The following is a 70281-nucleotide window of genomic DNA, read 5'->3' on the forward strand; positions in this document are numbered from 1 at the left end:
CTGATGCCACGACGTGGACTTTATGATTCTAGAACCAAAGTATGTCTGGTTATAATTGCTAGAATCTGGCTCCAAAGGTAATAGAATACGAGATCAGTCTTGAGTTCTCTCTAAGGGATTATACAAATATAATGTGAAGTAAAGAGAAATAGTATAAAAGAAATAAATGAAATGAAAGTGCTAACCTGGCTCCAAAGGTAATAGAATACGAGATCAGTCTTGAGTTCCCTAAGGAGCCAGTCCCTGAATGTGAACCATCTGAAAGTATATGAAAAACATCTAAGTCTAAGGTCTAAGGTCTAAGTAGTTATGGTATGTTTAGTTATGGTTGTGATGATGTGTACATCATTACACCTAAGCACCCTTGAGTCATAGGTTTTCCCTCCTCCTAAACAGTAACTGCCTTTACGTATGTAGGCCCCCACCCTACCCTGCCCTACCATACACACGTATGAAAAACCACCTTACTAACTTACCGATGCACCACAAACCCACTGAAACAAACAGTGGTTCCACTGCCAAGGTTGATTTCTGGTTGATCCACTAGAATTCCTTATTGGTGACCCAAGGTTTGAAAACTGTTGGCATCCACTTGGTTTATCTTTGAAAAGGAGCACACTGTGTGATGATGATCTGCTGTTTGTTGAGTTTGATTTTGAAAGTGATTGTTGGTCTTGAGAAAGTCCCATGGGTTTGAGCAGGTTTTATGTATTTGACAAATGACTCAATGAGAGATTGATGTTGAATTCAAAATATCAAGGCATTAAGTGATTAATTGAGTAATTGTCATCTGCTGGATTGGAAACCCAGCGGGAAATAGGTGACCACAACGGAGATGCATTCAGTGGAAAGAAATGTAATTATACAACTGCTGGTCAAATTGAAGGACCAGCAGAGTCTTTTGCACTGGTTTCTGAAGCAGGGACAAGCCACTGCCCTTCCAACTCTGAACCAAGACTCAATGGCACTACAAAAGTTTTCCATTTTTCCAAGGCAATCAAAAAAAAATAAAAATATAGGTGACAAAATTTGATTCCAGAAATCTCATTGCTCATTCTCAAAGCAAAATTATTCCCCTAGGAAAAATGGAAAATCTTTGCAGTGTGGGCTACTGATCCAACCACCTGAACACAGCTTCTTGAAAAAAAGTGACCTTGTACAGTAGATTCCATAAAGGTTGAAATCAAGAATTCTTCAAAATCAGCAGATGGCCCGTGCTCCTGGCAGTAAAGTTGTGACAGGTGTCAAACTTACCTGCCGGATTGAACAAAATACATTGTAAACATAGAGAACTTTGAAGATCCTCTCATCCTCACTGATTTGGTGGTGTAGCGGTAGAGAATTGCAACTTGCAGGTGACTCTTTGTCGGCAATTGCATGTTTGAGTCCTTGCAATCCTTTTTGTTCCACATTTTACACTTTTTTTTGGTCAAGATGGCTAACAACATCCTGAAGGCAAAAAAACAACACAAATCCAGGTGTTACTATGCTGACTGTTTTGTTTCATCACATCAGACAAACGTAAAAAAAAGCACTTCAAAAGGATGGCATACCAAAAGGCAGCCTCAAACCAAGGATATGGCAAGATGACCGCGGAGCATAATTCCACACGGCAATGTCACCAACTGTGCCATTACGGTTTTGAGGTCAGTGCTTGCTTTGTTGATTAACAATCATTGATTTCTATGTATTTTGTGCGATCTGGCAGGTAAGTTTGACACCTGTCACAACTTTACTGCCAGGCGCACGGGCCATCTGCTGATTTTGAAGAATTCTCGATTTCAACCTTTATGAAATGTACTGTACTGTATATCTTGCTCCTTATGCTTAACTTTCACCGCAAATGAATCACCATACTGCACAGCTAAAAGTACAATAGGTGGCCAGCTTTGGTCCCTCTGTAGGCTACCAATCAATATGAAAACATTCCACAAAGGTGTCCCCAACCCTTGGTAAAAACTACCATGAGACCCTGGGCCCAACCTGTTGTATTGGTCAAAACTCCCTAGTTGCCACTGAAATAAGTGTGTCCAAAAGACAGATATGTGAAACTGCAGTGGTAAACCTTTTTATTTTTTTGCAGTTGAACACAGACTGCAGTCTGGAAGTTTGCCCTTTGACTCAGGGCAATGTAATTGAGTTTACCTCATCTTAAAAACCCCTTGAACAGCATCAACAATTCACCTTCAAACATGGACCATCCATACAACTTCACTGCCAACATAGATGCCTTGGGTCAAGAAATCCAAGGCATCATTGGAGGCAAATCCTTGGACAGACCTTGTCCCAGGTTTCCATACAAGGTATTCTTTTGTGCTGAGAATTAACTCGGATCAAAACCTTGGGAAGCTTCTGTCTGAGGTTTGGCATCCGAGGATACCTCGGATTGAAAAATACAAGGTAAATATGTTGGTGGTGCTGTTGCAAGCACTGGACAAACCACAGATTGGCTGGCCCAAAAGTATTGTCACTGACAATTCAAAGGCATTACAAATGGAATGGACCATGCCCAATTGACTCCCAGCCTGGATCTCAACCAGTTTCTCAGCTACTATTACCTTGAACAAACCCTCCACAACAAGCCTCACATGCATTTGAAGCCAGGTCAGATACCCTGGTATCCTCAGCTCAGGCTGATATGCTCAAGATCAGTTTATCAAACCTCACTGTGTTGTTCATTTTTGCAAAAGCCATCTAAAATACAAAACATGTGTCCTTCAACGCTCCCGGCGCTCCGCCCGGGATAGCGGGGGCGGAGCGGTAGCACAGCGCTCGATCCGCCCGTGCTATGGGTTTGGCGCCATAGCGGGTCCTGCGCCCTGCTATAGCTATGGCCCCGCCCCTACCAACATAGCGGTTTGGTTTAGGGTTAGGTCATAGCACCTTTTCGCAGTGCTATGGGGCGCCATAGCGCCCACGAGCGCTTAGCGCCATAGCGCCTCATAGCAGCCTCTAGCGACCCATAGTGTTGCTTAGCGCTGTGTTTCGGGACTCCATCCATGGTGACTCCTTCAAACATACGAACTCAGCCAGCCCAGTCTCCTCCTCAAACATCACCACTAGCCTCTTTCGGATTCCCAACTTCACCCTACATCACCATTTTCGATTCACTCCGCAACCAAATCATTAGATTCCACACTTCCAGGATGCTATAGCAACTCCGAAATCAACAAGATTCAACAACCTTTCTCACACTCATACACCACATAGTTTCACTTTCAGTCTATCTTGATACGAATCTCGTTTTTCAAGATGATATTGTTTCATGAACAACTGGAGTTGTCAGCTCAATCTATAAAAGCCACTCAAGGTGAGTGATTTTCTATCTTTCTAATCATCATCATTTGATAAGCTATTTGGTCATTTTCTAACCCTTCCACCTACCCTTCTTCCGTTCTAAAAAGATAACTATACCCTTATTCCAATCACACTTTGTCGATTACAGTTCGATCATCATTGTCTTTCCGTATTTAATTCCAAATCAGTCATGTCTCCATCTGCTGCCGATACCAGAAGTTATACCCAAACCACCCTCCAGCTTGCGGGTTCAGAAATTCCAGTCCCAGCCTCTTCTGCTCGCTCTCTTCGTGTCCGTAGCCCAGCACGCCCGCGACCAGGTTTTGTGATGCAGTCACCCGACTCCCGACGTTTGCTTCAATTACCCAGCGAAGACGAATGGCAAGATGAGGACAACCGATCTGAAGCCTCATCAATTGCCCCACCATCTGAATCTGCCTCTATCAAGAAAAAAAAATCACCACGTCGTGTCCATGATCAGAAACGCAAAAGCTCGGCTTCCAGGAATGTTTCATACTCATCACAAACTCGAGCACCAGTCAAGAAGAAAAAGAGAAGTACTGTGATCCAGGTATGTTCATCCTTCTCTTGAGTACTTTTTTTGTTTTATCAAATCTTTTTGATCTTAATCTTCTTCGCTGTCTTAAGGACTACGATGTTCCACATGGTGTTGACATCAACCAAGATTCTGATGTCGAAGTCGTCGAATCACCAGCTGTCCGACGAGCCCATCGCGGCCGAGTATCCAAGCTTTTGGAATTCTTTGAAGCTCCAATCCACGTGAAAGGCGAGGTACGCCCTTTCTATTCCCCTTTCGATTTCTCTCCTTCCTTGATTGATAGTTTCATGATTGTTAACTGACCCTATGTATGACTTGAACACTGCTATGTTTAGACAGGAGTCGATCCTCGTCGCTTTAGGTGCCGTTATTGCCGGGAGTACTTCACTCAAGGCAAGCGAAGTCACTATAACCTTTATTCCCATCGCGATGGAGCCAAAGATCGACCAGCCTGCCCCAGAAGACACCTTGCAATTCGCGAGGGCCACGATCTCCCTCGCACTTGGAAGCAACACCAAGACAATATGGTGAAAGTTGCTAGTAGCAATCCCAAAGCAACTCTCGACTCGTTTCTCTCACAATCATCCTTTAGTGTTGAACTTCTCAACACTACACTAGTCATCTGGATTCTCCGACATGCTATACCTTTCACTCGTTTCAATGATCCTCCGCTTCGAGCTGCCTTTAAGTTGTCCAATCGGTCTGCTAATCTACGAGGAACTATGTGGGCTTCTGAGACAGCCAGCGGTATTTACTTGGAGCTTTTGAAATCGGTGATTAATATGATCAAGGTAAGTTATCTCCCTTTCTTCCAATCGTTGCATTCCCAAACTTTTGCCACACATTTGCTCGTCACTTTACTGATCTCACTTTACTGATCATCATCTTGATGTTTCAGTCGAACAAGGGCAAGTTTAGTATCCTCTACGATGTCTGGACCACCAAAGGTGGTCGCAAGGCATTCATAGGGGTCTCGGTCACATATATCGATGATGAGTGGAAGCATCAGACGCACCATCTAACCCTCAAATTGGTGGCCTGGCATCATGCAGGCCGACTACTTGCTCAGCCAGTAGGAAGATTCTTGATTATGAATGGTTTACATACAAAGATGAGTAGTTTTGATCCTTTTTCTAGTTTTGATGATTTGTCGTTTTTCTCTTTTGATGCTCTTCTCCAGTCATCTAAGCTAACATACTTGATTGTTTTACTTATTAGCTCAGACCACCGATTCTGCAAGTTCCAACAATACCATGGCCCATGAGCTTTCGGCAATGTTCAGGGATTCCAAAGAACGTGTTGATTGGGACTCGTCGGCTAATCAGGTAAAGTGTTACGCCCACAAGATTGGTCTTGTGGTAAAAGCGGGTCTCAAGTCTCTGGGCATGAAAGCTGGCCATATCAAGCCGACAACCCAGCCTGGGGTTACCTTACCCACTCCAACCATGACTTTGAATGATGGTGATGAAGATCTGAACTTCGATTCTTCAGAAGACGAGCTAGATGACCAGGATCTCATGGAGGGTAAACCACCAGGAACTATACCTGACGACAACGCTTCCGATACCGCCTTTGACAATGAGGAGGAGGAGCTTTCTAATTTGGCTCGGGCTGTTCGTAAGGTGTGTTTCTCTATTTTTTGTGTGATTTCACTTATTGGTCGTATCAAACTCCGTACTGAAGTATCATCTTTTGTATAGGCCAAACAATTCAATGGCCTATGCACACGCAGCTCAGCAAGACGCCAGGAATTCCTTGCCAAAGCCAAACAGCTCGAATATAAGGGTCGATCCCCTATCTCGGGATGGGGCGTACGTTGGAATATTGACGTGGATTACCTGAAGCGTCTAAGCGACGCACGTGATGTAAGATCATCTTCATTAATCTCCCTGGTCTCCAATTAGCTCATACTTTGTTTTGTATGTAGGTGGTTGATGCAATCCTCCTTGCTGATCGCAAGACTCGATATTATCAAGGGATACTTATCACCGCTGATGAGTGGGATTCAATCGAAAATTTGTTCAAAATACTTCAGGTATTTATGTTTCTATTTCCCGATTTAATTCCTTTTTTCTCTTTGGTTTGTCATGTTTAAACTCATCATTGTTCAAATACGTTCTGCTCCCACAGATTTTCCTCTATTCTACCAAACGATTCGAAGGCAACTCGGCTACTGGGTGTATCCTCCTTGCCGAATATTCCCGGATGGTGCAAGAACTCGATAAACTCATGGACAATTGTGAAGACTTGGAGCTTAAGTCTATGCTTGAAGTTATGCGCACTAAGCTTGAAGGGTATCAAGCCGAGGCCGCAGCTTCCGATGTCATTGTCTTATCGACCATACTCAACCCTTGGTTTCGTCTTTGCTTTTTTGACCTCAACTATCCTGACAACGCAGCACGTGCCAAAACAATCTTCAGCTACGTGTTTGAAGATGCCTTGCGTGAATGGCCCGACGATCCCATCACCTCAGGAATCAATCACATCCAACCCTCTCAAACACCAACCCCTCCTGCATCGCCACTCTGTCAAGATATATCATTTATTTCAATCACGACAAACACATACCTCACCAAAACCATACATTCACCGATACAAAACCTCAAACCTAATTACAATTTAGCTGTATCATCATTGTATCACTCAACTTAGTTCATACTGATCGCCACTTCGTGCACGCCTCTTTTTCCTCATCAGTCCACTGAGGAAAATTAGGCGTGTGAGTTCTTTTCTCTAACATTATATTCAATTCATTCATATCAACCTTATTCATCAATTGTTCTTGTTTCTGTCATCTCCTTTTGTATAGATTGAATCTTGTCCCTCTCACCTTTAATAGGTGTGTAGTATTGTTGTCCTTGGTGTTCAGAACCAGAAGGACTTAGCCCGTTTACTGGCTTTTACCAGGTCTGTTGTTTAAGTTATGATCAATGAAATCATCAGTCCACTGAGGAAAATTAGGCGTATTGAATCTTGTCCCTCTCACCTTTAATAGGTGTGTAGTATTGTTGTCCTTGGTGTTCAGAACCAGAAGGACTTAGCCCGTTTACTGGCTTTTACCAGGTGTGTAGTATTGTTGTCCTTGGTGTTCAGAACCAGAAGGACTTAGCCCGTTTACTGGCTTTTACCAGGTGTCGAGTTCCTTGGATTCTCTCACACTCCACGTCTCATCTTCCTTTGACGTCTTCACCACTCAGGTGTCATCTCAGTCAGCAGCTGATCGGCGCCAAGAGGAATATGTTGAGTATATTGATGGAGCCCACCTGATGGTTGCTGGTCAGAATGAACTCAATTGGTGGAGAGTAGGTTTTTGATTCTCATTCATCCTTCTCTAGACTTCGTAAATCTGATTCTTTTCAACTTATGGGAACATGAAAACGACTTTCCAGTCTTAGCAACTATTGCTCGCAATTATCTTGGAGTCACAGCTACCACTTGCCCATGTGAGAGGACTTTTTCCTCCGCTGCTGACATAGCTGTGCCCGGCCGCAGCTCTTTATTGGCAAGAACAATCAGTAAACTTGTTAGCATACGTGAGTGGTTGAAGTCGGGTATCTCACTTTCAGGTAAATTTGCCGAAGCTTGGGCATATGTCCAAGCTTATCAAGCTCAGCAAGCCAAGCCCCAGAAGTAGTTCTATCGAACCCGTTCCTGTGTTTCCTTTTTGATCTCTTTATATGTCTTTGATTTGGGCGCTTTTATTTTTTTATCCATCTTATAAACAAGCTAGAATGGCTCAAAAGAAACAAAAAAACTTTTTCTCTTATTTAATTTCATGTCAATATTTGGGCGCGTATATCCTTTGTTTCAGTCTATAAACAAGCTAATCATGGCCAACAAAATAAAAAAAGTTATGTTTTATTTCTTAATTTTCTTGTCTATAATTGTGTGCGGTGACTTCCTATGTTCAAATCCTCAATCCCCACTCTGCCGTACACTATCTTACATGTTAGTAATCAAAATCGGCTTAAAATTTGTATTGATACCGCGCTTTTTGGCGCTAACCATCGTGAGTTTTTGACATAGCGGTGCGGAGCGATTTTGAACGCCGCACCGCTCTGACAGTTCATAGCGCCTCCCAAAATATAGCAGTGCGATTGGCTTCTGCCTATAGCGCGAAAACGCTCCGCTCGTGATTTTTGTGAATATAGCGGAGCGCCGGGGGTGTTGTGTCCTTGTTGTGCTTTGATCAAGAAACTTCAGAGCCAAAAAAATGTATTTCCTCTGAATTGTATTCTAAAGCAAAAAAAGTATGTCCTTATTGTACTTCCATCAAAAACACTTGATGGCTAACAAATATGTATTGTCTCTGATTTATATACATGGTCTTGGTTGATCAATGTGAAAATCAATTGTTTTGGTGATTTCAGGTTTGTGCATAGTGTACTGTGATTGGAAGATTTGAAGCAAAGCTTTTCTGTCTGTTGTGTGCGGCATGATGAAATTTTATGACATTACAAAAATCAAAAAGGGCGGAAACTGCATTTTGTGTTCATGTTAAAAAAAACAAAGGTTGAAAACTGCAGTTTGATAGACCTGAGTTTTTGATCAACTGATCTCAGCAGCAACTATGAGGTTTTGAACAATCCCGTGGGTCAGGGCCAGGGTCTCATGGTAGTTTTTACCACAGGTAGGGGCACAACTTTGTGGGATATTGTTACATGTGTTGGTGGCCTACAGAGGGAACCAAGCTGACCACCCTTTTGGCCACACAGTAGGGTGATTTGATTCAAGGTAAAATCCAACGATAAGGATAAATATGTACATGTGTATGTTAGTAAGTTTTTCACATGTGTGTATGGTACAGCCTATGTAAGTCAGTTTAGTCCAAGGAGTGAAAACCCATGACTTGAGGCACTTGGTGTTGTAGAAATTACGACACAACAAGGGTGATACAGAGCTGAGAGGGGATAATTTACTACTAATATCAACTAACAGAAGATGTCTATGGACTGACCTCCTAAAACAAGTCAATCAGAAGATCTCTTTTGGGTGTAGTACTGATCAGGAACCAAAGTGATATATATGTTAATTATTTTAAAGGTCCAAAAGCAGATGTGTTAAAACAAAAAGCAACTGTTCAATTGTCTCTCAACACTTTTTAGTGCCATTCCAATCAGATAATGATGAGAAAATAGCACAATATCCTTTTGATATTATTCCCAAAAGATGTTATAAGTCACAAAGCTTCACTACTACAGTAAATTTCTCTTTGTAATTGTGATAAAGAGCAAGTACTATTAAAATAAGTTTATAATGATAAACAAAATTACAATGTTTTAAATCATGAAGAAAAAAGAGGAAAAACAACAAAAATACTCCACCTAGTAGTATATAACCTCAATTACAATTGTTGAATAATGGTTGACAGCAACGCAGCAACAGTTACTGTACTAGTACCGGTATAGTACAGTACAGTATCTGTTTTTGCCAGTACAGTACCTGGCAGTATTGTACCTAGGAGCCAGGTACTTTACTACAGGTCATGAAATTTTATTTTTTTAGTCGAGGTACTTTACCGGGTATAGTACCGTACACCAGGTACGATACCAATACTGGAATGACCGGTACCTGGAAATCAGGTACGATACCCGGTAAAGTACCGGTAAGTACCTGTATTAACCCTCTACCCTTCCCTTCCTGTCCGACTCTGAGTCTTACCCAGTACACCTTCCCTATTCAGTGAATCCCTTGCATGATCACCACCCACTACCGACGAAACCTATACATCTGATCTCTTTCGTAATCAATCTAGCCTGTTCGGTCTAATTAGCGCTTTGCTCACGCTCACCTGGCTTTCCTCGTTCGGCTTTTGCATCACTAAGCAAGCTAGGGGTGAGTCGACATGGGGCGATGGAAACATGTCGCCTGGTCAACGACATTAGGCTATCTGACCCGATCTATTGTGTTAAAACGGTAGGTCATTTCTCTCGTCTATGTACTTTGATTCATCACTTTCATTGATCAAATTATTTCTTTACCTCGCTTCCTGATTTCTTGATCTCATACATAGGTTGTGTTCTCTTACCGTAGTTTCACATCAATCCAACAAAATGTCATCTTCATCTACTCCACATTCCACTGTCCGTCGTAGTTCCCGGCCCTCACCATTAAGAAAACGATCTTACTTAGTTAATTCTCCGGCCGATTCTTGCCGTTCTGTTCGACGACACGACGACGATGACTCTGGAACTGATGGTTCGGTCTTCCAGCCAGAACCTAGCACCAAGCGCAAGCACCACGATTCTCCCACCGAAGCTACTTCCTCTGTTTCCAAGCGCAAGCGCCACAATACTACTGCGGATGATGCTTCATCTGATCAGTCCATATGTCAGCCAACGAGGCGCAAGAACCCTCCCAAGGATCGATCGAAATGTTCTAGACAGGCAGCGAAAGGAAAAGAACCTAATGTCAGTAGTGGTGTAAGCCTGCATATCAACTTGATACAAGACTCCGATGAGGAGAACAATAAGGTCGCCGACAAGCCGCCAAAGAAAGAAACTCAGTTTGATAACATCCGCAAATATTTTGATGGCATGGTCACCATCACTAATGTAAGTGTTCTTTTGTGGATTCTTTTTTTCAGTACGTTTCGACTCTTTCATAGCGTAGCTACTATTACTTACACCTTTTACGTGGTAACATTTAGGCTAAAGGTAACACGGCAACTGCTTATCCTTGCAAGTGGTGTGGTGTCAAGGTGGCGTGCTCTCCAACTTCGAGTACCAACCTCCTCGCGCATCGAGACGGTTCCAGGCAAGACGGCAAGTCCGGAAAGCCGGGTTGTCAGAAGCGATCCAAGGCAATTGAAAACGGTTGTAGACTTTCGCTCACGGTCTTTGAACAACGATCCGAAGACGACAACGCAACCGAAGGGCAAACTTCCATGCTGGCATTTGCTCAGACAGTACCCAAGTTCGAAAATCAAGTACTCAATCAGCTTCTAGGCATGTGGGTTATTAGAACAGCTCAACCATGGAGGCGCATGGAAGATCCATACCTACGGGCGGATTTTTGTTATGCCAATCCGAATGCTCACCTATTTGGAAGATCCTGGGTTTCTAAATTCGCGCATGAAGCTTATCTTGACATGCGATCTTCTGTGATTGATGAATTAAAGGTCAGCATCTTCATTTTGATTCTTCCATCGATCCTTTCATGTAATTTCCTGATATATTAACAACGCAGCAGCAGGTACTGTACCAGTACAGTATCGAAGATACTAGTACAGTACCTATTTTTAAAATACTGAAAAGGTAGGTACTCAGTACAGTACCTGCGAGAAAATACTGTACGGAGTACAGTACCTAGAAATTAGGTACTGTAAAAAACACCAGGCAGTACAGTATTTTCTGCCACACCTCGATACTGTACTGTACTGGTATCAAGGGGCGATACTGAGGTACTATACCGTATCGTACCTAGTGCAGGTACGATACTGTATCGTACAGTACCTGTGTAAGTACCTGGCACATTACAGAGAAACACATGTTTGAATTGAATAAAATAAAAAGCAAAACAAATCATATTAAAGAAACATAAAGAGTTAAGCTAAATATTGTTAAATGAAAAGCTAGATATAGAAATGAAATTGACAGAGAACAAAAGCTTATCAGAAAATGAAAACTTATGACTTTCTTGTGCGAGAAGCTGCATCATTAGCAATGCATTGATTCAAGATTTCACCCGCTTTTACAAACTTGCCCTTCATTTGAACACCCTCCACTGCCCACATACGCCCACATACAAGCCTTTCGATTGGTCGTGGCTTGAGAGAGCTCCGGTCTCGGGTGCAGATATCAGCTGCGCAAGAGAAGCCCCTCTCACACGCGCACGATGTCCCGCTGATGGCCAGGTAGTCACGAGCGAGGCAGCTCAATATTGGGTATTTCCCCTCGTTCAACTAAACAATGTTATCAACATCAGTATTATGCGTCCTGAATGTGAGATTCATTGTGACCAAAAGTGAAATCAAATTACTTTCCACCATTCCAAAGCGAGATGAGGGTTCTCACCAACCTCTGGCGAGGGATCCTCTGCCATCTCCAGGTACGATCTGAGTTCATTAGCTGTGTTGCGTTGGTTCTTTGCTTTGTGTTTGCGAAATTCTTCGTCTTCTTCAGCGGCTCCTAAGCTTTGACCATTTGTAGCACGGTTAGAGTTGGATGTTATGGGTTCATAAGGCCCATCAATTTCCATTTCGAGTTTTTTGTCAGCATAGCCTGATTCGATGAGGTCCTTAGCAAGCAGAGCTTCTGCTGAGCCTCCTCCGAAGGCGAATTCGAAATAATCAAGTCTTAAACTGGGATGTAAAATAGTCGCCATGATCAGAGCGTGCGAGTCAAGCGCCTCCTTAAGATAGGCCTTTACTCGCACAAGCATCGCATGGTACATTGGAAAGAGAGGCTCGGCGCGTGATTGAGTCGCATCGATTTTCTTTTGAAGTGTTTTCCTGAGCTTCACATATTCGCGTATCACCAATGAGCCAGTTGGACCGCTTTGCTCGAAGAACTTGGTCAAGTTCTCAAACTCCTACAAGTAGCCAGAAATGAAGGTTATCTAAAACCGTTGAGACCACCAGTGCACAAAGAAACAAAGTCAAGGCTTACCTGCAGGATCTTGATCAGCTCGCGGACCTGTCGCCATTCATCTGGTGATATCATGATCTTATTGAATATCCCTCGAGGTCGGTGGAGGTCGGGAGCCAATGGAGTTTCACCGAGTCGGCTTGGGCCAGCCCTGCGTGGTAACTCCATTTGATCTTCCTTCAAGATTTGATCGATCACCTGTATTTACAAAATAAGAGGTAAGTAATCAATTTTCTGAAATAGATATGGAGGCTAGGTCAGGAACTTACCTCTCGTGCGTTGTACAATCTTTTCCAGCATTGGACCTTTATGTTCCAACGTATGCCGTATCCTGGAATTGGCCTGGGGAGTTTTTCCGAGAGCATCGTTTGGCTGACAGCATCGAAGAGGGCGCACATGACCGCCAAGCCACCAATCTTACGTCCTACAACGTCCAGCTTGAGTAATATGAAACGTGGTTAAAGTCAGCCATATATAAAGCTAAATATATAAAGTGAAATCAAAAACATCGAGGAAAGAATCTTACTTTTGTCATGAGCGCTGCAACTGCATTTGCCTCATTGCGATTGCTTGGCAAAGAGTCAAGTGGAGCAGGGAGTTCTTCATGAGGACCATCAATCACGCCATACCAATCAGCGCTCTCTACAGCAGGCTGAAGATCAGAGTCGTCAATCTCGCGACCCCCGTCTTCCTCACACTCTGCTTCTAAAGAACCTTCAGCCGTCTTGTCTTCTTCGGAAACTGTTTGTAGAGTCGTGGTTGGAATTGGAAAATCGCCGAGCATGGTCGATTTCACAAGAGGTGGTGGAGGGGCCTGGATACCGAGGGCTTGAAGGCCACCGCTAACAATCAGGGCCAACTTATGACACACACATCGTACTCGGTGTGTTTGGTGATTCCATTTGAAAACTTCCTTGTTCTCTTCGCAATGTTTCTGGAGTCGTATGTTCATGGCCTCAGCTAATGTGTTGTTATTGCTTCCTGAGTCGTGAGTCTGGGCTAGCATGTACATAAAAGAAAAGATACCATAATGTCAAGTAGTTAGATTAGAAGAATCAGAAGGACATAAAAAGATGTGAAAAAAGATGAGACAAAGTCAAAAAGCGAAAAACATATCTTTGTATGTAGCCCATGCTTGATGAGGAGATTGTTCAATGGCTCAGCCAGCCAATCGCCCTTGTGATGCCATGCGATGAGCTTCAAGGCAAAGTGCCTCGTTACGTAGGTCCAATCCTTGGTGACAAAGGTGACACTTGCACCTAAGAAGCCATATCGGTTCCCAGGGGTGGTCCATGCGTCATGGATGAGGCCAAAAGAGCTTTTAAGAGACTGATACAGGTTGTTGATGATCAGCAAAAGAGGTGAGGAAACAATGATGACAAGAGTGAAAAATAGATAAGAGAAACAGGCACTCACCTTGAGTTCTTCAATTACAGATGACTGCATGTCCAAATACGCCTCGTGTGCGAACTTGGCTACCCATGTTCGCCCAAAAAGATGGGCGTTTGGATTGGCGTATCGAAACACGGCCCGTAAATAAGGATCTTCCATTCGAAGGCATGGCTGAGCTGTCCTAATCACCCACATACCCAACAATTGATTAAGAATTTGATGATCGAATTTGGGTACCACCTGAGCAAATGTTGTCATCGATGTTTGACCTTCGTTCGAGTTGTCCTCTTGTGCTTGCTTTTCGAAGACGGTGAGTGGCAGTTTGCAGCCAGAGGATATTGCTGTAGCTCTCTTCTGACATCCTGGTTTACCCGACTTACCATCCTGCCGAGAACCATCTTGATGGTTTAACAGATTGGTTGCCGAAGATGGTGCACTGGCAACTTTCAAGCCACAATACTTGCACGGAAATGCGGTGACCGGCTTCCCTTTCGACTAAAACAAATTGAAATGGAGAATTGAAAAGAGGGATTTAAATAAATTAGAAAGATGAATTAAACTTTCAAAGAAAAGGAAATGTAAAGAAAAATAAAATAGAACTTACGTTGATAACCGTGGTCATCTCATTAAAATAATCACGGATGTTATCAAAGGTATGCTCTTTCTTAGGTTTCTTTGCAACCTTCGCATTCTCACCGTCAGAATCTTGGATCAAGTCGACCTGGAGAGGAACAGCCTGACTACTTGCAATGTTGTCACTTCCTTGCGCTTGTTGAGAGAGATCAGATTGAACTTGTCGACAACGCTTTGAACGAGTCTGGGACGATGATTTTGTTGGGTTCTTGGCCTTGTGGCGAGGCTGTAGAGATTGTGAGTGATCTGAGTGTTCATCTTCCGTTGGAGGATCGTCACGCTTGCGTTTACTACTACTAGGAGGTTGATAGACTGATGATTCCGAATCAGAGGGGTCATAGTGGCGTTGGGCAGTACGACGAGAGTCAGAAGGCACTTCGATCATTTGGGATCGTATCCTAGCTGGGGAGGGTCGGGAACTACGACGTCGACTGGAGGATTCAACGGCAGAAGCAGAAGAGGACGACATGATGATACGGAAGAAAGGAATATAACTAGTAAAGTATGTAGTAGTCAGCGTTGGAATCGACTGATATGATATTTAAAGATGTGAAAATGGGGGAAGTGGAAAAACAAGAAAGCAAATGGGCGTACCTTTTTGAGAAAAAAGACCCCCTGCTGATGCCGATGGAACCAAATGGAAAGGTGGGATGTTGCCATCGCCACTTGGCTAGATCGCGCCTAAAGATAAATGAACACACATTGGTCAGTCAGACAAGGTGAGGAGGGGGGCTCTAGATCAAAAGGGATAGATTAAACCATTGGACTTACCGATGAGGCAAGATCATTGAGTGATCTTTGGTGGCCTTCGTTGTTGGAGGTCGTTTGAGGGTGGTGGATGGGAAAAATGTACGGATTGGTAAGATTCCGAGCAAGGACGAAGGGCAGGTACTTGCCACATACTTTACAGGTACTTTACCGGTACTTTACCAGTACAGTACCTAAAGTATCTGACAAGGTACCCAATACTGTACCTAGTATCACGATACTGACAGGGCCGGTACTGTACTGGTACCTTGTTGGCCGGTACTATACTGAGTACAGTACCTACACCAAAAAAAAAAATCCTGGCCCCCTCAGTACAGTAGTGGCCTCCAAGGTACTGTACTTCCAGGTACTGTACTGTACGATACCGATACTGGTACAGTACCGGCTGCAGCGTTGATATTAATGCCTTAATAAATTGATTGATTTCTTCTTATCAGTCCCTCAAAAGCTCATTCGGACTCATTCACGACGCATGGACAACTGCTGGAAATCGTTATGGATTCTTGGGTGCTAGCGTGACCTTCGTCACTAAGGACTGGACCTATGTCACTAGGCACTTTGCCTTGAAGCTCATCGCCTGGCATCACAAAGGTGATTGGCTGGCTGAGCCTTTGATCAATCTTCTGATCAAGCATGGGCTTCATAACAAAATAAGTATTTCATCTTGATTAATTTTTACTCGTTTTTCACTTATTCTTTCAGCTGATTATTTGTTTTATTTTATCCACATGCTAGCACAGACGCATGACTCAGGAAGCAATAACAACACGCTCGCTGAGGCCATGAATGTCCGGATCAAGAAACACTGTGAGGAAAACAATGAAGTGTTCAAATGGAATCATCAAACCGATCGAGTTCGATGTGTTTGTCATAAACTTGCGCTTGTGGTCAATAGTGGCCTTCAAGCGCTTGGCATACAAGCGCCTCCTCCACCCCTGGTTAAATCAACCATGCTTGGTGATTTCCCAATTCCGACTACAACATTACAATCTGTGCCTGAAGAAGATGAGACTGGGGACGCCTTGGAAGATCAAGATTTGCCCGAGGAGGAAGATGTCATCGAGACTGATGATTCAGATCTCCCGCCTGCAGCTGACAGTACTGACTGGTACAGTGTCATGGATGGTCCACACGAATCTCCTCCTCCGATCGAAACTCCGTCTGCAAGCAATCGAAATGCTGCAAATGCTGTGGATGCATTAATGATGAAGGTAAGTCTTTACAAATGCTTAATTTATCAAAATATAATTTAATTGAGAGCTAATAGAAATTATTCTATTAGCTTGATGTTATAGGTAGAAAGATAGGTGGCTCCGCAGTCATGTGTTGCCTTTTTGATGCTGTCAGCCAAGCATTACTGTCCGAAAAGCTACCACGACCTATACCTGGTTATGGAATTAGGTGGAACATTAAGCTCCAATGTTGGAAGCGATTATATAATGCCCGAGAGGTAAGTATCATATTTATACTGAATTATCTTTATACCCAATGATGAAACATTGACAACTCACTTGTTCTTTGAAGGTGATCGATCAGATTTTGAAGGAAGACCAAATGGAATTGCCTCGCAGGGCAGGAACAAGCCGAGTTGGTGAAACCCCTCTGCCTCCAGATGTCTACCAACCTCGAGGCATATTCAATAAAGTAATGATTTCGCCTGACGAGTGGCGACAAGTGCGGGATCTAATCAATATTCTCCAGGTATGTTTATTTATATCTTTAACCATTCAGTCATCATATCATTGGTGTCCCTCCCTAACAATCATATACTATTACTCATGTAGGAATTTGAGAATCTCACAAAGTTTTTCGAGCAAAGTGGACCCACCGGATCTTTGGTGATTCGTGAGTACGTCAAGTTGAAGAAAAGTCTGCAAAAGAAGATTGATGCGACATCATCACGCGCCGAGCCACTTTTTCCCATGTATCATGCTATGATGGTCCGAGTTACTGCCTATCTGAAGGAAGCACTTGCATCACACCCACTTATCCTTGCGACTATCTTACATCCCAGCTTGCGACTGGATTACTTCGACTTTGCTTTTGGAGAAGGATCGGCTGAAAGTTCACTTGCGAAGGAAATGATTGAATTAGCTTATGCGGAAAAGAAGATTGAGATGGAAATTGATGGACCTTACGAACCTAATGCTTCAAACGTCAACCGCGCGGTCAATGGTCAAAGTTTGGGAGCAGCTGAAGAAGATGACGAGTTTAGGAAACACAAAGCTAAGAATCGAAGGAACACAGCAAACGAACTCCGATCTTACTTGGAGATGGCAGAGGACCCTGCACCAGAGGTTGGTGAGAATCCTCACCTGGCATTGGAATGGTGGAAGGTCAGTAGCAGGACCTTTCTCTGTTTTCTTATTTACTCTTGGTGCACATGGACTAAAGGCGGACTCTCTGAACCTGTAGGTAAACGAAGGCAAGTACCCAATCTTGAGCTGCCTGGCACGCGATTTTCTGGCTATCAGTGGCACGTCCTGCGCGGTTGAGAGATGTTTCTCATGTGCCGCGGACATCTGCACCCGAGATCGAAGTTCCCTCAAGCCCAGGCCAATTGAAAGGTTGGTTTCTGGTCGCATGTGGTCAGTCGAGGGAGTGCAGATGAAGGGTAAATTTGTCAAAGCTGGAAACATCATGAATCAATGCATGGCTAACGATGCAGCATCTCGAGTGAGGAGATCCTAAATTATGATGGCTATCACGTTTGGTTTTGTCTCACATGATTTATGGTGGTTTTTCTCGTCAATCATAAACGATGTCTCCTTTTTTTTTCTCCTTTTCTTGTGGCTCTGGTTGAATTTTTTCTGTTCATCTTTAATAATACATGATTGTTCTTATCTGCGAAATAAACTTTTTTGGATTTGTCTCTGAGGCAGGTACTTACACAGGTAAGTTAGAATACGGCGCGGTACCTACTGCAGGTACGGTACAGTACCGTACCTACGCGCTTGTCTAGGATACCAGTATAGTACAGTACCTTGGCCTTGCAAGAAATACTGTACTAGAGCGAGATTTTTGCAGTACCTTGGCGCTAGGTACTGTACTCCGTACCGTATCTAATTTCAGGTACGGTACTGAGTACCACTTTTTTCAGTATTTTAAGAGCAGGTACTATACTAGTACAGTAACTGTTGCTGCGTTGTTGACAGCCTCAAAAACCACTTTACAAATCTTAATAATCTTGTTAGTCCATTTCTAATCTTATTAATAATGAAATTAAACTTTGTATAAGCCACTATGAACACTGTGAATCTATTCTTAAGATGAACAAGCTTTGTAATTGATGCAAAGTGAGCTGAAATCCTTTTTTAAGATTACAAATGTTTGAAGAAGTGCTCCAATTCTTATTGCTAAGGCCCATTTTAAAGATCTGCTGATTCTGATCAATCTATGGTGTCACATGACCTATGTATGATGAGTGATGAATGAGTAATTGAGTTGTAAAGAATGATAAAATAAAGTTTTGGAGATTGTTACATGTTAGTAAGCCATATTACATGTGGTTGTGTAAGACAAAACCCATGATACATTGATATACTGTAGAAAATTCACTAAAGAAAGACAAACATTCAGAAAAAAATTGAAAGACAAAAAAATCAAAATTAACACGAATTCAGCTACAACACTCTTGGATACCCCCAAAATTTACCCATACCTAGCGCAATACATTCAAGCAAAAGGGAGATTTCTCCACCTCAAAAAATATTTAGATGACTAAACTCAGATTGTTGTCACTTCCAATTACTATTGTTCCTTTTTTTCTTTTTTTAGTTTTTCTTCTCTTCCGTCTATGTTTTCCAAACTATGCCATTTTTTCCTTTTCTCAATCATATTGTGTCTAGTGTGAAGGCTCAATAGTCCATCACACAAGAAAATTTAGAAGAAGTTGTAGGATTGGTAGATTTACTTTAAACACACACAGTTAGTCAGTGCAGTATGTGAAATCCAAAGCACTTAAAAACAAAATGATACACCTGGGTTTCCTTCATTTACATGTAAGCCAAATTTCAAACTTGACAACTCTAACTTAACACAAGTCCAAATCTACTGCAGGGCTCTCTTAACCTTGCAAGCTCGGTGCCCTGGGTAGGGACTTGCGACTAATCAAATACTTTTGGTGGTCCAGCAGGAAGCCAAAACCCCTGTTCAGCTCTACAGCTGCCTATCTTTTGTAGTTTGGATGCTACAGATTTTCTGAGGAGACCAAAATCTTCTGGAGAATGAAATGTACACCTTTCATCTTTGACCACAGCTGCTGGATCAAATGGCAGTCCTCTTGCATTGAAAGAGGATCGTGTTCGATTATAAATTTTGTTTTGAAAATACAGTCACTGCCACCAACCAAATTTCAAATTACAAAAACCTCTGTTCTTTTTTGTGGATGCTCAGAAAAAGTTAAAGGAATTCTGAATAGACATATGTGTTGGGAATTTTTGAAGTATCTCCAGTTAAAAATCAAACAGGGGTTGATTGAGTGGAAGTGGGACTTTTTGAGGTGGTGAAAAATTCTCCACGCCAAACTCCAATTTAAGCAGTCCTGCTTGACCACCAGGGAAGCCCGATTAGTCCTAAGTCCCTCACCAGACACCCAAGCTTGCAAGGAAGAAGTGTCTGACTGTGGGACTTAGTTAAGTTAGTTGACAACTGCTTTTCCATCTTTATCTTCTTATGTTGTTTTTACAACACCTCATATACTATTGATTTGAAGGTTTTACATTGGCAAACAGATGATTCTGTGGCAATCAAATCCTTACTAAGCCTCATCAGATAAGATTTGATGTACGGAATTAATGAAAAACTACTCTATTTGGACATTTTCACTCACCTTACCACTTTTGTGCACATTTTGCTTCCTTTCTTCTCCTATTCTATTCACACCGCGGGAATCAACTGGTTTGAAACCCGATTGAGAGGAATTTCGGTGTCTGGGTTCAAAATTTCCTCGAATTGTGGATCTCGTCCACAACTTGTTTGCAATACGTTTGCCAATTTCCCTTGAGTACCCTACAATATATACACATACACAGCACTTTCAAAACCTGTGATTCCAACCGTTTGACTACATATCTCACCGCTTATCATGTTCCCGCTGAACCGCTTTTTTTCTGGTTGATCGAGGCTTGACAAATGAGGATGAAGGTGAGGAATGGTGAAAGGGTATGGTGCTGTATGATGTCATTGTGCGTACACGGGGCCAGCCAAGTATAGGGGTATGACCCGGCCCTGAAGCTGCAGGGCCGGCCCCGGGTTCTTGTCAGACCCGGCCTCGGCCACAGCACCCTCAAGGATGCTGCCGGGCAGCACTGCGCAGGCCCTGGCTTGGGCCAGCCCTTTTTGAGCCTGTTTGAGAGCTTAGGGTGGATGCTTGATGATGTTGATTTTTCCAGAAAACTGCCTCAACAAGCCTTCAGAAATGCCTCCACAAATTTTTTTTTGACAGCCCCAGCCCTGAGTAGCCTTTGAGCGGAGCCTTTCTCACTATTGCCAGGCTGGACTTAAGGCCCCAGGTGCGGCCTCAACCTCGCCCAAAAAGCTCTCGGGCAGACTCGGCCGGGCAGGTCCAGGGCCGGGTCATAGCCCTAGCCGAGTACAGAGTACAGCCCGAGGGGAATCGGCAAACAGAATGTGAACAAGTTGTGAGCAAGATTCACGATTTGAGGAAATTTCGAACCCGGACACCAAAATTAAGCTCAATCGGGTTTCCAACAAGTTGTTTCCGCGGTGTCAATCACAGAATTAAAAACATGATTCTTTTGATTAATAACCTTAATTAAAAATCAGTCTAAAACTAGACTACCCTTGCTTACTACTTTTTATAAGGTTCTCTTTCCCCATACCTTCACTTCTCACTACTCAATTCTTCCAATTAAGGTTCTTGCTGACTAATGTGATCATTCCCTACAATATTGTAGCTTTCTTGAACCTTCAAACTATCTTTTCATATCCTAAAACCCATCTCCAATTGATTTACCTGTATTGTTGAATTTTTCATATACTTCTGTAAATTTTTTTTGTTCTTGAGTACCTTCTTGTAAATAAAGATTGATAGATTTAATGTACAGTTAACACCCTCTAATTACATACAGCTTGATAGGTGGGGTCTTCATGCACTTATAGGACTACAGTCAACTCCCTCTAATTACATACAGCTTGGCAGGTGGTTTTTCCATGCACTGATAGGAATATGCACTTATAGACCTCATGTTGGCTGGCAAAACCCTTTTTGGAGGCAAAAAATCCTATGCACATAGAAAATTATGCACTTACAGGGATATAAACTTAGATGTAGTTGACTGTAGATGTTGCACTGGGAAAATGTAGTATTTTTCCCAAGTGAAAAATGATTGACCTGAAGGACAAAAAAAATTGAAAAAGGTGGAATTCTGCATTCATTCTGCATGTGCATTAACACTGCATTTTTCTGCATTGATGCTGCATTTTTTTTCATTAATGGTGCATTAATGGTGCATTTTTATGCATTAACATAGCATTTTTAATTATTTTTGACATTAATTCTAATCATTTTGCATAGCCGAAAAATACTACATCTGTGCAGTGTTGGAAGCTTTGAAAATGACTTATGTTGAACTTGTAATAGTAATTGATGAAGAAACTGGATGTCCATAATCAAAATGAGTAATTTATGAATTTTGCACTAAAAACTCAAATTAAGAGCACAGAAACATCACAAACCCATATGAAAAACCTGTCAGACCCATTTGGATTTCAAGATTTCCTTGCAAAAACACCAAATTCAAATGGGTTGGAATGGGTCTTTCATACGGGTTTTTCATACGGGTTTTTCATATGGGTTTTTGATGTTTATGTACCGTTGACAGAAATTTCCTTGTAGTGTTAGAACCACAACCATCTAGTCAAGAACTGTGATTTTGTTGAATTTTGGATGGAGTTAGCAGCAATCTTATTTCAAAAACAAGAGTCTTGTCCCATTTTGTTGCATAACCTCCATTTCATAACCAGGAAGTGTTGAGAAACTAGTTATATTAGGGGGTTTCAAGTCAGAAATGTTTTGTGAAACTTTTTAAAAAACGGACAAGTTTTATAAATTTTACGATGTTTTTTTTTTCTGCCAATATACAGTCAACAGCATTTGTGACACCTAAAAAGGTGTCCCAAATTTTTGAAATTTACGTCAAATTTTACGGTCTTGGACAACTTGTTGTACTGCAAAATACCGTAAAATTTTTGACTTGAAACCCCCTATTGAGCATAACCTCCATGTTGGAAGCAGGTAGCATCAAATGATTAATTAAGTGAACAGACCTTTCATTTTGTAAACAGGTAGTCACATGTGAATAATTAGACACATCAAATATAATTCATCTTCAGGCATTCAGCCCACCCAAAGGAAAGCAATAGGGCAGTTCAAGACAGATCTTGCGAACAGCTCGCCGGAAATCGCCAAACGTAAATTATAAGTATGTTTGATCCTTAAAATTTGCGTTCGCAGAGTCCCAAACGCCGTAAAATTAAGTTTTACGTCTTTTGTTTTCCAGGGTCAACGGTAAAGTACTAACGGTCATGTGGGCCCGTGTTTGTCAGGTCAAACACCACGGTAAGTGATTTTTTGAATTGATTTTTTTCAATCACATTTTTTTCATGTTCCCTTGTAGACGTGTTGTGAAGATATCTGAGTCAGAGAGACAACAACTTTCTTCGTTTGGTCATACCTGCTTTCATTTCTCAATTTTCTTTAGCTCGCATCCACCTCGATCTCATTTTTTCACCACCTCCATCATGCCTCGTGTATCTGAACAAGTGATAGCTATAAGAGATCTAACGACTTTATGTGTCTTTGCACATATGAACGCGGCGACCAACATACCCGGGCTCGATGACCACCAACCGGAACCTAGCGAAGGACAAATGTTCTTTCCAAATGACGACCACATGGCGACTTTGTATGACGAGGTTTTTGATGAAGAAGGCCAGTGGGGTGACATGCTCTCTATTGTCATCTCCAGCCGGTACCTCGAACCCCGAATGCGTCTACCTCACGCCAATCCTTTCGATCTTGGGGACATGCTCCACACCAGAAGAACCGACTTTCGCCAAGCTATGCAAACGACACCAGAAGGCTTTCGGGCGCTTTTGGAGATGATTCATTTGAATCCTATATTTATCTCGAACACCAACAATCCACAACCACCAGTAAAACATCAACTGGCCATTACACTGGAGCGTCTCGGTAGCAACGGTAACGGCGCTTCGGTGGGACGCTTTGCAAGGAATTACAAGGTCGGTCGTGGATCAGTTGTCAACTGTACACGTCGCGTGATCTCTGCCATCCTCGAAGCGGGTTCTCATTACATCGCATGGCCCAACTCTAATCGACGTAAAGCAATTTCAAGGGTTTTGGAGCGGGACGGATTCCCTGGTTGTGTTGGTTTTGTGGACGGAACCACAATCCCCCTGTTCCAGCGACCAGGACAGAATGGGGAGGTGTTTTTCGATTGCAAACATCGGTATTCACTCAATGTCCAAATCATTTGCGATTGCGACAGACGCATCACTTACGCATACGGTGGATGGCCGGGATCTTGTTGTGACAGCACGGTATTTTCGAAGACCGACGTCGCTATTAACCCACATAGATACTTTGACCAAGGTCGGTAGTGATCCTCTATCACAGTGCAACAGAATCACAACTGACTATGGTCTACTTTTTCCTCAGGCGAGTATATCCTCGCAGATTCAGCCTACATACCGTCGGAAACAGTGGTCCCTTTGTACAAAGGGCAAGCAGCAGAGGTAGAGCGCAACACATGTTTTAATTGGTGTGTTGCAAAGTCTCGGGTCAGAAACGAACATTCAATCGGAATCTTGAAATCCCGATGGGCATCACTTCAAGGTTTACGGCTGGCTCTGAATGAGAGAGAAGACATGTATCACATACTTCGATGGGTGCGATGTTGCATCATCCTGCACAATATGTTAGCGGATCTTGGTAACGCGTGGGAAGATGAGGAGAATGATTTGGTCTTACCTGAACCTGGCGAAGCGGGGCAGGAGAGGTTCCGCGAAGCACTTTCAGATCTGGTCATGATGGAGCGAGGCAGGGAAAAGCGAGAACAGGTGCGAGACCACGCGGTGGCTTACAACTGGCAGAGCGGCGGGCTCCCGATTGTTCAATGATCTCTAAATGCCATTTTCTCCTTTACTTTCTTGTTCACTTCAGCTTTACCTTTGTTTTTGCGATGTTCTCATGACATAGTATCTCTTTTGTAATGTTTCATTTGTTTCATTTTCTCAGATACGAATTGTTAAATGTATTAATCTGTCTATGTTATCTAGTCCATTTTGCTCTTGCCTTTGAAAGTCATAATCGACCATTTATTTTGCCTTTCAGAGTCAAGTCAAGTCAAGTGAACTAATCTCAAGTACATTTAAAAATAACAAGTCCCGAATGCTTATCGTACATTCAAAGCTCACAAGTCACGACTGATTATCGCTTTCCCCTTTCAACATCGGGGAAATGCTCACATATGTTATCTCCATGCGTGCGTTTCAACCTCATCATAAATCTCATCCTGCTCAACTTTTGTTGGGAAAGTTTGCACGCATGCTGCTCGCTGTGTCCCTGAAACCAAATAAGGTACTGAAAAAATGATATCATTCCACCAAAAGGTGACACACTTGACATAACGTGGAGATACAAGATACAACAGGCCATACCAAGATCATAATAGACTGAACTGAACAAAATATTTGATAACTGAAAAAGCACAACGAGGACAGACAGTGAAAGTCCGCACAATATGAGATTGAGTTGAGTTGAAAAGGACATGTGAAACCCTCGGGTTTCAACAGAAAGAGAAATGTAAGGACAAAAGAATGAGAACACTTGGCAGATTAGAGACAGATATAACCAAAGGTTAAAGGACTTCCGGAAAAGGGCATAACTTCCGGAAAGATATTTGTGCTAGATTTTCACCCTAAGACGTCAAAGAACAAGGGTCAGCCAAAGAACCGGAGGAGCACTTGAGTTAAGCATGAAAGAATAAGCTCACCCTTGCACTTCTTCTGGATATACGAGGCGAAGATATGCCTCAAGTTCCTGGGGCGTCTTCCCTTCAAGAACTAACTTCTCACAAAATGCTTTGCGATCGTTCCGCGCAGCGATAGCCATTCTATTACGCTCCTCCTCACGCTCCAAAAAGAACCTCTCTTTGGCCCAACTAAGATCGGAATCGCGAGCGGCCAAATCAGCTTGCTGTTTCGCAGCATCGAACTCTTGTCGCCACTTGTATGCCGCTTGTAACAGGTCGATTTTGGCCGCATTACCAATTTGCATCGCAGCAGCGACAGGGTGTTTGTGTTCTTTCCCTCGAACCGTCGATGGGTCGATTGATGGCAGAGGATCAATCAAACGGCTGGCTAGAGTAGCTCGAGAAGCCCCACGTTTTTGGGTACCGGAAACAGGAGCAGCGTCGTCTGAGTTGCTGTCCAAAGCGCGTTCTTCTGGGGTCAGGGTGTCTACTTTGGAGCTTTTGCGTTTGGATATCTTTGCCGCTGGTTTCTTTGGTTGAGCAGAGGTTGCAGTACATCGCTTTTCTGGAAGTTCGGCAATTGACAGAGCAGGTGAAGCGAGTTTGGGGGTAGGGGGAAGAGAGTTATTATCATTTTCAAGGCATGCTCGATAGTGCGCGTTGAGATTGGGACTGGGAAGGTCCTGCGGAACGCCGGGTGTCAACGGCCTGGGTGTAGGCATTTGGGCATCAAGAATGTCTTGGATAGCTCGCAACTCGTCGTCACCAGGGCTTGGAATCTGTGCAGCAGGGACGTCTGGCGAAATTTGGACAGTGGTTGATTGATCTCAAAGGCAATCAGTCACTGAATTCCCAAGAGAACGAAGGCAGTCCAAGAGGAATGGCACATACCAATGGGTTCCACAATCACCATTTGGTGATCATGACCGTTGGTTGTACTTCCGTCGCTGTCCACACTGTGTCGATGGAGGTCTTGGGTGTCGTCGTCGTTGTCGTTTTCGAGGTCGTCGTCAGAAGCAGGTGGAGAAAGTCCGGTGTCGAGAACCCCAAATGGATTGACATTTGGATTATCGCGAAAGATCATATCCATCTGATCGAAGCATGGGCACATTGATTCTAATAGTTGCTCCATCGTATGGATCCCATCGGCGGCGTTTTTGGCAGACAAGTCACTTCCAGTTCTTGAGCTGAAGGATTTTGTTTTGGTGTATTTAGCCTTGTAACGCTTGAGTCGTTGATGCAGGACTCGGCCGTTCAGACGCATCTCGGTAGTGTTGTGTCGAATGTTGTAGCTGTTGTTTAGTTTGATGGCAAGGGAATTCAAGATCGAGTTCGGGGCCATTGGCATTCCTGAGACTTGAGTTCGGCTCCCGCCCCCAAAAACAGCGTTACGAATCTTCCGGTCACTGATATACGCGACAATTGTTTGGTAATCAACAGGATCAAACGGAGGGCTGTCGCGGGTGTTTCTGTTGGAGGTAGCCATGGAGATACTACGCGCGCGTTTTTGAGCAACAAGGCGAGAACGCTTGATGGCGGCAGGGATGGCTCGGGGACCGGTGGCGGGCACTCCTGACGCAATGAGATCCTCTTCGATTTGCGCTTTAGTACGGCGAGTCCTTTGAGTAACCTAGAAGCCAAGCACATTCGAGGTCAGTGTTTAGAACGGGCCAAAAGATGAACCGGCTATGAAGGATTACTGACCTTTGCGGTTGTTTGACACACATCAAATCGAAATTTTGACCAAACCAAAAAAAGAACAAAGGAACAGCACCACAACGATCAGTGTTTCGAACAGGCAAAAAGGGATAAAACCCTCAGAGGGTTACTAACCTTTCCAGTGGTTTGAGAAGGTGTCATATCAAATAGAAAAGACAAAAGTACAAGAACAATATTTGAGAAGTGATTGGGTGCTTCAAAGGGACCGTTTGCTGAGTGAATAATGAGATGTGTTCGCGTACAGCAGAGGAGATGGATGACCGACAAGTGGTGAGGGCCAAAAGATAGAAGAGGCTGAGGATGAGAAGTAGCGCCAATGAATGACTTTCAAGCAATTGGTCAGAAGGATATGTTGAACAGCAAAGAAATGTTGATGGAGGAGGACTTACAAATACGTTTGTGATTCACCAAATGCTTGACCAGTGACAGATATCACGCGTTTGGAAGCCGGACCACTGGGATGCCCGATCGTATCGGATGATATGATGACATGCCAAGACAGCAGAGTCCAAACGCAGCCCAACCTGACCACCAAGCAGGTCGGTTGATAGGTGATGTCGGAGATCATCTGAGTTTAGGTTAATATTTTTGATGAATCGAGTCCTGGTTTGCAGTTGAATCTTGATGATTTGACATGGCCACCTGGAAGCCCAAGTGATGAGGTCGCGTTGGCGAAGGTCTGATTTCGGAGGATGAATGCAGGACTTTTGGTGTTGTGTGGATGAACCGGGCAGACCCTGATAGACCATGCGATCAAAGTTTTCAAAGCCAACCATCCGTTTTTTGATCGAAAAAAGTGTTAATGAAAGAGATAAGCGAAGAAAAAAACTCTTTTTTTTTTGATTTCTAGAAAAAGCCGTTGGTATGCAGGGCAAACAGAAAAAAAACAAACACAAAAAAAAACATTTTTTCGGGCTCGTGGTCCACGTTTTTATAAGACCTAAAACTGGATCGCAAGGTTGTGAACCACCTCTAGAGATGGTTCGCGAAACTTAAAATTTAACTTATATTTATGACACACCGAGCAGTCCATAAAACTTTAAGACAGGCTGTATAAGCCCGACTTGAACTGCCCTAATGGAACCTTAAGCATCAGACCTTTATGCAATATTAAGCACACCCAAAGGGAGAAGGCAGGATTTTAAAGTCATTAGACTTAGGAAACTTTTGCCTACTCCACAGAGCTGAGCAGGGCTTTTTTATCCCCTCCCAAAACCCTATCTGAGTGTCAACCAAAATCAAGGAGTACAAAGCAGGTTCACATCTAAATATCAAAAAGGTATGAGCTAACCACATTAACCATTTTTGGTGCTCATCCTCTTCATTTTGGTTGCTGGTCCTCTAACTTTGGGAAAGGTAACAATCCACTTTTCACTGTCCTACCCATACAAAATAAAACCTTTTTGCTTACCCAGGTTCTATATTCATACATACTATTAACAAGTTGGTCCAATTGCATGTCCAATGTGCTGCATATGCATGATTTACCTTTGCATTATTGTTGTTCAAATAAGCAGTGTGCATTGTGAAGACCAACTTTTGATATTGATCATGTCCAAGAGGTGTTAATGCATCCTCTACCAATACACTTATTGAAAACCCAATAAGCTCAACTCAATTCCTTGCTGCCTCCTACATGCCTCAAGCGCAGTAAGGGACTTATGACAAACTTGTATGCTTGTTCCCATGACAGAACCACTTTTTGCAAGAGAAAATTGACCTTCTTATGGAACTTTTTCCTCAATCTGGGGGTTGTTGTGAGGCAAAGAAATTGTTTGTTTGCTGCTTCAAGACACATTGATTCATAAAAAAAGAAGCCTCCCTCTACTGGCTCTTGAAGTCTGGGATTTTTGGGTATAATCACTTTTGATGTGCAACTACAAGACAAGATACTACTTCATGAGGAGCAAACTGAGAGAGGGTTCCTTGGTTTCCTCAGGATTTTTCTTGATACATCTGTGTGTCTTCAAGAGGTACCTTAAGGTTTGAGTGAGCTGATCATGCTATTATACTCCACAAGGTGAGGGTTGCGCGTGATCCAGAGAGACTACATAATTAGGTGCATTGAATCCCTTGCGGGCATGCCCGCCTGTTCTTTAATATTTCTAAAAAGGAATGGCAAAGCCTGGACTATATATATGGCCCAAAAGTGATGAATTGTAATTGCAACCATCACTGTAAACATCATTCAACTTCCCCAATTTGGCAGAGGAAAATGATTAATAGTACAGTTTTTCATAAAAGAATCTAATACTGCACACCTGGGCCATTTCACCCACACTACATATGTGCAGCAAGCTAAGTCAATAGTTGTCTATCATGTACATACAGGTCTGCTCAGTTTTTTGCCCATCAGAATAAATAAATCACATGTTATACCACATGTAACTTTTTCGACTTTGAAATTTTTTTCCCAAAAATTCACTACATATAATTCTGTAGCTGCTCAGGCAATATTGTTGAAGCTATGTCTTAGTAACAGAAAGTGTGTTACATGCAGTTGAGTTGATGAGATCACACCAAAACATTGAGTCAGTGTATGTAGTCAATCTTTTGGAAGCTTTTTTCAATCTGAAAGAAGTTACAGCATGTATTACATATGAATAACTTGTCCTGATGAGCAGATAACTGAGCAGAACTGTATGTACATGATAACCACATATTCACTGAGCCTGCTACACATATGTAGTGTGGGTGTTATGGCTCAGGTGTGGAGTGATAGACCATTTTATGACAAATCATACTCCCAATCATTTTTCCCTGCCCACTTGGGGAACCCGAATAATGTCTGCAGTGCATATATACCATTTGACCATCAATCTGCTCAAGTTTTGCGGGCAAGTCAAGGTTTGTGAACTTTGATAAGTTCCGTATATACAGCATCCTCATCTTGTGGTGCTTTCAAGGTATGACACTCTGTGTCGGCAAAGGAGCAGAAGACTGGCTGAATGAAACCCCGGTGATTGAGATATACATATTTAGCTGATGAAGTGTGGGTAAAGGAAGACATTCCCTGATCAAGATAACAAGAAGTGGATGGTAGAGTGGAATGTGTATGAATGAGATTGCATATGATGAGCCGGTGGGAAATGCTGTGCAGAGTGAGCCTCAGTGAATGACATGTGAATTGGTGCGAGAGAGAGTCAAAGTTAAAACCTCGAAATTGGATTAAAATTTGAGAGTTAAAGTCCAATTCACTTCGCCAAATAATTTGGAATTTGCATACATAGCCACTGTGACTGCCACCATCACTTCACTTCACTTCACTTCAATCAATCCAACACGGTCTACTACATACATACTCTCAACTCATCTCTGATATGTCCTCTTATCCTCCTCCTGATGAAGAGAATGGCGGTTGTAAGTCAATTCAAACTATAATGCGCTCAAATGATTTGATCCAAAAACTTATTTCATTAAATGCTTCATATTCCTTTCAGCTTGGGGAATACCAATGCATCAAGTCCCAGGTGGACGTATAGGGCCGCGTTCTCATCTTAACTCGAATGCTTCTTATGATAGCCTACCCGCTCGTCCTCCTTATCCTCCTACACATTCCAGTACTCGGACTCATGATTACGGTCAACAAGCGGTCTATGGTGGTAGTGGCTTACATGAGGAAGAATTTGATTCATCACAATGGGTACCTGCCTCACAGCACCCAGCTAGTCATTATGTAATATCATATTTTTCTCATCTTGAATCTTATAATATATATTCAAATTTTCCATGTGTTCGCGCACTGATTGAATTGTTTCTCACTTTTGAATAATGCTATAGGCTCCTTCGGCCCACGGTACCGATCCATTTCAAGAACACCATCTATCATTTCCTACCGCACGTCACTCAGAACCATCACACGAATCTTCTCATGAAGATATTCCTCTGATGACAGGAGACGAATATCCTGATCCATATAACGCAGGTGGATTCGTACCTGCCCCTGAACCAGATGACAGTTATGTTAGATACGGTCGAATCCCACAACGTCAACCTCGTCGTTATAAGACAGTAAAGAGAGTAGAACTTTATCACGGAAACCTGGTACTTGATTGTAAAGTACCAAGCAAGTTATTGGCAATGTGTCCAAAGAAAGACGATCGAGAATTCACTCATATGAGGTATACCGCTGCAACTTGTGATGTGAGTGGCTCTTTTTAGAAAATGGAATGGGAAAAAAAATCACACGTTAAAGGTAGAAAGTTGATGATAATGGTCCTCTTCGATATTCTAAAGCCAAATGATTTCAAGGATGAACGGTATACATTGCGACAAGTGTTGTACGAACCTGCTAGAAGGACTGAGTTATTCATCGTAATGACAATGTACAATGAAGATGATCAACTATTCACGCGTACAATGCATGGTGTCATGAGTCAGTCTCCTCATTTCCGTCACCTGTCTGCCATCCCTGTTTCAAGATGTATACAAAGTCAAAGAAAACGCGATGTTGACCCGGAAAATGCTCAAAAATCTGTCATATAGAAAATGTGCAGCACCTTTGTTCAAGAGATCGATCAAAAACATGGGGAAAAGATGGATGGAAGAAAGTAGTAGTCTGTATTGTTTCTGATGGTCGATCAAAAATCAATTCTCGTACACTCTCTGTCCTTGCAGCAATGGGTGTTTATCAAGATGGAGTGGCAAAGAACGTTGGTAAGTCTTTCTAGTTTATATGTGAGTATTCATTTGAAAGACAAGAAGTTGACTTAGCTATCATCTTTTCTTGCGTAAAATTAGTCAATGACAAGCCAGTCACAGCACATATATACGAATATACCACTCAAATCTCAATTGACCCTGAAATGAAATTCAAAGGAGCCGAAAAAGGTCTCGTACCAGTCCAAATCCTATTTTGTCTCAAAGAGAAAAATCAAAAGAAGATCAACTCTCACCGATGGTTTTTCAATGCCTTTGGACCGGTACTTCAACCTAATGTTTGTGTCCTATTGGATGTGGGCACTCAACCTGGTGTTAGCTCAATATATAGACTATGGAAGTCATTTGATGTCAACTCAAATGTGGGAGGAGCTTGTGGTGAGATTGTAGCTCTGAAGGGAAAGCTGTTGAGGAACCTTTTGAATCCTTTAGTCGCCGCCCAGAACTTTGAGTATAAGATGTCAAGTCAGTGATAATTCCTACACAGTCTGATTCAAGTTTTGATATTTCAAAAGCCAGGTACCAGTTGACTGAAATACGGCTCATGCTTCTATCACCAATTTTCCTTACTCAGATATCCTAGACAAACCATTAGAGTCAGTCTTTGGTTATATCACCGTCTTACCTGGAGCTTTCTCAGCCTATCGATATATCGCACTTCAAAATGATGCAAGAGGAGAAGGACCTTTAACTCAATATTTCAAAGGAGAAACATTAGGACATTCAGCTGATGCAGATCTTTGGACAAAGAATATGTATTTAGCAGAAGATCGAATCTTATGTTGGGAATTGGTTTCTAAGCGAAATTCTTCATGGATTTTACATTATGTTAAGAATTCGTATGCTGTTACAGATGTACCTGATCAGGTTTGTAGGTTTCTGGTTTCAAAAAAGACTTCTCGAATTTTGAAGACGGTAATGAATTTTGAATTGGATAGGTACCGGAATTGATTTCTCAACGAAGAAGATGGTTGAATGGATCATTCTTTGCGGCTATTCATTCGACTGTTCATTTCGGTTACCTGTATCGGTCAAGTCACTCATTCTTTAGAAAAGCCATCTTACACTTCGAGATGGTCTATCAAACTGTGAGTGAGCCTGGTCATTTCCTTTCATCTAGCTGATTATAAGACTACCCTTATTGACAATTAAGTTCTTGACAATCTTCAATTCTTCAGTTTAGTATGTTGTTTGCGTGGTTTGGTCTAGCCAATTATTACATTGTGAGTCATTTTGACTGTTCTTTGGCTATCTGGAACTACCGCTAATCTGCCTTCGTGACTAGGCTTTCGTGATCTTGACTCAGTCAATGGAAGACCCTTCATTCGGCTTGAATGGAATCAAGTACTTCAATGATGTCTTGAGGTACATATACCTTGGAATCCTTATCATGTGCTTTTTGTTAGCTATGGGAAATCGACCGCAAGGGTCAGTCTTGCTATCCGTATTCTCTCATGACACACAACTGCTGGCTCAATGCTTTTCATGCCAGGTCGAATATTATGTTCACCACCGCGCTACTGGTCTTCGCCTTTATCACGGTTTACATGACTGTCAGTCTTTCACTTTTGGGGACCATTTCTGATTCATATCAACCTAAGACTGATTTATTTCTCGACATGAACTTTAGTTTGCCGGGATCTTTATTTCAGTCAAGGGACTCATGAACGCAGAAGCAGCGATTTCAGCAGGTGGTCAGAAATTCGATGTGGGACAGCTCTTTGCGAACTCAATCTTTCGAAATATTGTCATGTCACTTGTGGCTACCTATGGACTTTGGCTTGTGGCTTCGTTTATGTTCTTTGAAGTGAGATTTTTGCATTCTCTGTTGATCGTGTTTGAGAGTCGCATTAACTGAAAGTACTCTTTCGTCGATCTTTAGCCTTGGCATATGTTTACGTCTTTTCTTCAGTATATTCTTATGTCGCCTTCTTATATCAACGTCATCAACGTCTATGCATTCTGTAATGTGTAAGTCATGCTCTTCTCTAACTTCAAACTTTTTACTGCTCTAGTAATCTAAAATCTGAGACTGACTGTTCAAATGTATTTGTATGATTTAACAGACATGATGTAAGTTGGGGAACAAAAGGAGATAACAAAGTAGAAACCGATTTAGGAGTAGTAAAACCAGCAGAAGATGGAAAAACAAATAAAGTGGAAATCAGTGTACCAACCGATGAAAAAGATATCAATGCAGCTTATGATGATGCTTGTCATGTTTTATCAGTCAAACCTCCAGTTGAAGAAGAACATATTGATGCGGAAACTAAAATGACAGATTCGTATCGAAACATTCGTACTAATGTCGTTTTGGCTTGGGCTATAATGAATGTAAGTGTAAAAATCGGCTTTTTTCTACTTTATGCTTTTTGGATTGAGTTCGTTTAGGGTTAATGGTGTGTTTTGTGTATTTGGTTCGTGATTGTTTAGGGAGCATTGGTAGCTGTGATTTTATCTACTGGTGCTAGTTCGAATATCGCAGCTGATGGAAATAATGCAAAAGTTAATGCGTATATGGTAAGTTGAATATCTAAACTGTCAAATCAATGCGAAGTAGAAAAGATTGGTTGATTGATTTTGGCTTTTGTTTTTTTCGTCAAGACATTCTTGTTGTATAGTGTTTTTGGTTTATCGTTTGTTAAGTTTTGTGGTGCTACTATGTACTTGGTACAATTTATTTTTACTGGTACGTTTGATTTCCTTTTTTTGTTTTTTTGTTGTTCTTGATATTGATTAATATTGAATTTTGTTTTGTTGTAAAAACAGGATGAAGTTAAAAATGTATCATTATTGATTTTGATATTGAATGTTTGTTTGTTTGATATTTGTGAAGGTTTGTGATATGTGATGTAACTTCATTAGTATAGTAAATGATTTAAAAACATTTTGAAAACAATTCAACAAGACAGAAATGGAGTAGGTATTTTGTATGAAACAGAATAGAGATTTTTTTATTGGATTATGAATTTGATGAACGTTTTCAAAAGTTTTTTTTCCTTGGTTTTTATGGTTTTGTGAATTTGTTATGGGTTTGATAATCATTATTGTGTTAGAAGAGTATGTGATAGTAAATAATTTGGATTGAACTATAAGGTGTTTTTGTTGAAGGTTTGATGTATATACTTAGGTCTTTGAAGTAGGATTTTTCGCGATTGATGGACCTTTAAGATATGATTTCTTGTTGAACGAATTGATATTTATTGATCAATGAACAGAAATGGATCGCATAACATCATAATGAGGTATTCATGCAAGACTTGTTCTTGTTGTTTCATGTGAGAAGTTGAAATGTGAGATATATGAGAGAATGCTTACAAAGATTTGGGGTTCAATTCTTTTTGAGAATTGTAGTTCATAGGAAGAGAATGTGGAAAACAAAAAGATACTATCTGCTGACAAAATATGAATAGGATATGAAGGGATATGAATAATCTCATCACTTGAGATTTTGGAAATGATTGAACATCCAAGGACTTTGATATATGTTGAAATGACTATTGAGTTTTTGACTATACCCCTGACGGTGGAGTTGAAGGATCCTCACAAGAAAGGGAAAGGGAAAGTGATAAGCTCATCCGGCGAAAGCTTGTAAGTCACTCAGATGATGAGAACGTTTAGAGATTTGTTGAAGGTGTCCAGAATTTTACAAATCACCTTTTCAAGATGGGACCCGGACCCGGGTTCTAGCCGGATATCCGTCGGATGCTCCGTCGGATCCGGATGCCGGAAAGGCCTTCAAGATTGTCCGGTGGCCGGGTAATCCGGCCGGTTCGGTATTCGGAATGAGGGGAGGAGAAAATAACGCCGGATATACACCGGATACTCCGGCTATCCGGCGGAAATCCGGCATATCCGGTGTATCGGCTTGAGTGTCGGACGAGGGGTTTTTGGAAAAAAACCAATCGGATTTTATCCGATCGGTGCGGATAAAACAAAATATCCGTCGGTTCGGTCGTCGGAATGGCCTGAAGCCGCCGGATACCGGCCGGAGCACATCTTGATCACCTTTATTTCCTGCCATTCTGACTAGGTTTTGTACAGCTCATTGCAGAACATGATCCCAATCAACGATTTTGTTCAACAACTTCACAAATTGTGAGGAATCGAAAATCGGAAACAATTGAGCACTCAAGCGTAAGAGATTTGTTTATCCTTATGTTGAAAATTGTAGTTCGTTCCTTTTCAATAGGACCAATTTGTTTTGGAATGACTAGAAAGCTTTTTAGAGGTATCTGTTTCATCATTGAGCTTAGGATTTCTGATTGAACCAAAATGAGCATATGATATTGCGTATGTGTGTAGTGAATTCTTTTGGATGGAATTTATATGAGTTTCAGAATAGCTTCAAACTATTCGGAAACGTTTACGAAGATGATATGGGATTTCTCTTTTATCATTCAAGTGATATATGGGAGGTGAGTTTGAACCCTCATCCTGGGTTTTACACTCAGCTCTCTTTATAACAATCCCCCAACATCTCCATCATTTGAAACGGTCATAACCTACAATTCATTTATCAATCTATACATCAACAAGAAGAAAGAGAAAACAAAGGACGCGATGAGAAAGGCGATTTGGAAGCTTGGGGTTGTGGTTCTTTTCGCGATGGGTTTGGATTTTGGGAGAACTGCGATTTTAGGGGAGGAAGAACTCAAAGTCGCGCACGTTGGAGTGAAATTGAAACACATTGAAAATCATCAGGCTATAGATATTAATCAAAAGATTGGATATGGCTCGAGGGTTTCGATGGGTGAAGAGCCAGGGATAGACAAAGGAGTGGGGAACACGATTGGTGTTGGGAGTTCCAAAGAGAAAGTCTTAGATGAAGAAGTGGATCAGAAGCAAAAAGATAACGCTGGATGCGAGATTGTAAGGGTGAGGAATGGGTTATCACCATACAAAACTTTCATAAACCGTCGTTGGAACTTTGGGAAAGGTTGTAAAAAATCAGGATCAAGAAAAACTCCCAAAGAAAGTCGTTGGAAATTATTTATTCAAAAGAAATTAAAAGCTATGAAGATGAGCTTAGTCAACTTATTAATCAGATTTGCGGCCTGGTTAGGACTTCCTTTATCTAAATTTGCAAAGTTCACTTTTAAGACTTTAAGTAGACCTCGTTAGTGGATGTATTCAAGTCTTTGGGATGTTAAGGCGAGCGTAGGAAAGGGAGGTTCATCGGATTATGTACAATTGGCAAGGGGAATTTTATTTGGGAAATTGATGGAAATTTTAGAGCTTTTTGCAAGCGCCCATTCACCTTTCTCTTACGCGCTTTCGTTTTAGCCTATAATTAGCTCTCATTAGATAGTAGTATAAATATCTAAAAGGAAGAGATCATCGAACGCGTTGAAGTGTTATGAAATGCTTAGGTCTCGGAGATTCAAATTGATCATCTTTGTTACAAGAGGGTCTGATTGTATTATGTTTTAGAAATTTAATGGGAATTAGGTGTCGTTTTCAGGATGATAAATAGTTTATTCAAGAGGAATTGATCAATGAAATACGCGTTATAGAATTAGGGCTCTTAGATATGTTGTCTAGATTTATGACATGCCAAAATGAGAAGCCAAATTAAGGAAGATATTAGGATCCTAAGATGTATATAGAGTGAGAATGATAATTTTCGTCGTTGAACTTGTTTGAATACTAGGCGATGAGTAGTTCGAGGCAGATGATACATTTTTTTCCGGCTCTTCCTTCTTTCCGAGATTCTTGCATTTCACCCTTTGTGAGAACAAAAAAAGTCGAGAGAATTTATGTCAGTTTCCTCCTTAATAAAGATAGTCATGAATATATTCTTTTCTAATGATCATGAAAACTCACATTTTCCACCAAAAAGTCGTCTGAATTTGATATACCTCACATAAGTTCTCATACCCGTAACCTTGGATTTGGCTAAACTTTCAATGATCCACATGACAATGCGACGTTTGAGTCTTTTGAGTTGGCGATGAATACGTTGCCAAATACTCGGATCTTTACAACCTCGTTTCTGTAGATTCCTCCGTCTTAAGATCCGTCCATGCGTTACGTGAAAAGGGTGTTGAATAGAAAGAACTTGAGTCAAACAACCGTAGGTTTCTTCTAAGCTTTCCTCCGAATGTAACCGAATTGTTGTCATCAAATCTGCTTGTGCATTTTCATCGAAGGGAGACATATTCTTTTGAGGAAGCTCTTCGGCTATCCATTTTGAGTCTACAAGATCATCAATCCTATCGCTGGGCTTCAAAGTTTCGAGGCCTGAGGATCCCAAATGAATAATTTGAGTGGGTCGATTCATTAAAGGGAGAGTGAGTGAATTTGCTATTGATGCCAAAGAAAAGAATATCACGAAGAATTGCAGAAGCTGATAACGAGAATGAGTCTTGAGTGCCATTGAACCATTACCGAGATATTGTTTTGATGTTGGTCAAGGGAGTGGACTTGGTGGGGAGGTCTTTTGAAGTCCGCATCGTGAAGACACAACTTGCTAAATTGTCGATAGTTGACCAAAATCGTAAGATATGAACCAAAGAGGAAGTTTTGGGAGTTAAGTTTTGATCTAGCTATCAAACATTGGTTTGAAACCAACTCGCATCCTTTAAATTTAGTTCAACCTTTGGATACACACATTCGCTTTGATTGACTTTGCAACCCTCATGATGTTGCACGAACTACTTGTATCTGAGCACAACCACAGCTTGAGCAAATTTCGACCATTTCGCTCCCTTCATCAGTTCCAAGTCCTGGAGAAGGAACCACAATCACTTCCTTGATGTTATGAGCTATCAGAAGCGTTGAGCAAATACCGCAGCTTCGCCCATCAAGGCGAGGTGGTTTGATAGAGTGATACACGCGATAGTCATATATATTGGTCATATGCGAAGTTCAAAGGACGGATAACTCGACAAAAACCATTGACCACACGAGAAGCGAAAACTTGTAAAATTGAACTGTTGACGTGTTGCCAGGGTAGATGTCCGAAGAGCCTTGTTTGGAAGTTTCTTTCCATCCGTACTAGACAATTCTTCTGAACATGGGAAGTCTGATCTAGCGGGAGAGGTTGAAATTCAATCAAGACGGATTGTTATTGTTATGGAAAAGATTATTACCGCTTCAAGAAATGAGCCAAAGTATAGTGGGACCTAGTGGGACCAGCCTTAGAGAATTTGAGAAAGGAAGACACATATGCAGAAGGAATTCGAAATGGAGGATTCGCCATGGTGAATTCCGCGTGGTGGAGTTGACGCCATCACATCATGCCCTAGTTGCCATTCGAACTTTAGCTTCTTGAATTCAATCGAAAGACGCCATGAACATTTTTCCAAGAGTTCGTGAAGATATAAAAGCTCATCACTCGAGGCCAATTGTGGGCTTACCATCCCTCATCCCATTGCCATTTTCAATACGCCTTGAAGTATCCGCTCTACTTTTTTGTCTTACTTTTCGCACGCTTTGATAGCGTTTATATTTCTTAACATTTCTTGATATTCTTGATCAACTTTTACCTTGTCGCTTGATTTACTACTCTTTTGTTCGAAACATGCATAACTTCAATTCTCTGTTCCTTTACGTCGCACTGGCCCTGTCCTATTGTGGAACGATCACGGCAGCAGCAGGATCACCAGGGGCAGATCGCCTATTCGATTTCACCTTGACAGCTGATATGAAAGGATCAGATGCTGATAATCCTTCATCAGCTCTATCGAAGTTGATCAAGTATGTTGTAAAAGGCGAGAAGAACAAAAGGGGAGATTACTTGTCGATCGAATCTAAGGGTAAAGATGTTGAACTCGGAATCGAAATCAAAGATTCATCCATCTTTTGTCCTGGTGATAAAGAGGACAATTGTCAACATGGTTTCAGGTGCGAAGACTTTCTTGTTTCTCGTTGGCGAATCGGTCTGATGATGTTTTGATCAATTTGATAGACGAACTGATGTCCTTCCAGCCATTGATTCTAACAAGACCCTTGTTGGAACGACTGTCTTTCACCAGGTAAGATCAGAAACAAAAGCTTTCATAACAAATGAGACTCTGACAGGAATGTGATTATGATTTTTCAGAGTTTCCGCATGAACCCAAAACTCCCTCTAAATCTCACACATGGTTATTTGCTATCCAGTATTGAGGTTCCGGTGAGTTGAATTTTTGATTATATCTTATCGAGAGTGCTTGTTCTGACTTAAATTCGATTATCCCGACAAATTGGAATTCTTAGAGTGGTAAGTCAAATCACATTTTGGAAATTCAGTCAAGAAATCCTTGAAACTAATTTTTCCAATTGTCCTTTAGGTGATCATGTCTTTGATATCTTTGCTGGGTCCGACTTCAGCTCTAATTTGACTCAAAAGAGTATGAATGATCCCAAAACGATCAGGATTAGAGATTTGACTACCAAGGTGCTCCATTCTATTCCCATCAAAGATGATGCACTTTACAACACTGCGATTGCCGTAGATTGGGATGCAAAGTAAGCACACTACACTTGTTTATCTTCTTTTTCGTTTCGTATCTTGCGCTTTTATATTAGATTTTTTGACATTAGGCTTGTGGTTTCCTCCTTCGTAGTCAATTGACCGTTTATGCATCGGAAGGCGATGAAGAATTGAAGAAAGTCGCCGGACCCATGATGAATTCTCCCAAAGTCGTTGATGCTGCCAATAAGTTAACTGGAGAATGGCATGTTCAACTAATCAAATTGTGAGCCAAGGCCATTTTCAGTTGACCGTGATTTCAAGAAGGCTTACCTAGTGATCTGCTTTCTCTTTTCAGTCCCCTTCCTAACCCTGCTGATCCTTATGACCAAAGAAGCGATGTGCCCCACAAAGGTATTCAGGAGGCAAATCTGCATGAGGGAATCTTCTTCTCAAGGATGTATGTTGAGGACGGTGCAAACGGTCAAATCAACACTTCTGTTATTGGAAAGGCCGGAGTTGCCAAGTCAAACAACAAAGGTGGAATTGGAAAGAAAACGCTTTCGAGGGCCAGATATTGATTTGAGTTTTGTGATTCTACAGTAGAGCAGTTGTTTAAAGAATTCAATTTGTATAAATCATTTTTTGTCTTGAACTCTTTCTTAGTCTTTCTTTTGTAAGTCTGTTTAAGGGGATCTCGTGCAAATGTCTAAAGGATTGATATCATACATTTTTGGAGGAATCTTGACCTTGAAATCGTAGAGCATCACTCAAAACAAAAGGACACTTTGTATCAGGTTTTCTATTGAGTACATAGACAAGGCGCGCTTTGCCTACGGAAAAAACTTGTTGGTCTTGCAACCATTCATTCACTGTCCCCTCTTTCGAAACATTACTTCTTTTGGGCACACACCATAAAGAATTGAGGCAATTTGATTTATTGGTCACCGTCGACTACATAACTGAAACCCTCAACAACTTTTTTGGAGGGAGCGCGTCAGCGCGAGACTTGTGACCCACCCTGCCGCAAAACCCATTTCAAGATACATACCTCATTCAACCTCCCTTTCAGCTACGGAAGGCTGGTCCAGGATTTTTACAGATCCTTGTGTAACTTTGAGGACAACCTCTACATTCCCAAGTGACTCAGATGATGTCGGCAAAGATGAAGATAGCAAAAGATAGCGTCGAAAAGCCACCCCAGTACTCCTAGGATACATACCACCACAGCTCAAGAAGGACATCAATAGGTGCGGTAGGCTTCTTCCTGGAGGCGCTCCGGTCGGCCATACTATATATACAGTGTGCGGTGCGTACGACCAGGAGATTGATCAAAGCAACCGTTCTGCATCTGGTAACCGTACACGTACCTGAGTACGCCTACAATGGTAGGCCGGCGAAGCATGACCCGGTAGCATGGTCACTGGTGGGCATGATCGTGTACATCGAAGGAGCCGACCACGCAGAAACAAACTGCGGCGGGCATGTGTAGACGCCATATTTGTTCGAGTTGACAACTTGGGATCAGCAACACGGTATAGCTCCGAATATTTATTCTGCTACATTCCTTGAGCGTTCAAATCGCGCGGCGGGGTAACTAACACCATAGCAAGTAGTTTATATGTGTTGCTGAGCCACTGATTGATGAATTCGAAGAGGTGGGTGGGCCGCAGGCGCGCGAGAGTACATAATCGGACGTGTGACTTCATGGAGCATGATTGTAACCGCCCCACCCCATCTCGCTCCTTCAACTTTTCACTTCCTGCGTAGTCATATCTCCTTTTCACTTTTGATATTCAAGCACCTACATCCTGAGCAAGGAGTGTTTTCTTTGTACATTCTTTTTGTCTTTCGTGTCCCATCTTTATCGCAACGCGTTATGCCTTCCATCACTTCTTTGGTAGTACACCTCGGGCTGGTCCTGATTTGTCTTCGAGAGTCAGTAGCACAAAACAAGACTCTCTTCGATTTTGCTCTTACTCCACAGATGAAGATTGCAGATTCCGATAACCCTGCGTCCGACTTGGGGAAATTAATCAAGTTTGTGGCAAAGGGCCAGCACAAAAACAATTCGGACTATCTGTCTCTTCACCAGTCCGGAAATCTGACGGAGATGGGATTATCTATCAATAACGACTCGATCTTTACCCCAGGGGACAACCCTGCAAACGCACAATACGGCTTCAGGTCAGTCATCATCTGTGTTCGAGTTCTGTCCAATTCGTGCTGATTGCAGTCGAGCCTTTTTCACCTTATTAATGATAGGCGAACGGATGTCCTCCCCGCGATCGACGTGAATACCACTCTAGTGGGTACGACGGTATTTCACCAGGTGATTTAAATTTTGGCTTTACTCGAGGCTCAATTTATTTAAAGCGCTTATGTTGATGACCAATACCTTCTGTAGAGCTTTCGTCTCAACAAAAAGTTGCCTCTAAATCTAAATCACGGTTATCTTCTGGGAAGTATCGAGATACCTGTGAGTTTTCCTTTGTCTCTCAAAGTATACGTTTGATGATATTCACCGGGGCTTCTCGAACCGATCGATATGTCTTTTGTAATCAGAGTGGTAAGCATCTTTTGCTTCTTATCAATATCTATAGATAGATCCTAATCTACTTACATTCACAGGCGATCACGTCTTCGATATCTTCACGGGATCGGATTTCAACTCCGACGATAAGGCGCCACTTCCTACCAACAACAGCGCCACAATTCGAGTGCGAGACTTGACAACCAAGACTTTGTATTCTGCCCCCTTGAAAAATGGTACACTTTACAACTTTGCAGTTGCTGTAGACTGGAAAGGAAAGTAAGGCACCTTCCTCACTTTATGTGGCCATCAACAGAGTATTAGCTGACTTGCCTTGATAGCATGTTGACGGTGTATGCTTCAGAAGGAAATGATGATCTGAAGATGGTTGCTGGTCCAGTGATGAACGACCCGAAAGTCGTTGCAGCAGACAACGTTTTGAAAGGGGAATGGCATTTTCAATTGATCAAATTGTGCGTTTAGTTCTTCCTCATTCTTCTAAAGAGATATGCATCACAGCACTGATATTTTTGATTTGTTCATTTCAACTTAATCAGCCCTCTTCCGGACCCAGCGGTCGATGTTTCGAAGCGGGGAGATGTTCCTCATGTTGGCTTGCAAGTGAGTAGCATCTCATTCAATGTGCTCGCGGTTAATCAAAAATTTAATGAATCTTTGACTGTTACTCAGGAGGGAACTACTGAGGGAGCTTTCTACTCGAGAGTCTTCGTTGAAGACGGCGCAGGAGGAGTGATCACTACGTCCGTAACTGGGCATGGCCACTTCGGACGTAAGAAACACGGGAGTAAATGTAAACCTCCGGTAGTACCACAAAGACGAAGGTAGATTGTACATCTTTAGGCACAGTAAAACCTCAACATATCGCTAGATCTATCTTCAATTTTTCATTTCATAAATTTCTGGGTGGCACTTGTTTGAGATCCAAAATAAACACGACAAGTCAAAAATGTATACCTCCTACCCATTGGCACCTCTTGCACAGGTTTGATTCTTTCTGTAATTGGACATACGTATGATCTATCTTCCCACTTTGAAACTTTGCTGCGACAGAAGTATCTTTATCCAATATTATATCTATGTCGTATCTATGAATGCAACGTGACTTTACCAGCGCCATTGCTACAGCCATTTGACCAAGTTCTTCCCCTTGCAAATGATGTTTCTATTCATCTGAACGCGACAACGCATAGTATAGTACATGCCCCATCTGGATGTGCCTAAGTTAATGAAGCTTTGAAAACAGTACGTGATTTTGATCCTCACGACACAAAATGGCTCGTCCGACAATGATGAGAATGCACCTGACAAAGAGATGTTAGTCACCTCAATATGCTGTTATCTATATTTCAAACTTATGCAGCCACTCCTCATAGCCTTAGGAACATGGACATCCTTCCTAAATAAGTGACCAGGTTGAGACATTTTCCCCTTTCCCTGTCTTGCACATACATATGTGACAATATACATATTCAATCAGAATACATACACCACTGCGTACATTATCTTGTGAAGCCTTTGACATGGTAAAGGAATGGATTGATGGGAAAATTTGAGCGTGACGACGTTTAGAAAAGAAGAAGACCTTCTACTTGGTCCGTTCAGATCTTTTCAGGTTTGCAATTCCTCATTTCTTGTTATAGATGATCATCACTTTTTTGATGATTCTGAGAGTATGTGGATTTTCTAATCAACTATGCAGCCAAATTGTAGTGTTCTAGCTTGGCTGGAACATCTATAAGTTATGCTTCCCCATCCGCCAAACCTCCCTTTGACATTGGGGTACCAAGGCTGCAACAAATCCATGAGCTCTAGGGAGTGTTGGCGATTTTTTCAAATTCTTCATTCTTTGAGATAACCAGTTATCTAGCTGGTGCGAGTATGGCAAAGATCTACCAGTGTACAAGCTCATCTGGTTAACAAGATCACCTATAAAGAACGTTGCTTCTGTGCAGGATGTGGGGAATACCATTCATTCACCGCACATGAGTAGGTGTAGCTGAACCGGTGGTGAGACTATTTGGCGGAACGATTGTCATTTGTCCGACGCGCTCGTTGACTGTGACGCACCTGAATTGAAACCCAATGTATGTAGTTGAGCCGTGAGGGCTCACCTTGACCAGGTTCAAGGAAAGCTTTTCAGTCTGCTTTTGATCAGGGGTAGGATAACGGATCAAGGGTCCTGAGTCACTCCTGCTTGGGGCTGTATTGTAATATGCTAGCAAAGTGTACAGGATTGTCATTTTGGCTACAAATGAAGTTAAGTTTGACAAATAGGGTTTGTTCAAACTTCCAACCATTTTGGGAATTCAGGCTGAGCTCATCTTTCCTTCGCCAGGAAATGACTATGACAAATCCAGCGATCGAGATCTGTAAAAACATCCCATTGAGAACTATTGAGACTCATTTTGAGACCGCTTGTTTTCAAACGGTTCTGGTCTCAAACATCTGAAAACTTTTGAACCACTCCAAACATTCAACTTCAGCTTTCTTTTACGAAGCTACAAATCGATACCTATCATCGCACTGCTTGAAATCTGTTCCGACTCACATATAAGGATATCTGAACAGGTTCCTCAAACCATGAGCTCAACTCTCAGCCTCAGCGAGACCGTGTCCGGTAACGGTCACTCAGTCAAAATCTCCACTGGCTTGTTCATCAATAATCAATATGTGATCGGAAACGGAGAGCCGATTGTTTCTATCAATCCATCGGATCAATCGATTTTGGCCGCAGTACATTCTGTTAGTCCTCAATGCTTGAAGTTTTGACTTCAAACGTTCAATGCTTTTCATCACGTAAAATATCGATTTTAAAAAAACAGGCATCCGAGCAAGATATTGATTTGGCTGTCAAGGCTGCCAAGTTAGCCTCTGAGACCACATGGGGTACAAATGCACCAGGCGCTGATCGAGCTAGACTGATGAACAAATTAGCAGACGTGAGCCTACTCCAAGATACACATCTACAGAACCCATGATCATCATGATCGATCTTCCTTCTCTTATCGCACTTAATAATACTTATAACGATATCTTTTTAACAACCTTTCCCAGTTAATGGAAGCCAGACTGGACGATCTTGCATTTCTAGAAACCGTTGATTCTGGTAAAGGTATCACTTGGGCGCAAGGAGATATCACAGATAGTATTGGAACTTTTAGATATTATGCTGCACAAGCCTTTTCTGCTACAGATGGAAAGGTTTTGGAAGGAAATGATCAAACTGGGATTTCTTTCACTCGACAAGAACCCATACCTGTAGTTGGACAAATCGTACCTTGGGTCAGTTTTCCTCAATTCCTATATCGTTTCGAATCTCAAATCGCTCTATATCGGCAAGTCTTGAAGGAAATACCTATATTTCCTTTTGTCATATTTTGAACCCAACTGCGAGCAATATGGGCGGTCTTTATATTCTGATTTTTATGTATTTTTTTGGATCGCTGATTCCGACGATTCCTTCTTGCTTGATTTTCTACGTAACAGAATTACCCAATCATGGTAAGCCTTATCACATAAATTGTCATCACTTCACCCAATTTGAATTCCACGATTGAAACACATCAGAATGTGGGGATCAATTCGTCAAAAACACTAATTTAATCATCTCAATTTTCATCAGATGATGGCATGGAAAGTAGCACCAGCACTGGCAGCAGGATGTGCAATCGTTTTCAAACCTGCCGAACAAACTCCACTTTCCACTTTATTATTTTGTGACTTAATCAAAGAAGCAGGTTATCCAGCAGGTGCATTTAATTGCGTTAACTCTTATGGTCCTATTGGTGGTCGTGCTATATCTCGTCATCCTGGGATTGATAAAGTAGCTTTCACTGGAAGTACGGCTGTTGGAAAACAAATTGCTGTTGAAGCTGCACAGAGTAAGTGGGTTTAATTTAGACTTGACATTTTTTGCACCAACCCGGTACACAGCTATGGTTTTTCAACTGAGCTTAAAAATTTGCTTGATATTTCTTTAGTTTGGAATTGGGTGGTAAGAGCCCCAATATTGGTATGTTGGTTTATCATCCATTTTGTTTTGATAGTCATTACGCCATTTGCTTCACATTTTTTCGAGCAAGGTTCTGATTAGCTCCCTACCGTGCAAACTTTGAATTGTAGTCCTAGAATCAGCAGATCTCGAACAAGCCGCAGCTTGGTGTTGTTTAGGAGTTTTCGAGAATATGGTAAGTGATACCATCACCATCAACATCTATTCCAATTTCCCACTCAACTAACGCAACAGTTGATCCATCTGAATGATTGGATAGGGACAATCATGTACATGCTCATCAAGAATTTTAGTACAATCGTCAATCTATGATGAATTTATGAAACATTTTCTAAAAAAAGCAAGTTCTCATCTAGTTGGTGATCCATTCAATCCAGATGTATATTCTGGACCACAAATCTCCGTCCAGCATTTACAAAGAATTATGAATTATGTCAAAAGTGGGGTTGAAGAAGGTGCAAAGATTGCTTTGGGAGGTAACACTCTTTCCAAAGTCCAAAGATTTGGTACTAAGGATTCGGATCCGAATGGATGGATTGAAGGTGGAAATTTTATGGAACCTACCATTTTTGTGGATGCTGAACCATGGATGAAGATTGTGAAAGAAGAAATAGTAAGTCCTTTCTACATTAGCTCTTCATTTTGCGTCTTATTCCAAATTTCAACGTAATCATAATTGTTATTATTCTTGAAAGTTTGGACCGGTAGCAGTGGTGATGAAATTTGACACAGTAGAAGAAGCTATCAAGATGGCAAATGAGACGGAATATGGCCTAGCAGCAGGACTTCATACCGAAAAACAAGATCAAGTAATTCGAATTGGTTCAAAATTAAAAGCTGGAACTGTATGGTAAGTCTTTCACTGAAATATCCTCTATGATAAACTTTTAAGTCTTACATCTTTTGCGTGCTTGTTTCAAAAAAAGGATCAATTCATATGCATTCTGTCCTCCTAATGTGCCATTCGGTGGGTATAAGTCTAGTGGTTGGGGACGCGAATTAGGCCAAAAAGGTATCGAAGAATATACAATCACCAAGGTAAGCAGAACAGACTCTTTTTCTAAAACTATATGCAAACATTCCTTGGGTTCTGATAATACCCTCGATTTACAATCGACGGTTTTTAGAGCTATCAATGGAATTATAGCCAAAGATTCAGTTGGCCTTTCAAGTTAGAAGGAATCACCAAGTTATAATCGTTGCAAGAATTTGGTCACCATGAGAATTCCCTATAGATATTGACCAATTACGAGTTTTCTAGTTAAATTGTTCATAGCTATGTAGTGGGAATGGTGCTTGAATATCTTTCGTACCTGTCATATTTCCTCAAACCCAGAATGAAAATAACATGAATTTTGTAACACCAATAATCAAAACATATCCAGGAATGCCGAAACCTCAGCGCCGAGCTTGTAATCAAAGCTACAGAGAAAGGTTGTCTTTACAAAGGGCATCACAACTGAATGTAAGAGGTCGCTTCTAATCTCATTCACCAGACTTCCTAAAGACACATCCATATCATCAACTACCAAAGGACGCCTGATTTCCTTGTGTCAGGACTCAGTATCCAAATCTTCCATTGATACCCCAATTGAGTCCTTGACTAGCCAATCGCCTCCCCTGATCAGTTTTGCGGAGCAGCTCAAGATCAGGGGTCTGGCTGACATTCATAATGAGACGAGCTTGCGACTGCCTGTACCGCGTCATGTACAATATAGCCAGGAACCTCGTCAAAAGAGACCACCATAACTTCAGAAGTGGGTGGCGAAGCAAAGATGACAAGTTGTTGAATCCTGCGCAATTCAGCTTCAGATACGGCTAAAACTGTGGCCCACCCTGACGGCCGCGGACGAGTCTATCAGCTACACCCGACGTACATTGAGTCAGGTGCAGATTGAAAAAAATATGATGCCTTTGAATAATTCCTGGTGTCTTGACGCAAGTACATGTGATATCTTCACGGGGGTCCGCAGTAGGCAAGGATTGAGGAGATTGTACCATAGCTCTTCGAGTGCACGGCATGCGGGCTTGCAATGTACTGGGGATACTGGGCTTGACATTCGAATCTCTCGTTCGCGCAGTATGGTTAACACAGCTTTTACATCCTTTGACTGCTGTAAGAGATGCTCGAGGCCATACACCAGCTGTGGCGAGACAGGTAACAAGTCTTTCAATTACGCCAGGTATTGATCTACCCTTCTGGTGTCGAGTAAATAAGATATATGATAAGCGTCCTCATACCCACCAGGAGCACGCATTTCATTTTTCTACTATGATCGCGGGCCATTACATTCACTTACTCTATCTGGCCTTCAAGGTTTACTATGCAGTTGCAAGTCCTTTCTTTCGCACTACCTCTTTGAAACCTTCATTGAGTGTTGCCCATGATAAAGAACTTGATTTGAACTTCAAAAAGAATAATCAAGAACTCTTAAAAGATATTCATAACTTCATAACAAAAAATCATTCTACTCAACTTGAACATATATTTGAACGTATGTTTGAAAGCCTTCGTGATTCAGGAGAAGCCAAGGGCCAGGACATTGAAGAGGCAATCAATTATATTAAAAACAGAGTGCATTATACAGGAGAAGATCTTGAATTAATACAAAGGGAAAAAATTTGGATTTCTGAACAAAATAACAAAATTATCAGTCTCCTAGAGCGCATTGCCAATCATGTCCCTGGTGCTAAAGAATACCTCAAGGGTGAGGTGGAGTATATAAGTAAGTTTCTATCACACTTTTGGTCTCTCGTGCAAGCTCCACAATTTCAATCTTGAGAAAACTAAGCAATCACTCATTATTTTTGTACTTTGTGTCTCTTCAAAGCTGAATTAAAGCAATTCAGGCTCAAGCCCTCCACAAGCTCAACATCCAGCAAATAAGATGACAACACTTAAGAAATGGCTTTGAGCAGCTGTATGTTAGGTTACACCCACCTTACAATTGCATAGGTGAAAAGTACATATCCATCAATCTATGTCATCTATAGATATTTTCCTATCATTTATGCTTTTCTATCTTATTTCTCCTCATACCTCTTGTTCTGTTGGTGCTGCTTTTCTGATTGCCAGGCGTAGTTTTTTCAGGATTCTGACGGGCTTGTTCAGCTGGATATGAATTTCATTATTCTGTCTCATGTGGTCTCTTTTGCTTTGACGGTGTTTGTTTCTAAATTTGCTGCCAGGGGGCCTTCTATGAATGTCTAAGAGTATCGATACATGATATCTAGTAGTATGCACTACAGCACAATAAGCACAAAGTCCAACAACTAACATCTAAAAGAAATAACTCTGACCTATAGGTTGGTACAGAGTAGTGAGTTAGATAGCTTGTCAGTTTGTAAGTTATTGACTGATAGATAACTGATCTATGGTGAACAACTAGTTAATCAACATACAAGGAAATAGAAAACATATCAAAACAGAAACAATCAATATTAATCATAAGTGTATAAAATAATGAAAATGAACTTCCTTCTCTTCCCAAAGATGGGGAAAGAGAAGTGAACTGAGATTTGGTAAGACTTATATAATGAATGATAATTTCAAATTCATTATTGTATTTATCCAACTCTTATTTCTGTTTCTCTTAAATATTTTCTTTTGATTTCTACTCTACTCACTCCTTGTAAATCAAACACTTCAACACCTTCTGATAGGCTTGTTGAGCTAGATATATATTTCTCTATCCTGTCTATTTTTTTGTGATCCCTTTCACACTTATTATGTTTATTTCTTCTTTTCCCACTATGAAATCTACCCTTCTCATGGACTTGTTGAGCTATTCTTATCATTTTTAACAAGAATTATGGTCACACATAGATACTTATCCTGGCCCTACCATCCTCATTAAGATCCAGCATTGTTGTTCCTTGTGAGGAAAATCACAAATTTTTCATTCTCAAACATCTCTTACAAGCAGCAAAGTGCAAATTGTAGTGATGTCCAGGTATCCTCAAATGCACATGTGCCACCTGAAATAAGCAAGATTTCAAGAGACACACAAAGAAACTCTCAAGGTGTGGGGGCCTTAGATAATCAAGATCTTAAGCCACCAAATCAAAGCCAGCCTAAGATTTGACAAGACCAACATTAACAAAGCTTTTGGAAAGCTTCACTAACCTATTGTGTAATAGTAATTGGCAAAAATGTAGAGCTACACAGAACTCAATGTTGAAGATATCTAATATATAAAAACGTAGAACAGACTTGCATGAGTTTGGTCTGTTGGTGAGATGGTCCGCTTGGAACTACTTTTTTTCCTGATTTTGTAATTTTTGCATTTTGTGGTTCACTTTTTTCCTTTTGGTTTCTCTACTGTTACCCTTTTTGCCATGTACATTTTGTTCTTTACATCAAGTTCTGTATTTGCCTTTTGCAATTGTACTGACTTGTTTTTTAACCTGACCAAATTTTTGTCCTTGAGTTTGACTTCTTTTTTGCTTTTGATGCTGATTGGGTTTTCACACACTCTGATTGTCTTTCATCCCTCCTCCATTTATACAATTGGCCTACTTTGATGACCGGCATCAAATAAATGCTACATATGTTGCTTTTCCGGTGAAACTTTTCATTTACCAACACTGCTTTGTTTGAACCATATCTTACTTCCGTCTTTGTTTCTTTTGTTATTTCACCATCATTATTGCTTTTCAGTGTGGGTCACTTTTGCTCAACAATTCCTATAAGTTACCTCCCTTTCTCCTGCAATTCAATTATTATTACTCAAACTCCCACATAATCCTACAGGGTCTCTCCTTTTCCGCTCCCCTGCAAATCATATTTGAACTTCTACTAAGGGTGCAACTATACTATACCGGTATAGGTATAGTTGGGTATAGTATTGTTTACACCATACTATACTATACTGGGTATAGTATAGTTGAACTATACTTTACCCAACTATACTCAGTATAGTATCCTTTCACCAACTATACCTGGAAAAGTGTTATATATGTTTTCCATCAACTTATCCAACTATACTGCACAGTATAGTTCGGTATATCTGAGTATAGTTCATCTATACTATACCGAGTATAGTTCAAGTGCAGTATAGTTTGACTATACTATACCAAGTATAGTCAAGTATAGTATAGTATAGTATAGTTGCAGCCTTGCTTCTACTCAACTACCTTACAAACTGTCTTCAAATATAAAGGGGGACGGCTTTGTAGAGATACTTAGGTTCTTTACAAATCTTGAGGTGGGGATGGTCTGCTTCCCAAATTAAATACAGCTTGTTGACAAAAACAGTTTGTGAAATGGTCTAAGTATGAGGCTTGCCTCAAAAATTATCAACGGTTGTACTCAATATTTTTTGTACAACAAATATGTGATTAGTAATTACCAAGTATGTATCAAGTGATGTCCACAATGACTTTGAGCTGAGGAGATCGCAAAGAGCCCATTTTTTGAATTCTAAGACATGAGGAACTATGGCAAGCAGTGACTTCTGTGCCAACATTACTAAAATTGATGTAACAATGGGAATTCGGTTGTTTAATGATTGAGCTGTGGAGGGCATGTCCGCATGTTCTTTAGATTAAAAACCGTCTACACCATTGATGATTTGGAATATGCAGTGAAATACATTGAAGGGATCCTTTTAGAAACTCCACAAAACGTTTGGACCAAAATTGGAAAGTTTTTTTTACAGCCGTTTCAAGAAAGGTTGACAACTTTTTTTTGGAGAAAGTTGTCTCCGCAGCGGGTAAAAGCAGAGACAAAACTTGATCACAGGTTTATTCTTTTCTGTATTCTTCCAATTAGCGGAGAGACAAAATCAAGTGAGGGACAAAACCCGGGTTTTGCACATTGGCGAGATTTTCAAAAAAATCAATCTTTGTTGAAACAGCTGTAGATTGAAGTGCTGTCAACGTACAATGCAAGCCTATAATTACGTTGACACCAAATTTGTGTTCTTTGTTATCCAGGATTATTCTAACAAAGGAATGATTGGTTGAGACTCTTAACAGAGATAAGCCTTTCTCGACATCCGTGTATCAGTAGCCTCAGAAAAGAAGACCACAGACAAGAAGACATTGAAAAACCTGATGATCAATCAAAAAAAAATCCTAAAGAGATAAACTTTTCCCATATCATCCTCCAAATGCAAAACCTCTGAGCAGGTACAAGGCCTTGTTTGTTTTTCAAAAAAAGAACTTGTACCATGGCTAAGCCAGAAGTTTAGAAGCTTGCCGGGACATCCTTTTCACTCTCCTCAGATCCTATCACTTGTCTTTGAAATACAAATCAGGATCTAAAGAATCTTGAGAACTTCAAAATTCAACCTCTGGTCATCATCTGATGTACATAAAACACTTTAAACTCATATTTGGAAAACTTCTTCACAATCTCATCTTCAAGTGATAAGACTTAAGGAAGAGATCCAAACCACAAGATAAGTTTCAATTGGTAAAAAGATTTAGAATGAGAAGTTTGACCAAGACCTTAACAATCTTGAAGATATAATTCAATTTAAGAGAATCCCAAATACCTAACTACGAGTAAATCTATTAGAAACTCGATTACATTAGAGAAAGCTATATCGATACAAAAATTGGTCTTGAAGTGAATCGACTTTGATATTAAGGAATTGATATAGAGTCCACTTTAAATCAAGACACAACACACAAGAGAAGTTAGAACTTGAAGGTTTACATACTGAGCATTCAGTCATACAAAACTATAGAAATCTCAGTTGAAACAGTAGACTAGCACAAGAAGAGGAAAACATGATTATCAAGGGTAACACAAAAGAAGCATGTAAAAACTTGATTACAAAACGATCAAAATTAATAAAAATCAAAAAAGAACAAATGCAAATGCTAGGAGTCTTATAACCAATTAAAACAATTATGGATGATTCGCAAGAAATTATTCAAGAGTTCTAAACAAAAGTCAAATAAGATTAGTTTATGTATGAACGCCAAAAGCTTCAAGAATCAAACTTACAACGATTGGAATTCCATTTTTTGTAAGTAAAATCGCTTTCACAACTCACAAGCCGTATTTCAATTGACGAGCAACACATATCCTGATCCGAGGTTTAATCAACTTCATGTCTTTAGAAGGAGAAATCAAAAGATCCACAAGTTCTTTCGAATGAGCACTTAAAGCACCACCACCATACTTGTTGGTTTCCAAACCGTTCAAGAGTTGATGAGAAGTCGTCAAACCACCTTGAGAATTTCTTTTACCGTTTGAATTTTCTATGATCGTGTTGTTTAAATTTGAATCACAATGTCGAGGTTTTGATTGGGTTTGAAGAAGTTCATCAATTAGAAATGATGATTGACTACTAAGATCTCGTTTTCTAGAACCAGCTAAAGTAGACTTTACAAGGATTTCTTGATCTTGAATCTGATGAATTTGATTTTCTTTCTTAATCGATTTCTTTCTCAACAAGTTCTTATTAATCTTTAACTTGATCAAAATCCTAGGTTGAACTTCAGGTAATCTTAAAATTGTAATTATCCTTCTTCTTTTTGGAACTTGTGAATCACTATTCTCTTCAGCCAAACGTTTTAATGAGACCTCTCTCGGATCATAGTAAGGACCCCAAGTTAAACCACGTGGAGGATCTGTTCGTAAAGGAAACGTCCATTTTCCCAAATACCTTCTCCATTCTGATCGATTGGCATCCTCCGGGATATCTGAAGTGATCAATCCGGGACCTTCAACCAAGCCAGGCAACGTCTTGGGCCCAATCGAATCAGTAAACCGATGGTGGTGATCCCTTTGAGGTCCATCCCGGTTGAAAGACATGTCCAAATGGAATTTAGAAGCGTCTTCGGTAAGGCAGATCGGCTTGGTCGAGGGTACACGACGTTCGAGAGATGGAGGAGGTAGATGAGCGGTCCAATCACCCGAACTATTCCCAAGTAAAGCGTTCAAATCGGCTTTTGAGTACAAGTTGACGACACGAGTCGATTGGAACATGATGATTGTGTAGTTCAAGAAAAGCTTGTGGAAACAAAGAAAGGTAGTATTATTTGAATGAAGGAGAATGGGCGAATGATGTTATGATCTTTGAAAAAGTAGATTGCGTAAATAAAATGGTGGAAAGGATTAATGAGATAAAATGAAATGTGATGAAAGTATGTGGGAGGAAGAAATGGTCATCCATTAAATAGGCCTTATCAATCTCAGCTGTTATCTGGTAGTCATTGTCAAGATCCATTCACAGGTGGACTGGCTTTGATTGTGACATTGACTTGATTGTCGTCATCAGGGCCGCAAGCTTTCTTAACCTCTGGCTCAACACCCTCTCCTTATGAGCATGAGCAGTGAACTTATACGCACTTTGCCGTGTAATTGTCTACTAGCGGCCTTTGCGAAACTCTTAACAGTCCGGTTCATGACCATCAAAGACCACATATTTATATTCAAAGATAAGGAGTAAACATGAATTGAATAGGATGTTGCTAAATGCTCAATTCTCTTCTGCTCACTACTTCGATGAAGGCCAGTTGCTGTTGAATTCACTCATCTCACAATCTCAGTACAAGTCTTTCACCAAAACACATCAATCCTAAAAAAACGTTCGTGTATAACAAGATCACAATAATCATTCTCAATGCATGGTTACATGTATTTACCAAAAACATCAAAACCAAACCAAAAATACCAAGAACCAAATCACCATTAACCCTTTTTTGATATATACTATATACAAAGTTACAAGAAATCTCTTTTTTTTAATATCAATTTTTAAACTTTTAAAAAATATAAATGTATTGTAAATCATAACAAGAAGAAAAACCCAAATCCAAATCCAAAAGTCTATGTATCTTTTCTTTTTTTGCCAAAAAAAATTATCTCAAAAACAATACTAAAGATCAATTCGCCTATCAAGAAGAAAATCAACAAGATCTATATCATCGTGTTTCATAATTTTTGTATACACACACGCACAAACAATCCTCCTCTTTTTGCTTAATCCAAGAAAAAAAACTCCCATCCATCGAAAAAAAAGTATTAAAGATCAATTAAAATAAGATAATATCAACACATAACGTTCTTGTTTCTTAACCAGATCTTGGGAATCTCTCTCTTTTTACAACAACTACAACCTCTCCCTCTTCTTCAAAATATTGTATATTAGGCCAATTGATTCAAATCCTCCCACCAACTTGTGTATCGAGCTCTTGATTGTGAGACGGGTCTTTCAGGACTGACAGCCGCTTTCGTTCGTCCCCATCTTCGGCCTAAGATATCAAACTCGCCATCAAGATCCATTAAAGGAGCTGTGCCAAAAATCATACATAGTCAGTTAGGCTCAACGACATATCTATATATGTTTTAATAAGACGATCCTAACTCACATGAATGTTCCGATTTCGCTGGTTCTTGTCTCTCGTACAAGCTTTTGCCAACCCTTGGAGTCATTGGATTCCTCAAGCTCGCCATAGCAGGACTATGGGAGTCCCATTGATCACCAATCCAAACATCCGGAAAATGTACCGATCGTCGAGCTTGGCCTCTATTGGGCGATTCTCTTGGGGAATCCGGCAACGGGACCATTCTTGGGGTTTTCAATCGATCATCATCACCTTTTCTTCTTCCTCCACCTGCTCCTGCACTCGATTCGTAGGATCTTCGTCTTTCTTCCGGAGTCATCGGCAGTGGGACTTGTGTGGCACTGTATCGTTTGTAGCTCTTTGAGGATGCACGACTATGGTTTTGGCTTCTCGAAGGCTCTTTTTCCGATGAAGCGAAGGTCTGTTTGGGTGATGAAGGAGAAGAAACTGAACGCGAGCCTGGCTCCGATGCACGGGTAGCAACAGAACTTGATCGATTGCGATGTCGCGATGTAGATCGATCAGCCATACGGTAAGATTCAGTACCATGCAAGTCTTCCCTCTCACGACGGTCATGTGGTGGGGTTTCAGCTGAGGAGCATGATGGAGTTGAGCTACGAGAAGACGCTTCAGAAGGTAGCGGTGGATAGGCTTTACTCGTAGCAGGTGTTGCTTGTCGGGCGGAGAACTGATGAGGTCTTGAATGTTCAGTTGTCGAAGGGGCCCGCGTCACAGACGGAGCCGGTGCGACTGGAGCCGCTGATTTGACCGCTGCAGATTCGATCGTCGGTGGTATAGCTTTACGAGATGGCGGTTCTGCTGGATGATGAACATTAGTGGATGTTGAATGGCGAGGCGAGTTGACCGCAGAATCATGGACAGTTCCGACTCCTTGATGAGCAGACGAAGAACACGTTTCGCATGGGACCTGAGGCATTGCTGGCGATGTCGACGAAGCTGGGTTGATGGGTGAAGTAAAATTGGGTGGGTGGGGAAGCGCTTCTCTTGCTTGCTCAGATGGTGATGGCGAGTTTAGAGGAGAGGGCCTTTTGTCTTCCACGTTTGGGGTCGAACATTTTGACGAGTTCGAGGGCGGAACGACATTCAATTCAAAAGCAGGGGTTTGTCTTCTTTCCGGCCTCTGCTTGCGTTTTTCTGAAGACTGTTCAATGAGACTATCGAGGTCGAACCTAATACGTGGAAGGCTTTGATGAAAATTCTTGGGCGAGCCGACATCAAATGGTTCACTTTTGAGCGAGAGCGCGGGAGTTTGCAGTGCACGGACCGGAGCTGAAGCGGTAGGATGATTGTATAGTGAGGATCCCTTTGGAACAAAAGATGGTGTGCGGTGTTTCAGGCGGTCTGGAGAGGGAAATTTCACCGACACGGCTGTTGAAAATGAGAAAACAAGATGAGATCAGCATGAAAACTCAAGAGAAATGAATTTGATTGGCAAACACACCTAGTCCGGTCGCTGAGAAATTAACTTGATTCTCATTGATCAATACAGGGCGCTGGGAGGTGAGCTTGATGATTGCATCGGCATTGAGCTAAAATAGCAAGAATCAAGGTTAATAAAGATCATTAGGTGACAAGAGATTCAAGAATAAGACATACCTCTTCGGCAAGCTTGACTAGAGCCTCTACAGCAGACCATTGTCCTTGACTAGCCAATCGCCTCCCCTCGTCAGTTTTATGAAGAAACTCAAGAGCCGGGGTCTGGCTGACATCCATGATATATGAGCTTTCGACTTCGCCTATCGCGTCATGTGAATAGCCAGGAATCTCGTCGAAAGAGAAAACCATGAATCCAGACCCAGGTGATGATGATGAGAGCATCGGTGATTCGGTGTAGCTTGCGCGTCTTTGACGACCTACAGTGTGATGAGAGGTAGAGACTCTACGTGAGCGCAAAGGCTTGGAAAGAGCTTGCTTGGCCATGAAGTATGACGCTGCTTGTGCACCCCTCTTCTTCGCGTCTGTCATTCCGTCATCAGAACTTGACCCACCAGCCGCAGATGGACTTGATGGATGTTGCTTGGCAGCAGCTTGTTCGGCCTGTAATTTGGCCACTTCTGCGCGTTCCTTTCTAATCATCTCTTCTTCATCTTCTCGACGCTTGGCCTCCCATTCTTTCCGAATCGTCAAAGCGTTCTCCTCATCCAATCGTTCTCGCTCTTTTTTGAAGTCGGCTTCTTGGAGCGCCTCGAAACGTCTAGCCTCAACCGCACGAGTCCTTCGTTCGAGTTCTTCAATCTTTGCCTTGTGTTCGAGTTGAGCTCGGTGGGCTTGTTCTTGCTCAGCTGCAAGCTGTTCGGTAGCCGCCTTCAGTTGAGCTTCCAATTGAAGGGTTTTCAAACGTTCTTCTTCAACCCTTTGCTCTTCTTCTCGTCGCTTCTTTTCTGATTCATACTTTTGTCTTTGAGCCTGAGCTGCTTGTTTGACCTCGTCTGGCACAAAGAGTGGTGAAAGCGGGAGAATAGGGGATGGTGGTAGAGAGTATGCATAAACACTTGGTGACGAATAGGCTTGCGCATACGAAATCGGGTTAAACTCTCGAAGTACCGGCTGAGAGACAGGGGGTTCGTGGTAGATATGGGAGACGTGAAATGCCCGCAATGCATCCTCGCGCCTGTCAAACAAAATATGAGTATATAGCTGAGATGCAAAAATGTTGAGTAAAACCTGGCTCACTGCTCGAGTCGTGCTCGTGCTGCACGCTTGGCCATAACTTTCGCTTCCTGGAGAAAAAGGAGTCCATGTCAGGCTACAATGAACACTTCAGTCAAGAGAATCAGACGAGAGAATGTACCTCTTCCGCTGCGATTTTCTCGGCTAGCTCAGCTCGAGCTTGCTCTTCAGCCCGAATTCTCGCCAATTCCTCCTCTAAACGAGCTTCTTCTTCGAGTCGCCTTTGTTCACGTATATTTTCTTCGAGTGCTGCTTTAGCCTCGTCAGCTAATCGCTGTTTTTCTTCTTCTAGTTGAAGTATCATAGCTTGTTCTTTTTCTTCAATCTCACGTTGCCTGTCCTGCATTTCACGTTGACGTTCATGAATTTCACGTTGACGTTCTTCAATCTCACGTTGGTGTGCCTGTCTTTCTCTTTCGATCTCTTCTGATTTTGCTTGTTGTTCTGCTTCGGCTTTGAGTAATGCTTCACTTGCAGCTCGATCAGCGGCTTCCTGAGCAATTCTAGCATCTTCTTCAATTCGAATTCGTTCGGCATCGAGCATTTGTTGAAAGGCTTCTTCTTTGATCCTGATTTCACTCTCACGAAGTGCCAATAACTCTTGAGCCTTTTGCAGTTCAGCCAGCGCACGCTCCTGTTCCTCAATATCTTGACGAGTACGCATCAAAATGCCCTCAGTGACAGCAGCATCGAGTTCGGCGTTGGAAGGCATCATCTCGACATTTGAGGGTTGGGATGGTTGATCGATGGTCGCATTGTCATGGTTCCCCATTTCGCGCCCCGTGATACCGCTCGCCACGCTATGAGCCGCACCGCCACCGTGTTGACTATGACGTGAAGAAGCAGGGACGGAATCGTGCGGAGAAGCGAAATGGACAGCCGCTTCAGGTGGAGGTTCGAATTCATGATCGACAAGTGGTTCCGGATGAAAGGAGTGTTCGGAAAGAGGTGGAGCAGGGGTTTGAGGTGGAGCGGGGGTTTTAGGTTGAGGCGGTTGATGATGGACGTTTGAAACAAAAACCCCTAGGTTCGCAGTGATGCCACCTCGTTTTTGAGGATCTCCAGCGGCGAGTGGTCTCCAACTCTTAGCACCGACTTGAAGGTGTTTTTGAGAAAGTTTATCGAACATGGTCAAGAAGATGAAAGGGAGATTGAAGATGAGATTATGTTATTATAAGGTATAAGGTTTAAAACTGAAACTGATCGATGATAGTTTGCTGAAGATGATATAGATTAGTTTTGAATGAAATGTTGTTGTTGTTGTTGTTGATGATGATGATGATAAAGAAGAAATCGTTATTATCAGTTGAAGATTGAAAAGTTCATCAAGAAGTGAGGATTCCAACAAGTCGACTTTAAAGAATCGTTCAATGGTCAACACACTCGACACCCGAAGACGATCGGAGCTGAAACATTTTAAAAACCATTCCAGATATGTCAACCAATCGATCACCACATGTCACAACTTTGTACATATTGGGGCTAACAAAGGTTAATAATCAGCCTTAATCAGCGCATACATGTTTACATAACACAGATATCAAAATACAACCTTTGTCTTCACTTTTGTTTGGGATGCCTTTCATAACTCTACTCACATCCATAATACATAGACAAATTGGTTTGAAATGAAGTAGTAGGCAGACTGTTTGTTCCGTCATATTCCATGAAGCAGCTGCCTTTGAAACGGCATTTATAACACAGAGTATGAGATAGACAAGGCTTTGGGCTTTGATCATCATTTAATGTAGTGATATCCTGATGATCTTGTCCCAAAGTTGGAAAAGTGTCTTTAGCATGAATGGGAGGTTTTATATGGTCAACAGTCCAAGTACTTATTTGTGGTCTCAAAAAATTGAAATTGTTCGTGTCTTCTGAAGGATGATAGACTTGCTGATAGGAATTCGGTTCTCTTTTCCTTCGTCAAACCACACGGACACTTGATTCTTCCTAACCGGACGATAAAATAAAGTACCTTGGTATTGGTATAATTATAAAAAAACATCAAACTACTAGAGTCTTGATAACTGACCTGATCGATAGTTATTGTCACTTTGTTATGGTTGGCTTTTGGACCAGATTGTGATGAACTTACTTGTAAAAATTTGATCACTTGGATAATTACATTGTATGGTCTTGGATGTTACCTATTTTTTATGATTCTTGTAAACTGTTTGTATTTGTTATTGAATACCTTCCTATAACCAGCTGGGATGAATTCACAAAGGACCACTTGCATGAATCATTTGGAAGGGTGGTATTGAAAATATAACCCATGGCTCCACACAGATATAATTCAGATATCAAATCAGTTTTCTGAAATTGGGCTCATGGATCCTGAAGATGTGTCAAGAGTAAGCGGGATTTGTCGAGGTAGCTATGTATACAGCCGGCATGGAATAAGGTGGCTGTGTAGACCTATAGATTAAGTCTGAGGATTCTGACTTTACACTATTTCATGCTGATTTTGTTGATGCATTCCGAGCCCTAGCCAACATTTTCGCTGTTGGGAGTAAGATAGAGCTGTTATATATCTGATTTGTTGTGATGTGTGATTGAACTGTCTTGAATACACATACAACCAAGATGAGAAGTTCGGTGAGAAAACTGTTTGAACCACGTATATGAGCTTCATATATAAAATTCTTTGGCTGCTACTTTGGCTCATCTGGCTCATCCTGATGATTATGGATGAGTCTATTTCTAAAAGCTGTCAGAAGATAGGTTGGGTACATTAGAAAAAATATATGTAAGGCGTTTAGATCATCATTTCAAGTTTTGCCAAGTACAACAATATTCTTATAAGTGAAGGAGGCCCGCAGTAAGTGGGGATTAAGGAGAGTGTACCATAGTCCTGCTTCTCTGAGGGAGTACTGAGGATATGTACTAAACTTGAAATTGAATGATGTTGTTTTTTCAGTGAAAGGAACGCAGTTTTTACATCTCTGGAGTGTTGTAAGAGATGCTGAAAAGCCAGACACCAAAGGCATTTATCAACAGATCCTCCTGGTAGCAATTATAAGATACACTGTAAGAGTCAATTTCCCCCTCATAGCCGCACAGAATCTCGCATTGCCATTGCTTACTATGATCATGATGGTCCGTATTTTACAGTCCAACAAGTTGTCCGATGTTGCAAAATTACCGTAAATTTAAAAAAATCAGGACACCTTTTTAGGTGTCCCGAATGGTGTTGACCGTATATTTGCATAAAAAAAACCCACCGTAAAATTTAAAAAACTTGTCCGTTTTTTAAAAAGTTTCACAAAATATTTCTGACTTGAAACCCCCTATTGCTTACTATGATCATGATGGTCCGTATTCACTTGCTCTATCTGAGCTTCATGACGTATTACGCAGTTGCAAGTCCATCATTTCTCAATACCATTTTCAAACAAGAGGCTTCATCAAGCGTTGTGCCAGGCCCTGAAATACGGAAAGAAATCGAAGTGTATGGACCGTACAATCATCACCTTGATGTACCTTTGGATACCAGCTCTCCGGACTTCAAAACTGATTCACGACCTGATTCACATCTGGAAGATTTCATGAAAATTATGAACATAGCAAATCAAAACAAAGACTCTTCAGGAGAAATTTACCCTGGCGTATCTTCAAGCCAGATGAAAGTTAAAGGTGAATTCAAAACAGATCTAAAACCTTATAAAAACTCTTCAAAAATGAAAGATTTCCGGGAAATTCTAAGCATTGGGAACCGGATCGATATAAGAAGTTTGAAGCGTGTAGGAAGCCTTGTTGGGAACTTGAGGCGCCTTGAATTGAAGATAGACACACCATTTCCAGGTCTCCCAGAGAAATTTCGTCCCAGTGTCTTTTCCAGACAACAACAATTTGAAAGTGCGATTGAAAGTGTGGTGGATACCCTAGAGAAACGTAGTCTTCATCCAAAGGAGGCAATCTGGGCACTTGCTGTATTGCAAAATCTTCAAAGCCATTTACCGCAAGGACAACTGAAGCCTATAAGAACAGACGTGGCGCAAGGTCCTATATGCTGTGCTGCCCTGGGACTTAGTCTGACAAAAGGTATGCCATTATTTTCACTCTTGTTTTCTTTGATCAGAGAAAACTGTGTGCAATTTTGACTGACACTGATTCTTAACTCCTGCCTAGACTTGAATCTTGTACATGCAAGCAAGATTCTTTGGTCTTCAGATGTGGAACTTGAACTTGTGCGTGTTGACCCGGGTAAGTTGTCTACTTTTTTCTCTGCAGTGTTTACGTTGGCCCAACCTGACATTTGATTGTTATGTACTGAAGCCCTGGCAAAGGCCTACTTCATATTGGAAACAATCTTCAAGTTACATAATGAGATTCATTATACCAGTGAAAAAATAGTTCTTTACAATTACCTTGTCACAAGACAGTTTCCAATGAACCAAAACGAAGTTCGTGCCTTAGCAACGCAGCCACAGTTACTGTACTGGTAAAGTATTGTCAATACTAGTACAGTACCTGGCTTTTTGGATACTAGAAATGAAAGTACTTGGTACAGTACCTTGCACCAGGTACAGTACTCGGTACAGTACCTACAATCTAGGTACTATAAAAAATGCCCAGCAGTAAAGTAGCTTTGTGTTCCGCTAGGTACTGTACTATACTGGTATCTCAGGTTTGCAGATAGGTACTGTACTTTACCGTACCTATGGCAGGTACTGCCCAGTATCTCACTGTACCTTGAGTTGGTACCCGGCACATTGGGTGTATTGAAAGGCTTAAGAAATGATAACTAAGTTGCTTATTTATATATAAATCATTGATTAGGTAATAAATATCAGTAGAGATTGAAACTGAAAACAAATATACTACTATAGTGCTGGGAGGAAAGGGGATTGATCAAGAAAATCAAAAATACAGGTACTGTTGACTACTGTACCGGTATAGTACCTATATTTTAGGTACTTTCAGGGCCGGTACTGGTATCGTACCTTCCGTGGAGGTACTGTACTAAAATTTCAAAAATATTTGCCCTCCAGTACAGTAGTGCCCACCTAGGTACGATACTGGCAGGTACTGTACCGGGAAAATCAGGTACTATACTGTACTTTACCGGTACTGGTACAGTAACTGTGGCTGCGTTGGCCTTAGGGAAAATGTTTGTGGAACTTGCAAAACTTCCAACCTGTGATTTGAAATCTCTTTACAATATGGCATCAATTTTCCCAGAAATCACCGGTATAATAGACAATGAACGATTGACGGATCCTTCCTTCATGACGGCATATGATGATGCTGTGCTTGATTGGACCTTTGAAAAGGAGAACCAAGCGCTCTTGCTTGAGATCCGCATGCTGGTGAATACATGTGACAAAGGCCCAATTGGACATATGTTTCATTGCTTTCTAGATCCAAGAGGTGCAAAGGTCCAGGATATTGAAGAGGTAGCAAATCATATAACAAAAGTCAGTGCAATCACCAATTATACTAAGGAGTACAAACTACAAATCCTCAACCTCCTATATCGCATTGCTGTTCATATCCCTGATGGTAAAAAATACCTTGAGGGTCGGATGGAGTGGAAAGGTAACTATAAATCACTATTTTTATCTTGGCCCACAAGCTTCAGTATTGTTTGAGAGAAAGAACTCAATTACTGATTGTGTTTGTACTTTGTCTCTGTTCACAGATGAATTAAACCAATTTGAGATCAAGTGAAGTGTCTTGATAAAATCATGATCATATCAAAACATTATGTTACTGCAGTCTTGATCATGGCCTCACTGCACCGTGTAAATATCCGTGTAGCACGTCGACGCGCACACATGAAAGACTTTCCGTGGACCCTGTAACGACCCATCAAAGAGGTTCCACGACAAGTACATCTTCCCCTTATCACCTGGGAGGTTGAAAGTCAGTTGGCCCCCACTGACAACAAAGGATTCTGCAAATCCTTTAAACAAATCACAAAGCACAAAGGGTGCTCAGCAAAAATCTCAGTCTCAATCCGACCAAAAGACTTTGAGATTTATTTCAAAACTCTCCGTGTGTGCACGTCGACGTGCTACACGGATATTTACATGGTGCTGGTCAACTCCTTGGTTTTGGTGTTTTACAAAATTAGATCTGCAATCCTTCTGCAACCCCTGTTGAATCAAATCTGGCACTGACTTCAGTTACTGTACTTGCCAAACAGAGGGTTTTCATAACCATCTAAGTATATGAGATGTCCAACTTGGTCTTTAGGCCAACAACTTATAAGGTACATATGACGTTGGCACAAGTCAATCTATACTTGGAACCAAAGTTGCTTGATAAAGCAATATATCACAAATTGATACTCAAAGTATTTTTTGACTCTGTAGCTGGCAGTTTCTACCATGATTTGATGGACTGGATTGTCAGTGGCACTTGAGGATCACTACACTTCCAGTATTAAAGAGGTTCCCTGGCCTAGGCTGGGAATCTCATTTAGAGTAGAATGGGTCATCAAATCATCTCACACTGCACAACTGAGCCATAAAGCATATGCTACATATGCACAAATATCTGAGTAATCCTTAGCTATTAGCTACATATAGTTCTGCTCAGTTATCTGCTTAATCTGGATAAACAAATCACATGTAATACATCCTGTAACTTTGTTCAGATTAGGGGTTCTCAAAGTAGACCCGGTTTCAAGAAAACCCAGTTGACCCAGTTGCTTTTTGGCAGTAACTTATCGTATTGAGTTGACATTTTTTGACAGATCACAGCCAAAAAGTCAACTGGGTTTTTTCAAACCAGGTCTACTTTGAGAACTCCTATTGAGACATGCATTTTGAAACATTGACTACATACATGATCATCACGGCTACTCAGGAAATATTCATGAAGCTGTGTAACAGTAACAGAAGGGGAATCTGGTCCCTAGGACCCATATTCCCATTGGGGAACCTCTTTAATGCTGGCAGTGCTAGTAACAAAAGATGTGTCCTGCAGAATATACATGTATATAAACTCATATTGATCTCAATGAACAATATAGAGAGATGTGTCAAGCTATTGGAAGAACCTTGTGCCACTGCCAGTTCTCATTATGATGGGCAAGATATGGTATTCTTTGACCTGCTCCCAGACTGGAGCAATCTTTTGACACTTCACAAAATATTTATGATGTTCATGATTAGCAACCAGGTCTCTTCATGGCTGACAGTCTTGAGAAAGGCAATCTATTGTGCTGGTGAGACCAGAGCTTGGTCAGTGCTATCTCGGAGTCAACATTATAATCAACATGTTTTGTGAATTTCACCCAGATGTCTGCCCAAGGCAGCAGCGGTTCTGGGTAAGCCACATTTACCTGGTAGGATTTACATCATGTGTTTAACATAACAGAAGGTGCATGGAGCTGGGCCAGAAGTTGTAATTATCATTATGTATCATTGTTTTCATCATATGCTTTGTTGATTGTAAGGGGTATGAATCAGGGCTCACAAAAACATATGTTGTGTTTACAATCAGAAAATGAACCACTAGCAAAGAAACATAGATACAGGCAAATCAAAGAATACGGACAAGCAAAAGGGCCCTCTGTAGAGCTATTTGTTGAGTTCAACCTGGAGTGAACACAATAAAAGCCAATATAAATGATATCAAGACATGTCAGGTTACCACATCAGAGACAGGGACCACTAACCTGAGATAGACACACCGAAAGATCAATGGGATGATGAGGAGAAAACCCTTGTATTGGTGCCACTCCTTGCCACTCAGATTGAAGGTTTATGTATGTACACTGGTTGTAATTGCGTGAGAAGCAGTGCAAGGAGTTGAGATGAGGGGCACTGGTTTGAGAGGTCACACAAGAGGGGAATTTTGATAAACCACGAGATTGCATGATTAGTAGCACATAGATATGAAGTGAATGCTGCTGATAAGACATCCCGTTGATATCATACATACCACAGCATAACATTTTTTGCAAGCATGGTCGACCAGGGTCAAATCACGCCTCCACGCAGTTAAGCTTTACTTTCAGTGATGACCATCGTGTTCAAACTGGCGCTCATCGCCGTGATTTTGAATTGTTCCAGTTTCCAAACCTGCCAAAGGTTGAGTCAGGGTCGATGCAGAGGACATATAAAGTGCAAGCTCATTTATCTTTAAAACAAGAACGATTTGAAGTAGACGTGTAAGAAAGATTATCAAAACTTTAAACTTGGCATGTCAAGCTGATTCCGTGCTGTGTGATCAGAATCAATTCGAATGATAAGCTAATCTGTCTAATCTGACCTATTTTTGGAGCAACCCAGCTTTAACTTCTCTGAAGCGTTGCAGCATGTGCTCATACCTTTGTTCACTCACCGTTACATGATGTCAAAGCAGATTACGAGACAGTCAAACCCTCAAGATCCTTATCAATCGACTCTTTTCCATAAAATGTATATAAGGCTCAAGACAAGTCTACGCGCCATCCTCGCCCTCCCACAAAGGCTCTACCTCTCCATTTTGATTCTACATTTTTTGCAGTAATGGGATATCACTTTCACTTTCTTTCTATGTGTCTATTGCTCTATGGAGCAGTTGAATGCTTGCCAGGTCATATCAGCTCTTTTGACAAACGATCTCTATCAAGTCTGGAAAAACGCCCATTGATCAGGCCAGACATTGAAGTGTATGGACCAGTCAACCTGCACCTCAATTCGCCTGCATCTTTGAATAAAAACTTTCCCGATCTCAACTCAGATGTACAGCCTGGTCTATCATCTTCAAGTATTGAAGAATTCAACTTAATTCTAGCCATGAGCGATGAAATCTCCAAAAGGTCTAAACGTACAGTCTTAGAACCTCTTGCTAAACGATTGAAACTCCTGGCCTTGAAGATAGAAAAATCAGAAGGCTTACCAGAGCAATTTAACACCAGCGTATTTGGTACAGGGGGAGAATTTAGATATGCATGCGAAAGAGCAGTGAGAACCCTACAGAATCTTTCTCTAAAACCAAGGGAGACAATTTGGGTACTTGCTGTCTTGAAACATCTTCAGGGATTTTTGCCACAAGGAGAACTGGAACCCATAAGAACAGACATGGCGCGAGGCCCTATATGTCGCGCTGCCTTGGGACTTCATCTGACAAAAGGTATATCCAGATTTCCATTCTTAGCTTCTGTGGTCAGATGAAATTGATATGCCTGAAATCGGATCTTGGCTCTCACCTAGACTTGGACCTGCTAAGTATGAGCAAAATTCTTTGGTTTTCCCCGGCGGATCCTGAACTTGTGGATGTTGACTCGTGTAAGTCATCTACTCTTTTCTGTGTGATTTTTTACTGGCACAACCTGACCCATAATTGTTGGCTACTGAAGCCCTGGCACAGGCGTACTTTGCGTTGAAAACCATTGACTCTATGAAATCTTATGTTGATCGTCCTCATGAGTCCAGCTTCTTCACGACCTGCGTTGAAATTTACAATTATCTTCTCAACACAAAGATTCCAGTTGAAGAGGACGGCGTGGATTTCTTGGCGAAAAAGTTTATAGCACTTTCAACTATGGAGGTCAGAGGAATTGCGTATTCACACCTCTATCACATGAAAATGATTTTCCCCAGAGTCAAAGAAATCATAGAGGAGGAAAAATTCAAAGACTTATCCTTCAAAAATGCCTATGAGAACGAAGAGCTATTGATCAATATCCGGCGCTTTGCCGTTGCGGATCGTCGTGCCCCCATTAATGATCTGATTTATCCCTTTCTCAATCTAAAGTTCGCCACGGTCCAGAATATCAAAGATGTGGTTCAGGCTATGTTGGAAGGTAAACACAAAAAGGATATACCGGTCAGCATACGAGATCACGAAGGGACTTCAGTTTTATCTCACAGGGATTCCGAGGAAGAGGATTTCATCATCCGCCTACTAGGCGGCATTGCTAGTCATATTCCGGGTGCTGAACAATACCTTGAAAGTCAGGTGGAATGGAGTGGTAGGTTTTTATTACCCCTTCAAGTCTTTCTGTGATATTCGCAGCTGTATTGTTGACCAAAAGAGCCCTATCACTAATCGAGACTTGGTTCTGGTCACAGCTGATTCGAAGTTCTTGAGGCTCAAAAGTTCCAATTCTATAAACACACAGGATCACACTCATAAAATGCTTCTGGCCCCTAATGAGGGGGTTCAAGTCAAGATCAAAGCAACGTGATTTTTGTCAAAGGCGACATAGATTATACGTCTAGTTTGCCTATATGTCCAACTTTTGTATTTTGTCCCAAAATGTCTTTCGCTTTGGAATCTGTCTCTGCTCTTTGTCTAACAATCTTTTAAAGTTATCTTTGTTGATCTACCAAATATTTTCCTCGCCCCTATAACATCTGTATGTAGGCGAAGCAAAAGAAATGTCTATGAGAGAGAAACAAAGAGGAGACAACCAATACAAGAACGTCGATACAGACCAATGATTTTTCTTCATGGAGTCAGTCGCATATCACGTCTCTTCTGAGGGAGCTTAGTCATCATGTAGCCTTGCAGCCTTTTCAGTCGAGGTTCAGGACATGGGAGAAGTGTTGAGAGAGAGTCAAGGACGAAACAGTTGAACCGATGAGTGGCCATAGCTATAGATTTCAATTTATCAGCGACATGTCTAAATCTTCAATTCTGTCTCAGTCGGTGCATACAAGCTGAGCTCGCCTCAAAGAGTATAGTGAAATATCCACCGTGGGCTTAACTCATCACTCACCCATGGCAAGGTCACCTCATCGACGCGACGGATTTCGCGACAAAAACCTCCCTCAATCATCTGAGACATGACGGTAATCTTGCAGTTCTATCGGCCTTTCACGGTATCAATGTTGCGGTCCTGCTTCGTTTATTATCGTCCAGGTATAATCGTTTTCTTATAAAGCTGGTCCGACTTTGTAGGAAGCGGGCAGCGTTCCCTCATTCCTCGACTCGAAAGCTAGATTTTCTGGAGCTATCCATCATTGTTCTTTCCGGTCTTACTGCATCATATCTTGACAACACCATGGTTCGTCTCTCCACACCACCAACTGAAGGTATGTCAATCTCAGTCTCTGGGCTATCGGTCTCATGCATGAACCATATCATCCGACCAATAATCATGTTTTTTGTCCCGTTGCATGTTGTCTAGCCATCATCGCATCATTACCAGTCGGAGAGCCAGAGCCAAAGCCACACTGGTTTTCTGGGGCGATCCAGTCGCTCATCTCTATCATCCACAGCCCAAAACCACCAGGCCCTGCTCCGCTCAAACCTTTGGGTCGGATCGCGATCGTGGGGGCGGGTGTGACGGGGGTATCGAGTGCAGCTCATTGTGTAGCACATGGCTTTGAAGTAGTCCTGTTTGACAAGAAGAATGTGACGGGAGGAGTTTGGAACGACGTCAACTCGTTCGTCAATTTTTATTTCCTCGCCCCCCCTGCTGTATCTGATCACACTGACGGTATTCTCCGATTGTGCCTTTGATCGCTACAGAACTTCAAGTCTACAACTCAACTCATGGATGTATCGATTTCATCCCTCGGTAGTGTGGTCCGAATCTTTCCCTAAACAAGTTGAGCCCAGTGATGCTATTAACATTCACTTCTGAAGTCTCACGCGTGTTTATGTTTTTGTGCGTGTCGTGATGCTTTCGCGACAAAGAGTGAAATCTTGAAGCAGATTCGTGACCTTTGGGTACGATATGGATTGGAATCAAGAACTCGTTTCAATGTACGCTCTGCTTACTCAATTCAGGTTCCTCATC

At 41.5% G+C, this 70281-nt stretch overlaps 14 protein-coding genes across 14 annotated transcripts in view; 9 read left to right on the forward strand and 5 right to left on the reverse strand.

Moving 5' to 3' along the window:
• Positions 1 to 14377: 14377 nt before the first annotated feature.
• On the reverse strand, positions 14378 to 15257 carry MELLADRAFT_94366 (uncharacterized protein; the record flags this gene model as incomplete). Its single annotated transcript, XM_007406639.1, has 4 exons — positions 14378 to 14395; positions 14441 to 14900; positions 15064 to 15150; positions 15241 to 15257. The coding sequence occupies 4 exons, from the start codon at positions 15255 to 15257 to the stop codon at positions 14378 to 14380; spliced, it is 582 nt and encodes a 193-aa protein (XP_007406701.1).
• A 9234-nt stretch (positions 15258 to 24491) lies between these two features.
• On the forward strand, positions 24492 to 24709 carry MELLADRAFT_94367 (uncharacterized protein; the record flags this gene model as incomplete). Its single annotated transcript, XM_007406278.1, has 2 exons — positions 24492 to 24629; positions 24692 to 24709. The coding sequence occupies 2 exons, from the start codon at positions 24492 to 24494 to the stop codon at positions 24707 to 24709; spliced, it is 156 nt and encodes a 51-aa protein (XP_007406340.1).
• Positions 24710 to 24858: 149 nt separating this feature from the next.
• MELLADRAFT_71033 (uncharacterized protein) lies at positions 24859 to 25620 on the reverse strand (the record flags this gene model as incomplete). The annotated part of the gene is made up of 2 exons (XM_007406638.1): positions 24859 to 25199; positions 25275 to 25620. The coding sequence occupies 2 exons, from the start codon at positions 25556 to 25558 to the stop codon at positions 25187 to 25189; spliced, it is 297 nt and encodes a 98-aa protein (XP_007406700.1).
• A 4677-nt stretch (positions 25621 to 30297) lies between these two features.
• Positions 30298 to 34870, forward strand: MELLADRAFT_42252 (family 2 glycosyltransferase; the record flags this gene model as incomplete). The annotated part of the gene is made up of 17 exons (XM_007406279.1): positions 30298 to 30332; positions 30413 to 30648; positions 30753 to 31115; positions 31209 to 31347; positions 31458 to 31628; positions 31713 to 32096; positions 32206 to 32498; positions 32570 to 32719; positions 32810 to 32854; positions 32917 to 33059; positions 33124 to 33184; positions 33262 to 33438; positions 33514 to 33602; positions 33698 to 33965; positions 34065 to 34151; positions 34236 to 34320; positions 34401 to 34870. The coding sequence occupies 16 exons, from the start codon at positions 30427 to 30429 to the stop codon at positions 34403 to 34405; spliced, it is 2682 nt and encodes an 893-aa protein (XP_007406341.1).
• A 1324-nt stretch (positions 34871 to 36194) lies between these two features.
• On the forward strand, positions 36195 to 36755 carry MELLADRAFT_103371 (uncharacterized protein; the record flags this gene model as incomplete). The annotated part of the gene is made up of 1 exon (XM_007406280.1): positions 36195 to 36755. The coding sequence occupies one exon, from the start codon at positions 36195 to 36197 to the stop codon at positions 36753 to 36755; it is 561 nt and encodes a 186-aa protein (XP_007406342.1).
• Positions 36756 to 39156: 2401 nt separating this feature from the next.
• On the forward strand, positions 39157 to 40610 carry MELLADRAFT_94370 (uncharacterized protein; the record flags this gene model as incomplete). The annotated part of the gene is made up of 7 exons (XM_007406281.1): positions 39157 to 39479; positions 39544 to 39610; positions 39679 to 39750; positions 39834 to 39837; positions 39908 to 40085; positions 40184 to 40315; positions 40388 to 40610. 7 exons carry the CDS (start codon positions 39157 to 39159, stop codon positions 40608 to 40610), a joined length of 999 nt encoding a protein of 332 aa, XP_007406343.1.
• Positions 40611 to 42142: 1532 nt separating this feature from the next.
• On the forward strand, positions 42143 to 43408 carry MELLADRAFT_94371 (uncharacterized protein; the record flags this gene model as incomplete). The annotated part of the gene is made up of 8 exons (XM_007406282.1): positions 42143 to 42216; positions 42295 to 42361; positions 42437 to 42508; positions 42595 to 42598; positions 42661 to 42841; positions 42904 to 43035; positions 43120 to 43183; positions 43253 to 43408. The coding sequence occupies 8 exons, from the start codon at positions 42143 to 42145 to the stop codon at positions 43406 to 43408; spliced, it is 750 nt and encodes a 249-aa protein (XP_007406344.1).
• Positions 43409 to 44315: 907 nt separating this feature from the next.
• Positions 44316 to 44880, reverse strand: MELLADRAFT_103374 (uncharacterized protein; the record flags this gene model as incomplete). Its single annotated transcript, XM_007406637.1, has 2 exons — positions 44316 to 44492; positions 44695 to 44880. 2 exons carry the CDS (start codon positions 44878 to 44880, stop codon positions 44316 to 44318), a joined length of 363 nt encoding a protein of 120 aa, XP_007406699.1.
• A 274-nt stretch (positions 44881 to 45154) lies between these two features.
• On the forward strand, positions 45155 to 47987 carry MELLADRAFT_47157 (uncharacterized protein; the record flags this gene model as incomplete). The annotated part of the gene is made up of 11 exons (XM_007406283.1): positions 45155 to 45325; positions 45406 to 45522; positions 45638 to 45865; positions 46070 to 46084; positions 46206 to 46468; positions 46564 to 46595; positions 46706 to 46770; positions 46855 to 47208; positions 47291 to 47445; positions 47522 to 47633; positions 47723 to 47987. The coding sequence occupies 11 exons, from the start codon at positions 45164 to 45166 to the stop codon at positions 47789 to 47791; spliced, it is 1572 nt and encodes a 523-aa protein (XP_007406345.1).
• A 5611-nt stretch (positions 47988 to 53598) lies between these two features.
• Positions 53599 to 54978, reverse strand: MELLADRAFT_103376 (uncharacterized protein; the record flags this gene model as incomplete). Its single annotated transcript, XM_007406636.1, has 2 exons — positions 53599 to 54564; positions 54904 to 54978. 2 exons carry the CDS (start codon positions 54976 to 54978, stop codon positions 53599 to 53601), a joined length of 1041 nt encoding a protein of 346 aa, XP_007406698.1.
• Positions 54979 to 55701: 723 nt separating this feature from the next.
• Positions 55702 to 59721, reverse strand: MELLADRAFT_94374 (uncharacterized protein; the record flags this gene model as incomplete). The annotated part of the gene is made up of 6 exons (XM_007406635.1): positions 55702 to 55847; positions 55926 to 57290; positions 57364 to 57451; positions 57519 to 58533; positions 58596 to 58642; positions 58714 to 59721. The coding sequence occupies 6 exons, from the start codon at positions 59719 to 59721 to the stop codon at positions 55702 to 55704; spliced, it is 3669 nt and encodes a 1222-aa protein (XP_007406697.1).
• A 2215-nt stretch (positions 59722 to 61936) lies between these two features.
• On the forward strand, positions 61937 to 64186 carry MELLADRAFT_103378 (uncharacterized protein; the record flags this gene model as incomplete). Its single annotated transcript, XM_007406284.1, has 3 exons — positions 61937 to 62636; positions 62724 to 62798; positions 63777 to 64186. 3 exons carry the CDS (start codon positions 61937 to 61939, stop codon positions 64184 to 64186), a joined length of 1185 nt encoding a protein of 394 aa, XP_007406346.1.
• Positions 64187 to 67057: 2871 nt separating this feature from the next.
• MELLADRAFT_60465 (uncharacterized protein) lies at positions 67058 to 68623 on the forward strand (the record flags this gene model as incomplete). Its single annotated transcript, XM_007406285.1, has 4 exons — positions 67058 to 67664; positions 67745 to 67819; positions 67891 to 68505; positions 68550 to 68623. 4 exons carry the CDS (start codon positions 67058 to 67060, stop codon positions 68621 to 68623), a joined length of 1371 nt encoding a protein of 456 aa, XP_007406347.1.
• A 982-nt stretch (positions 68624 to 69605) lies between these two features.
• Positions 69606 to 70281, forward strand: part of MELLADRAFT_33986 (uncharacterized protein) — a gene marked incomplete at both ends in the record, with an annotated part of 2345 nt that continues 1669 nt past the window's right edge. The window contains 3 exons of the mRNA XM_007406286.1: positions 69606 to 69925; positions 70011 to 70089; positions 70179 to 70247. Of these exons, the coding sequence (XP_007406348.1) occupies positions 69606 to 69925; positions 70011 to 70089; positions 70179 to 70247 (468 nt within the window). The remainder of the gene's footprint in view (positions 69926 to 70010; positions 70090 to 70178; positions 70248 to 70281) is intronic.

Source organism: Melampsora larici-populina (assembly GCF_000204055.1).
Source record: "Melampsora larici-populina 98AG31 unplaced genomic scaffold MELLAscaffold_6, whole genome shotgun sequence".
In the NCBI taxonomy this organism is placed as follows: Eukaryota; Fungi; Basidiomycota; class Pucciniomycetes; order Pucciniales; family Melampsoraceae; genus Melampsora; species Melampsora laricis-populina.